Consider the following 70401-nt stretch of genomic DNA (forward strand, 5'->3'; position numbering starts at 1 on the left):
GATAACGGTTGACCAAGAAACTCCGGCGAGCTTCTTCCACGGCGGCTCGTTCCTCCGGTGTGCCAGCTTTGGGATCAAACTCCCATGTTTGACGTCCAACAAAGTTGTTGGTGCTGGACAAGTAAGGGTCTTCCCCATTTCCCTCTCCTATTTTTAACTTCCACATAACGACGATGATCCTATGTATACGTACTCACTGAGGTCGGAATTTCATATCAATCGTACGATGCTTTGTTCCAAAAAAAATCGTATGATATAGGGTACGTACTGCGTAGTGTCTATATAAATATATATATACACACTTTTTACAACCATGTATATATAGCACTATGTCTATTTACATGCATATATATATATGTTTTGTGTATATGAATGTGAAGAACATGCACATATATATCTGTAGATAATCTGATTTATTATCTTTGTACTGGAAGAGCCCTCGTGTATATAATATGAAATAGAGAGGATGAGAGAGATTACTTGTGATGAGTCGATATTTGTCTTTACGTCTTTACGATCGATTATTAGATTGGAGTTTGGACGAGGTACGTGTACGTGTACATGTACGTACACTACAAGAAAACATCAAGGATTCTGAGAGAAAAAATAGTCGGAGTTCCGCCGGAATTCCAAGGAAATAAATTTCCGAGGAAATTCCGAGGATCACTAGTTTGTCGGAAATGTCCTCGGAATATACCGAGGGAGAACTTCGTCGGTATAATTCCTCGGAAGTTCATCGATCGATGTGTGTTTGGACATATATACATCGATCGATAGGAGTATACCGACGGACATTTTCCTCGGTTTATTCCGAGGAACTTTTCCCTCGGTATATACCGAGGGACCAGTTCCTCGGAATTTTCCGAGGGACAGCTCCTTCGGAATTTTCCGAGGGAGATGTCCCTCGGAATATACCGAGGGAAAAGTTCCTCAGAATAAACAGAGGAACCTGTCCCTCGGTATAGCCCGAACGTTTTTTAAAAAACGCATCGATCGATGCGTTTTTGAACAAAAACGCATCGATCGATCAAGTGAAAAATATAATTAATTTCCTCGGAATGTAAAAAATATTAATTTTTTAAAAAAAATAAAATTTCTGAAATTTAAATTCGAAAATATGAAATTAAAAGTAAAATTGAAATCATATTAATTAATATTCAAAGTTTCACAAATAAAAATAAAACATTCCGAGTTTGTGGAAAAAAAAAACTACGGGTCTGGCACGTCCGGGAACACCTCGTTCGGGTACATCCTCTGCATCATCTCCATCATTTGCTGGTTCAGCCTCCTCTGTGCCTCATAGCCCGCCTGTTGAGCCGCCATCTGGGTCTCTAACAAAGATATACGATCATCTTTGTCCTTCAACTGGGCCGTAAGTACTTCTGGATCAACAAAGGGCGGTGGTGCAGAAGAAGGGGGAACCGACCGGGTGCGACGACCCAAACCGACCAAACGTCCCTTCTTCTTTGGAACCGACTGAATAGAAAAAAGCCAAATTTAGAAATTTAAACCAAGAAATAAATGAATTGAACTTTTAAAAACAAAGAACTTACGGATTCAACGATTTCGTTGATTCGAAACCGGGACAAGTTGGTCGAAGCCGTCGAAGCCGTCGAAGCGTCATCCTCGGTTTGAAACTGAGACACTTCGTCTACCACCTGAGTTTGGACCAGGTCGACCACGTCCCTCACAAGACCGTCATCAATCTGGCCGGTCTTCTTGTTGGTATACGCCCTCCTCATTAGGGCGAGATCATCAACCGGCTCGCCATCATTTTCTTCCGCCTTGAAAAAAAACATAAATTAAAGAAACATTAGAAATTAGAAGAAATGCACAATAAATTTAAATTCTGAAACTCAAATAATTGAAGAAAAAGCGGTTGAACTTACCATGCGATCTCCGAGAGTGGCAATAGATTGAGCACCCAAGTTATGCTTGTAGATGCCCTTCCCTTTACGGTCGCTCTTGCGGTTGGTGGAGTTGGTGGAAGAAGTTTCTTTCGTCTCTTCCTTATCCCAATGCGCACACAACTCCTTCCAGACCGTGTCGTTCATCGACTTTGGGACCTTTTAATAAAAAAAAAAAGAAAAATTTAATAAATTAAAAAATAGTTTAATAAATTAAAAAATGGTTTAATAAATTAAATCGAACCTTATTGATTTCCCACTTCTTCTTCCACTCGTGGATCTGCTTCCCATAGTTGTCCATTACTTTATGGACGAAGTGGTGATAGATAAAGAGCGTCTCATCGGAATTCCAGTTGAACTCTTGCTGAAAAAAAAACACAATTAGTAGAAAATTTATATTAAAGATTAAAAATATAAGTAAAAAATTAGAATACTTACCGCAAACTGACGAAACCACAGAACCTGCTTGTCGGTTGGGAAGTGAGTGAAAGTCGGATGTCCACTGTCGAGGGCCGAGTACATCATACGGTTGATCCATGCGCTGATCCCGTTCCCGGATCGGTTGAACCTTATTAAAAGAACAAACGGTTAATAATGAATCCAAATTTAAAGAAAAAAAATGTTTAATTACCATGTTTGACCCCGTCCATGTGGATACGGAGTGAGATACGGAAGATGGTCACGACCGGGCTGTTGAACCAACTCCGCAACACGCATCACTCCCGGAGGACCCGGAGGAACAGGAGCGGATGCAGCAGCGGGAGCGAGAGGAGCAGGAGCGGGTGCAGCAGAGGGAGATGTATGGTTGGAGCTGTGGGGCGAAGGGGAATCCTGAAAATGGCTGGAATCCCGAGACTGGCTCCCCGTACCACCACGACCACGACGCTGTCGAGGCCGGGTCTGATCATCATGAGACCTGTAAATTTAAAAAATATATTTAATAAATACAGAAATATATAAATTAATTTTTTTTTAAAAAAAAATTCCCAAATAATTTAATCACAAAAAAAGATTTATATATATTTAAAATTTTTAATAAATATATAAAAATAGTTCTAATAAACAAAAAATAGTTGTAATAAATAAAAATAGTTTAATAATTACAAAAAAATAGTTTTAATAATATATATATATTAAAAATATTTTTAAATCCCAAATAATAGTTTTTAATCACAAAAAAAGTTTTATAGATATTTAAAATGTTTTGTAAAATCCAAAAAATCGAATTTATATAGAAATTTTTTTTTGTAAAGTCCAAAAAATCAAATTTATATAGAAAAATCGTTTTGTAAAATACAAAAATCGATTTTATATACAAAAATTGATTTTATAAATAGAAAAAAAAATTATAAAAAAATTCTAAATCAATTCAACAAAACAAATCATTCAACCAAATCACAATTCTAAACCTATTATACAACCAAATCACAATCCTAACCAATCACCCTAAAAAAAATCTATCAAAACCACACAAAAACCTAACAAATAGAACCTAAGAGAGTGGGATAGGGTCCTTACATGATTTGTGTAAGAGAAGAGGGAGATCGCCGGAGATATCGTCGGATTTCAGGGGGAAATCGCCGGAGAGAAGAGAGGATTTGCGCAGAGGAAGAAGAAAGAAATGGGGAAGAAGAAGTGGCTCGTGGTTATAAAACCTAGGGTCCGACGGATATTATCCGTCGGAATTCTAATTTCAATTTTCGCGAAATATTTGCCCGGTAAAATGAAAATATTCCGAGGAAATTCCGACGGATAGTAAAATATCCGTCGGAATTTCCTCGGAATATTCCGAGGAAATACCGAGGAACTAGTGTTTGGGGTTTCAAAACATCAATTTTTTTTGCCGTATTTCATTTCTTATACAATTGTAATGCATATCATTGAGGATTCTTTGTATAGATGAGCATAAACCATGAAATAAAAAATTTCAAAACTAATTGAAAGTATTCCCTTTACCGTTCATTAAAAGGTATAAGTGTTTCTCTTATGTTGCGAGATTTCGTTCATACAATCGGAAAAGTGTTAATTATACGGTAAGGAACAAATTTTTGACTTCATAATGAACGTAAGACACTTAATAAGGGTTATATAGGTGTTATTCAAACGGCAAAACGTTGTTTTCAGTTTAAAAACCCTATTTCCTCGGAATTTCCTCGGATTATTCCGAGGGAACTCCGAGGAAACCCTCTTCTTCCTCGGAATTTCCTCGGAATATTCCGAGGAAATTCCGAGGAACTAGTGTTTGGGGTTTCAAAACGTAATTTTTTTTTAAATAAACGCATCGATCGATGCGTTTTTGAACAAAAACAAATCGATCGATTACAAAGATGGACCGGGCCGTAAGATTGTGATCGATCGATGAGAGAATCCCATCGATCGATCGAGAATCTCAATTGTTCCTCGGAATGTCCTCGGAAAATCTTGTATGTTTTTTTAAAAACGCATCGATCAATGCGTTATAGAACAAAAACGCATCGATCGATTACAAAGATGGACCGGGCCGTAAGATTGTGATCGATCGATGAGAGTATCCCATCGATCGATCGAGAATCTCAATTGTTCCTCGGAATGTCCTCGGAAAATCTTGTATGTTTTTTTAAAAACGCATCGATCGATGCGTTATAGAACAAAAACGCATCGATCGATTACAAAGATGGACCGGACCGTAAGATTGTGATCGATCGATGAGAGTATCCCATCGATCGATTGAGAATCTCAATTTTTCCTCGGAATGTCCTCGGAAAATCTTGTATGTTTTTTTAAAAACGCATCGATCGATGCGTTTCTGAACAAAAACAAATCGATCGATTACAAAGATGGACCGGGCCGTAAGATTGTGATCGATCGATGCGTTATAGAACAAAAACGCATCGATCGATGCGTGTTCGGAAAACAGAATTATAAGGCAAAACCCGACCTTTTCTGGATCTAAACCTTAGAACTCTCATCCCCTCCGATTTCCCCTATAATTCGCCCCCCCCCTTTCTCTCTCTATAATCATCCGATTTGAACAATTTTGGGCTCCATTCCACTTGATTTTTCGAGCTCTACCTGATTCCTACACTCGTCTTCACCCTAAGACAGGTATACTCCGCGAATCTCCACATTCTGAAATCGTGTTCTTGAGCAATTTTTTGGGTTTTGTGAATTTCTTATTTCCGTGTTGATTCCTTGATCAAATATGCATGAAACAGATGTTTAAACATGGAATAGAACACAATTGTCTGTGATCAACGAGTTTGGAACAGGATTTGAGATGATTTAGGGATTGAGAATTTTTTTCAATTTGGTTTTTTTTTATCACAACTCGATTTCGCTTTTCATTTTCATGTTGCTTTGAGTTCTTAATTGATTATAACCATGTTGAGAGCAATGATTCTATTTTGTAGAGAATGAAGCGCACGAAAATGTCAGCAAAGAAGAACACACAAGAAGAGGGTTCGTCTCAGCGAGAGAAGCAAAGGCCAAAGAAGTGGGATAAGTCTGATACCACCCACTACAACAACATGAAGAAGGTAGCCGTTCCGGCTACACAACTAGCATGTCCTGAGACGATGACAATATTGGGAATCCAAGCAGACATTGAAGGACTGTTCCAGAACATGGGTCTAGGCCAACTATGCAACCTCAACGAACCCACTTATCCGGAGTTGGTACGCCAGTTCATAGCATCCGCATACGTCACCCGTCCCGATGATAGCCATCAGGAAGGTTTTCTGGCATTCGTAGTGCAGAAAGTATACTATGAGGTATCTTTCACAGACCTCTGCAGACTATTTGGATTGAGTGCAGGGGAGAGGACATCTGGTCTTTATTGGACTTCAGAGCTGTTGAACTTCTGGGAAACGATTGGCACAGGGGTTTATAGATCTTCTCAGGCAAAGGAGTCACTTATCCGGAGCCCAGTACTGAGATATGCCACACGCCTCATTGGCTCATTGCTATACGGGACAACCACAGCCGCATCAGTCACGCAATGGGAGTTGTGCCTCCTGTACCAAGGTGTGAGGCATTTGCTACCGGCATTTGGAAACTCTACATTCCCACCTGCTACTGCCTTCAACATGGGAGCGGTGCTGGCCGCAAACTTAGCAGGATACAAGGGGAAAGTAACCAAATCCAAGAGCAATGCATGTGGATTTGGTGCAGTGATTACTCGGATCCTTAGACATGTGGGTGTAGACTGCAAGAACCAGCAGGTAGCACTGGACAGATCGAACAACATTGCTTGGAACTACCTGGATGTCATTTCTCTAGTAAGTAAGGAGTTCATAGCTGGTCCCCACTCGAGGATCCATCGGGATGGTCCTTACGTCTACGTATTCCAGGACCGAGCGAAGAAAACACTCTACTGCCACCTACCTCAGATCGGTCTGACTTCTCTACTTTCAGAGGCTGCAGTTGAGTTCCTACCCCCTGCTACCGCACTAGTAGACAAGCCATCCTTCTTCACGCCAAAATATCAGACCAAAGGCAAGGGCGTGGTTGATGAAGAAGGAGAAGATGAGGCTGCACAAGCCATTCCAGATGATTCACAACCCCATCAGCTACTCCCATCAGACTCCAGCCAGTACAAGCTGCAAGAGCTTCCACCGAACGCCACTTCGCGCCAGCAACAACATTGGAGAGATCAGAGCATAAAGACAAACAACGACATGCTACACAAGATCTGGGCTGCCATTTCACGTATCAGGCCGTGTCGTTGCCAAAAGGATGATGTAGTTCATCGGGACAACTCTCCATCCAGCTCTGGTTCGGGTTCGAGTGGTACACACAGGGTAAGAAAGAGGTCCAAGAGACCCAACGATGCAGGAACATCTGGAGCAGGAGACGAGGAGTAGGAGCTATCACCGGCTATTTTATTTTCTTTTCTATTCTAACGTTTTATGGTCTTATTTTCTGTTAATTTTGAACTGAGTTTTTTTTTGGGTTTCTTAATTATGAGTTCGTATTTCTTTTACATGGTTTCTTCGTTTTATTTGGTTGTGTTCTGAGTAGTTTTTAATTCGTATTCAGCTTTGCCTTGCTAGATAAACCAAATAACTATTATCCGAGGAAATAGGTTATATCAAGTGTTCCTCGGAATTTCCTCGGTATTTCTTTAAAAAAAAAAAAAAAAAAGTTCAATGGTAGTCTGTTTCCGAGTCATCATCATCAGATGAATCTGAATCTGGATCTTCGTGAAACTCTCCAATCACTGGTTCATCCTCTACGTGAACGACGGCTTCCTCTCCAAAGTCGGTTAAATTGACTACAAGGCCAACTCCAGCTAAATCTTCTGCTGCACTTAAGTTGCCGGATGTGCTTGGTTGTAGTGGGTCTTCCAACTCAGAACTTCCCTGAACTCGGCCTCTCGGGTTGAGTCTTGTAACAGTAACCCATGGATCATCTCTGTTCCTTACCCGGGGGTACTTGATATAACAAACCTGTAACATTTAGAAAAATTATAAATTAATACACATGATGATGAATCATTCTGAATAATTAACATTTAATTACCTGATCGGCCTGAGAAGCAAGAATGAAAGGATCATAATATTGCAGCTTTCGCCTCGAATTTACTGATGTAACACCAAATGCATCTGTTCTCACACCTCGATCTGGGGTGTTGTCGTGCCAATCACAATAGAAAACAGTACAGCGCAATCCAACCATGCCCAAATACTTAATTTCCAAAATCTCATGTATGTGTCCGTAGTATACATCATCTCCTGATGCAGAACAAACGCCAGCATCATAAGTCGTACTCGAACGTCTCCTCTTCTGAGTTGTGAATGCATATCCTCGAGTACAAAATCTCGGATATGACTTCACAACAAAGTTTGGTCCAACGACCATCTCACGTATCCAATCGTCAAATGTTTCACCTCTGGCCAAACCAGCAGACACCTATTAATAGCACATATATATATTATATCAATAAATGTGAATTAGTATAAATATGTGATAAAATATATTTTAATTTGTTTAAAGCACTCACATAAGTAAACATCCATCCACTAAATTCTCTCTGCTTCATTTCTTCTAGTTCGTCCTCTGTGGCGTATCTATACTCGAACCGCTTTTCTGCCATGAAAATCCTGTATATGATGACAATAATGTAATTAATTAAGATTTAAATTTCAACTTGTTAAAATAAAAATTTGTAAGCTCATTTATTTACCTCTCATATTGAAGAACGTCTTCGCAGTTGGTGAGCAAATATGTTTGCAAATGACTGCGCTCCTGCTCAGTAAGTCGACGGTCCTTTGGTTTTCCGCTAAGTCGTCCAACATCTGTGAAAATGTCTGGAACCGTAACATGATATGCTGCCCGTTCGCCTCTATCATCATGCCGAGCAGGTCTTCTGTTTTTGGTCTGAACTTCTGCTGGAAAGTAGTACTCGGCAAAGTTTGAAGTTTCTTCATTGATCATCTGTGCGACTATAGAACCTTCCACCCTACTTAAATTTTTCACCATCTTCTTCAAATGGAACATATACCGCTCATACAGATACATCCATCTATACTGCACAGGACCACCAAGTTCCAATTCTCTTGCCAGGTGAATAACAAGATGCTCCATAACATCAAAAAATGAGGGAGGAAATATCTTCTCAAGGTTGCACTGAATCACGGCTATGTTAGTCTTCAAATTTTCAATACCTTCAAGAGTCACTGATCTCGTGCATAAATCGCGGAAGAAACCACTTATCCCTGCAATTGCTTCATGAACATTTCGTGGTAATAGTTCCTTGAAGGCGAACGGAAGGAGGCGCTGCATCATTACATGGCAATCGTGGCTTTTCAAGCCAGTAAACTTTCCTTCCTTTCTGTCGATACAGTTACGCAAATTTGATGCGTAACCGTCTGGAAATTCCACATCGTTTGAAATCCAATCAAAGAACGCATCTTTTCCCGCTGCATCAAGTCGGTATATGGGAAAAGGAGCCCTACCATTTTCATCAACATGAAGTTCTGAACGAGCACATATATCGACTAAATCCAGTCTTGACTTCAAATTATCCTTTGTTTTACCTTGAACATTAAGGATCGTGTTCATGAGATTGTCAAAAAAGTTCTTCTCAATATGCATGACATCTAAATTATGCCTTAGCAGATGATCCTCCCAGTATGGCAGATCCCAGAAAATACTTTTTTTGTGCCAGTTATGTAGTTCTCCAACAGCATCTACCGGAAAACGCTCATGTCCACCGACTTCTGGCGTCCTTTCTGCACCAAAATCTCTTAGTTGTATCTTCAAATCTTTCCCACAAATTTCCGGAGGTGGACTGTCAAACACCCTCTTGTTCTTCGTAAACAAATTCCTACTCCTACGATATGGATGATCAGGTGGTAGGAATCTCCTGTGACAGTCAAACCAACACGTTTTCCTTCCGTGTTTTAGTTGGAAAGCATCAGTGTTATCTTGACAATATGGACATGATAGCCTTCCATGCGTTGTCCATCCAGACAACATACCATATGCTGGAAAATCACTTATTGTCCACATTAGTACTGCCCGCATTTGAAAGTTTTCTTTACACGAAACATCGTATGTTTCAGCACCTTGAGCCCATAGTTGTTGCAACTCATATATTAGTGGCTGAAGAAACACATCAAGTGATCTCTTAGGATGCTCTGGTCCGGGAACGAGAATCGAGAGAAACAAAAACTCTCGTCGCAAGCACAAGTTTGGGGGGAGGTTGTATGGTGTAAGAATGACGGGCCATAGAGAATACTGTCTTCCACTCTTGCCAAACGGACTAAAACCATCAGTACATAATCCAAGGTAGACATTTCTTCTCTCATACGCAAAGTCGGGATACTTTGATTGGAAATGCTTCCACGCTTTTGCATCTGAAGGATGTCTGATCTCACCATCTGTTGAGTGCTCCGCATGCCATCTCATTGGTTGCGCTGTGCGTTCAGACAGATACAACCTCTGCAACCTTTCCGTCAAAGGTAAATACCACATCCTTTTATATGGCACTGGAACTCTTCCACTCGTATCTTTATAACGAGGCTTTCCACAAAATTTGCATGTAACCCGCTGTTCATCCGCCCTCCAATAAATCATGCAGTTGTCGCTGCATACATCTATTACCTGATACGATAAACCAAGACCAGCTACGAGTTTCTGAACCTCGTAGTATGAACCAGGAGCTACATTATCCTCGGGTAGAATACCTTTTACAAAATCAGCAATCGCATCCACACAGTCTTCAGCCAAATTATAATCTGTTTTAATGCCCATCAATCTTGTAGCAGATGATAAAGCTGAATGACCATCTCTGCAACCTTCGTACAATGGTTGCTTTCCAGCATCCAACATATCATAAAATCTCCTAGCTTCTGCATTGGGTAAATCTTCCCCTCTAAAATGATCATTTACCATCTGCTCAGTACCTACACCATAATCTACATCCGTTCTAATTGGTTCTTCTAATCTAACCGCTGGCTGAGGTTCGCTAGTACTACCATGTTCATAATCAGTTTCCCCATGATGATACCAAATTTTGTAACTTCGTGTAAACCCACTCAAATATAGATGAGTCCAAACATCCCACTCTTTAATAACCTTTCTATTTTTACAATTAGAGCAAGGACATCTTAACTTACCTGTTTTTGCTTCCGGTTGTCGGTGAACTAACCCCATGAATTCGGTTATACCTCGTTGGTATTCTTCCGTAAGCAATCTCGTGTTCGGATCCAAATGAGGTCGATCGATCCAAGAACGAAAATAATTTGAAGAAGACATATTTTTTATGAATCAAATTCGTGTGTAAATAGAGTAAGAGAGAGGATGAAGATATGGAGTGAATGAAGAGGAAGAGGAGTGCTTGTATATATAGATTAAATCCTGCCGACATACCGAGGAAATTCCGACGGAATTCCGACGGAAAAGGCTAGTTCGTCGGAATTTCCTCGGAATTTTGTAAAATCCCCCAACGGCTCTCCAACGGCTATAATATTTCCTCGGAATTCATCGGTTTTTTCCGAGGAACACATTGTTCCTCGGAATATTCCGACGGACTGAGGTTTCCTCGGAATTCCGTCGGTATATTCCGAGGAAATTCCGAGGAACCCCAATTTTGTGTTTCCTCAGAATTTCCTCGGAAATTCCTCGGTATATTCCGAGGATTTCATTTTCCGTCGGAATGTCCGTCAGAATACCGCTGTTTTCTTGTAGTGGTATGTTTATATAGAGGTAGTCAGTGACAATGACGCACTCACTAATAGTTTAACATTGAACGATAGATCATTAACTCAACTATAAAGGACTCTGATCATTGTGCCAAAGGTCTCCAGAGTGACCATCGAGACAAAGCTAATATTATATGTTGTGGTTTCGGAAATTAGAGTTCGGCCGAACCACCTGGTAATTCAAAAAAAAAAGTTTAACATGGGATTGTTAATTATGTAATTCATAAGTTAGTTTATTAATTACTCTTAGAATGTGTTTCCTATTACGTGTGACTCTGCTATTCCGTCGATGTGTAGTTGCAATATCTTATTTTCCTATTGGAGTATAAACGAACTCACAGAATATATATTAAATAATAATAATAAATGAAGTCACCAGACTTCGTGAACCAGATTTTTTTTTCTTTTTTAAAGCTGGAATTTCATTATCATAAGTCATAACACAAAAGGATACAAATTTTCACAAAAAAAAAAGATACAAGATTGGAATACATTAATTATCAAAAAAAAAAAAAAAGATTGGAATACATTTGTGAAATATAAAACCAGCAAATTCCAAACATTTGGAGACTTCGCAACCAATCATCTACTGTAAATCATTTAGCTCACGGGAAAAATCAAAACTCAGATACTCCCAAAATCACATTTATTAAATGAAATGGCCCACCTGTTTAGGTCACATCAACGTATAAAGGATGTCAAAACAAAATTTAAACAAGTGTCTAGGTGTTTCAGCTTTTTCGCACACGAAATCTTGCGAAAACCTCTATGAATTACCTTATTTCTTGAATCAATTAGGCAAACTATTTATTTTAAACCAATTCCCCCAAATTCGTAAACAGAGTTATTAAGACGTTAAGTGAGTTATAACATGGCTAATCCAATTTAGTAAGTCAATTAATTTCGGTGAAATAAAACAGAATATGATGTCGTTTTATGCTTCTTCCTCATCAATGATTAGGGAAAAAATAAAATTAGGGTTCCTCGATTTCAACAGATGAGTGTGAGATAAAAAGAGAGACGAGTGTGAGAGACGAGTATAGCAAAACATGAATCTTGTTATCTAAAGACGTTATTTTCGATTGGTGGACTGTGAAGAGACAAAATTCAAGCTCTACCGTTGAGTCTTCATTTGACCTACTAAAACAAGAATATTTGAGAATTTCATAGAAGAGAATCAGTCACTTTACCTCGTCCTCGAGTTTTGTCTCTTCACAATCCACCAATCGAAAATAACGTCTTTAAATAACAAGACTTACGTTTTGCTCTACTCGTCTCTCACACTCGACTCTCTCTTTACCTTTTCACAAACACTTGACTCTCTCCTCTATGGAAATCGGGGAACCCTAATTTTATTTTTTTTCCCCAATCATTGATAAAGAAGAAGCATAAAACAGCATTATATTCTGTTTTATTTCACCGAATTTAATTAACTTACTAAACTGGATTAGCCATGTCATAACTCAGTTAACATCTTAATAACTCCGTTTACGAATTTAAGGGAATTGGTTTAAAATAAATAGTATGTGTAGTTGATTCAAGAAATAGAGTAACTCATTGGGTTTTCGCATGGTCCAAAAATTTGTGTGAAAAAGCTGAAGAACCTAAGTTCATAGGTGAATCAGCTATTTTCCCTTTAAACAAGAGAATGAAATTGAGTATCGCCTTCTTTATATAAAATCTAAAAAGAACCAATCTAAAATTGTAAGAGATGGTTATAAAGAATACGATTGAAAAAATTATTATGTTAATTATAAATTTTATCAATTATACGATTAATTTGTCATTTAAATGGTATAATTTACACAAATTTTATAACATGCACACAAAAAATATCCATGTAGTGGTTCTGTGGATGCATGTTTAGTATAAGGCTATATACATTGAAGGTGTTGAATCACTTTATTTAAGAGTTGAAAAAAGAAGAGACCAAATAATGAAGCTGTTGAATGTCGACGTGGATTCAATCGGTTGAATTCTTTCAACCGTTGAATAAACACAAAATGGAGCCCACTTTTGCATCTGTGTCATTTTCTTATTGGTTTGTGTAGATTTTGGATTTATTTTTTTATCTCAATTATTCAACAACAATTATTTATAACTAAATTAATTTATAAATTTATTTTCTATATATCAAAATTCGTAATTTTTTCTACTCTATAAATAGAGACTTGGTACATTTGATTTGGATACCAAAAAAAAAACTTCTATTTCTACTATAATTTTCTATCATTCTACTTTTAATCTCTTGATTATATCTTTAATTATCCTTTTTAACGGAATAGATCCTAACAATAATCCTTCTGATACTCAAAATTCTACTAATTATCCTTTTAATTATCCAAATCCCAACAACTATCAATTTCAAAATCACTCTTTCAACCAACCCCAAAATATACCAAACTATGGTTTTCCAGGAAATTTCTTCATGCCACCATCGGTTCTAAACTATCGTCCACAATATGGATCGATGATGCCATTTCCAACTCAAACACCCCCCTCATTCTTCGACTATGATGCATAATGAGAATGTTGTGAATGTTGGAGCAAGTGAATTCCCTGAATTCTCTACACAAATGTCTCTTGGAGGTACGGGAGGTGTTAACGAAGCCACTCCACATGCAGAAGATTCAACTCGTACTCGCCGAAAGAGCCCCAAATGGAGCACTGAGCAAAATTTGGTATTGTTGAGTGGCTGGATAAAATATGGAACATACAGCATTGTTGGTAGAAATAAAAAAAGTGAATCATACTGGGAAAAAATCGCTGAGTATTGTAATGAGCATTGCTCATTTGATCCTCTCCGGGATGGAGTTTCATGCAGAAATCATTACAACCACATCAACAAAATATTGAGCAAACCAAGAAACAAGAAGAAGCAAACGAGGTGATGAAAGAAAAGACCCAAGCTAAGAAGATGAAGATGTTTCTGAAGCTAAACGAGAAGGAGCATCTTGATGACCAGAGTAAACAACTAATGGACAAGTTGAGTCATGATCTGTTTGGTAATTAATTATTATCATCTTAAAGTTTGTATTTTTCACTTCATGGTCTAATAATGTGTGTTTGTCGTTTTATCATTCAATAATGTGTGTTTGTCGTTTATGCTTTAATAATGTTTGCTTGTATTTTTATGCTTTAATAATGTTTGTTTGTCATTTTATGTTTTAATAATTGTTGTTTGTCACTTTCGACTTTATCAAGTGTATGTTTCTAGTTTGTCACTTTCTTCTAATGTTTCTTCTTTTGTAATCCGTGACTTTCATGAGAATCCATAAATATCTATTGGAATCCAATCCTTATCTATTAATTAGCTGCATTTTATTATTTGTTTGAAGTCCGTCAATTTTAACCACTCATTTTTTTATAAATAGAGAGCTTATTCTTTCATTGATGTACCAACACCATAAACATCATCTTACTACAAAAAAAAAACAATGGATCCATCATAATTTCCTTTTGATATTGAAGCTTACAAAAAACAAGCTGAAATTGAAGAGAAGTTTGTCATCAACCGGTTTCAGGAGCGTCAAAAGAAAATAGAGGAAGATTTTCCACCTCGTAGCAAGAGAAAGTACTTCAAGAGAGATCATGTAGCGGCAAACCAAAGACTGATCGACGACTACTTTGCCGATCAACCTACATATGACGATTCAATGTTTCGCCGGCGATTTCGGATGCGAAAACATGTTTTTCTTCGGATCGTTAGCGACCTATCAAGTGTTGATAACTATTTCACCCAACGAGTTGATGCAGCGAACAAACAAGGTATATCTCCATTGGCAAAATGCACCACAGCGATGCGAATGTTAGCATATGGTATGGCGGCTGACGCGGTTGATGAATACATCAAGATAGGAGGTACTACAGCATTGGAGTGTTTGCGTAGATTCTGTAAAGGAATTATACAATTGTATGAGCAAGTGTATCTCAGAGCTCCAAATCAAGATGACCTGCAAAGAATTTTGCATGTTAGTGAGCAGCGAGGGTTTCCAGGTATGATTGGGAGTATTGATTGCATGCATTGGGAATGGAAAAATTGTCCTACATCGTGGGAAGGTCAATTTACCCGTGGAGATAAGGAAACCACCACTCTTATCTTTGAAGCAGTCGCATCTCACGATCTATGGATCTGGCATGCCTTTTTTGGATGTCCGGGCACACTGAACGATATAAATGTTTTAGATCGTTCACCAGTGTTTGATGATGTTGAACAAGGAAAAACTCCAAGAGTGAACTTCTTTGCGAACCAACATCCATATAATATGGCATATTATCTTGCTGACGGCATCTATCCTTCGTATCCGACTTTCGTCAAATCAATTAGACTTCCTCAGAGTGAACCAGACAAGCTATTTGCACAACATCAAGAGAGATGTCGGAAGGACATCGAACGTGCATTTGGAGTGTTGCAGGCTCGATTCAAAATCATTCGCGAACCAGCTCGCATGTGGGACGTAGGCGATTTGGCTATCATCATGAGGTCATGTATCATATTGCATAATATGATTGTTGAGGATGAACGAGACTCTTATCTTCAACATTGGACCGATTATGATCAATCTGAGGCAAGTGAATCAAGTACACAACAATCATTCTCGACGGAAGTGCTACCTGCATTTGCAAACCATGTGCGTGCTAGATCCGAATTACGTGATTCAAATGTACATCATGAATTACAAGCAGATCTAGTCAAACACATATGAGCCAAATTCACGAGTAATCCATGATTAAAGAGATTTGATATCTCTATGTGATCTGAAAGTTTTATTGTTTGTATAAGTTATGTCTATTGTATTAATCAAGTTATGTGTGCTTTATTAGTTGTTTTACGTGTTTATTATTGCGTTGTAATGCATTTTTAAGTTTCTGTAAAACTTTTTAATAAGATGATTTAAAAAAAATAGTGACTATTAATATTTTCTATTTTGTTATTTGTAAAAACGTAATTAAAATAAAAATTTAAAAAGTTTTATTTTTATGGTTTTAATTAAACTAATTGAAAACTTTAAACAATATAAAAAATAAGATATGATGTTGAATTTTATTAAACAAAACTATTGTTGAGTCTAAAAAAATGAGTGGGTGAATTTTTAGGTAGAAGAGAGATAAAATGATGTGGAATGTAAAAAGTGGAAATTAGGGTGTTGAATTAATTACACCAATGTACATAGTCTTAGGAAAAAAAATCAACATATGTCTCTAAGATATTGACTTCACTCTTGAAAAAGAGATGAAACGTCCACTTGTTTTCATTCTTAGGATTCCACCGACAATTATGTCTAATTTCAAATAATTCATAAATCGGATTAAAAGTCGATATAAAGCACATGAGCATTTTTATAATCTCTCCAGTAAACCCATACTCCAAAATTTTCAGAATATCATATACCAAACATCTGTCACACATTGCTAAAACAAAATATCAAATTTTCTTATAAGAAAAAATCATATAACTCTTATTCCCTTGTCAAATGAAACCATTTATTTTTAAAAATCTAAAAACTCATAAGTTATAAATGGAAATTTTATTTAATCAATATTTAATTTAAATGGTAACATTGTGATCATCTACCTACTACCTTTTGATAATTGGAAGCAACTAAAAACTAGAAAAAATAAAAATTACTTTCTCTTCAATAGTATGATTAAAAAAGGAATTGTTTGTCTTATTATTTATCACGATTACAAATCTTTTATGTATAAAAAAATCAATCTGAAGTTATAAGAAAGGATTACAAGAGATGTAATAAACCCTTTAACAAAAAAAAGATTACAAGAGATGTAATACAAAAATAAAGTATTAATTACTATTTATATTGCTAACAAATCGAACACTATGTTGTTGATTTCGCGAGAGAGAGAGAGTAGAAAGTGGAGACAACTCAAATAAATGAATGTTGTCGTTGTTTTTTTTGTTACTGTTGTTTTAACGTACGACTCACGATCATTGGATACTGTTTTTTTAACGTACGACTCACGATCATTGGATACTGTTTTTTTAACGTACGACTCACGATCATTGGAACCTTTTTGGCTAGAAGCAGAGCAGTTAGCAGATAAAAACAGTTGTTTTTTTTTTTTTGATAAAGGGCTTAACAGCTGTTCTTATTATCTTATAAAAAGAAGAAAGTCGTGACAAAAAAAAATAAAAAATAAATAAAAATAAAAATAAAAAGAAGAAAGTATACTGTATACATATATCTCTTACAGAAAAAAAAAACAAGAAAAGATGGTTTTGGACTTTTTTCCATGTATCATGTGTTTAAACTTGTACTTTAGTTTTGATTCAAAAGACAATAATAATTTTTATTTCGTTAACCGGAGCGTCTAGCTCTGGTGGTAAAGGGTTCACAGCTGTGAGTACCGCCACCTAGGTTCGATTCCCGGCCACTGCGAAATTTAACATTCGGACCGCAGCGACACAGATTAGTTCCTTGGGCCTGAGAAGCCTTTGGGAAAACTGTGTATAATTCAAAAAAAAAATTTTATTTCGTTGGTCTCATCGACCAAGTTTAAACACATGTCGAGGACTCGAGGTAGTAAGTTAATCATCAGTTGTTTCTGAACCATATATGTCCATATATGTAAATAAATCCCAACTGTTAATACGCATTTATTTTGATGATTACAGAATTTGTTTTGAAAACTTTGTTTGAACTTTTTTATAATTGGAAATCTTAATGCTGACTCTGAGCATGGAAGAGATTCCGGTTCAAAATAAAAATCTAATACAAGTACATTGTATAAAACATGTATCAATCAGCATTAAATGACGACTGTTGGCAGGTCTAACTATAGCGCTACGTGTAGTGTGTAAGATGTGGAGTAATGGATAGATGTCATCATCTTAGGAAGTTGATACAAGAGAACATGGTCCCCGTAAATAATGTGGTGTGCACATGATCGTTAGGCTCTTAATGTAGTAACTTGCCAAAATCATAAGTGGCGAGAGTGAAAGAGAACTAACTTAATTTGACACTCACATAAATCAAACGCTTACACACGGCAACAGGTATAATGGGTGCCACGAAGAGGGCTTGCTCCAGTGGTGGAGCCAGACAAAAGTTTTACAGAAGGCAGTGACAAATTTATCTTCAATTTATAGGGGTAGTAGAAGAAAATTCACCATTAAAATCATATAATTCTCAAATAAGCGATGAAAAAAATAATTATTTCAGTATTTCATAGGGGGCAGCTGCCCCTCTTATCTTCCGACCTCCCTCCGCCACTGTTGGTCTATAATATCTAGTCCATGGTCCTTGATGTGACTCGTTGGTGGTGTTAGTAGGTGCTACCGATCGTCTTTATAGGGATGGGCACGAACATTATAGTTTTTAGTATTTGTGATTTTCTTTAAAGATATATAATTTTCTGATTTCTTTTGTTTCTAAATATGGATTATATTCGGTTATCTGAATATCCAAAAAATTACAGATATTTACTGATATTTATGAATATTTTATGGATATCTCATTCAATTTGTTACATATAAATAAATCAAAAAAATATTTTACATAATATAAAATAAAAAATGAAACTAGTGAAACTGTATGTTTCATAAATTTTACTAAAAATTAATTAACTTTTATGAAACTGGAAATTTTAGAAAATTGTAGTTTTACAAAGATTTAAAAACCCTTTCTTAATTTAATAATTTTATATGTAATTTTATAAATCAAATTCTATGTTAAAATAATAATTATATATAATTATACATTTTAAAGTTTTATACATCCCTCAAATTTTATACAACCATTCATTCAGCCACAATTTTATGTTATTTATTCTTGAATATGGTATTTAGGCCCACTCTCGGTTTTACAATATTTGGAATCTAATGCAAAAAACAGTCCTAAATAATATATTAATTTAATCTCTAAATATTCAATTTGAAAAATAACAATTAAGATATTAGCTCAAAAATAATAAAAACCATCAATTTGTATATTTTAAATAGGTCTAGTCATTTCTCTATAGTTTTTTAATTTCTCTACCGTTTTTTCTATGTCGATAACAACAAAAAAATCTAAAAATCAAGAAAAATAAAAAAATACCATTCAAATCTTCTCTATTAAAAGAGATGTAACATTTTTATCTACCATAAAAAAGTCATACTAGTTAGGTCCATTTCATTAATTACATTTATTTAATTATTTATATTAATCTATTCAATATATAAAGATATTAATAATAAATCAATTTTAACTGTAAATTTAAATTTTATTTTTAGTTATAACAAAATGTTGAGAAAAAATCTAACAAAATCTTTTTACAAATTTAAAATATTTTATTTAAATTAATACCATTGATTAATTTCATAATTAATAATATATACTATTATACATTAATTTAAATAAAATTTTATCATAAAACAAAATAAAATAAAAGTGTATGCTATTTTCAAATTTTATAATTATATTCTATATCTTCTTTATTAAAAGAAATACCATAAAAATTCATACTAAGTCTCTTTCATCAATTACATCCATTTGACTATTTAAGTTAATCTATTTAATATATAACATTTCTAATAAATCTTATAAATTATATAGATATTAATAAATAAATTTTAACTGTAAATTTAAATTATATTTTTAATTAAAAAAAAATATGCTGAAAAAACCTAACAAAATCTTAATAAAATTTTAAAATATTTTTAAATTAATGCAGCGATTGATTGCATAATTAATAATATAGTATTATTATAATGTATTTACTTATAAAATCCCATAATATACCAAAATAAATAACATAGAAATATAAATTATGTTAAGAAAATATCAGTTTTATAGTATAACTAAATAAAATTTTATAATGTATTGTATTCAGTCTGTAAAAATTAGAAAAAATGAAGGAGATTCTCAATCTTTTTATTTCATACTATGAATTTATTTTACCAAACTCGAAAATATATTAATATTCAATAACAAATAATAATAAAGTAAAATATATAAAACCAATCATTTATACATTAATAATATCGAATAAGAAACATAACCGATAACATTATAGATTTACACAATATATAACACTAAAATGTAAATATCTTTTAAATTTTAAATTTTTGCGATGGTATCCGTTATATATTTATAAAATGAAAATCTATTATTTCTTAAATATGGTTTCAGGACGGAACATATCTAATTATAATCCTCATCTTTGCTTTTGCCTAGGGTGGATCAAATTGTACAAACACTCGTGAATGTCTTTTAGAATATCCTTAAAACAAACTCTATATCTTCAAATATAGAATTTTCTTATCTTCAATTCATGGCCATAAAAACGGACATGAGTAAAACTTATGATAGAGTTGAATGGATCTTTATCCAACAGCTACTAACTAAGATGGGATTTAATCATCACTGGATTAAATTGATGATGAAATGTATTTCATCGGTCCAGTATAGAATTTTACTGAATGGACAACCAAAGGGTCATATAATTCCGCAGCGGGATCTACGTCAGGAGAATTCTTTATCTATTTATCTGTTTATTATGTGTACGGAAGCATTAATAGCGAATATTAAAAAAGCGGAGAGTGAGAAACTCTTGACGGGTATAAAGGTTGCAAGGGCTTGTCCTCTAATCTCCCATTTACCCTTTGCGGATGATAGTCTTTTCTTCTGCAAAGCAAAAAGCGAAGAATGTCAAATTATTCTCAGGATACTTAAAGAATACAAAGTGGTATCAGGACAACATATAAACTTTGAGAAATCTTCGATCCAATTTGGACACAAAATTGATGAACCGATGAGACAGGAATTGTGGGACATTCTCGGAATACAAAATTTTGGTGGAATGTGATCATATTTGGGGATACCTGAGAGTTTGGGAGGCTCAAAGATCCAAGTTTTTTGGTTTCGTTCAAGAGCGTTTAAATAATAGAGTGAATGGATGGACTTTCAAGTTCTTCACAAAGGGGGGTAAAGAGGTGATTATAAAGTATGTGGTAACAGCTCTACCAAATCATGTAATGTCTTGTTATCGTATTTCGAAAACGGTAATGAAGAAGCTGGCGAGTGCAGTGGCACAGTTTTGGTGGAGTCCGAGGGAGGGGGAATACTCGTGGTATGCAATGGAAATCATGGGATAAACTATGTGCCCCTAAGGATGAAGGAGGGATGAGTTTTAAAGATCTCACAGATTTCAATACAGCAATGCTAGGAAAACAGCTATGGAGGCTGATAAGAAACCGAACACTTTATTTTCTCGAGTGTTCAGAGGAAGGTAATTCAGGAATACATCACCCCTGGAACCAATTAAATCGTTCTCGTCATCTTATGGCTGGCGTAGTATTGTCTCTGCTAGATCTCTGGTTAGCAAAGGACTAATTGATATATGGTGTTTTTGACATCTTGTATTATGTTTTCTAATTGGTTTTCAAGTCATTATCGAGTCTTCCTAGTTCTTTTCCAGTCATTACAGGCCTGAAGTTGCATTGGATGAGAGATAGACCAGTTGGAGGAAAAGAGGAGAAAAAGTGCAAATTTGAAGTTTTTTTCACGCAGAGCAGTTTGACGACTGTTCCTGATCGAGCGGAGCACTCGAAGTGCTTGTTCCAGCGGCAGAGATTTTTAAGGAAACTACAACTTATTTCGGGATTTTCCCTAATCTTTGTATTTTTTCTCCCAGCCGCATGTGGCTTCTGTATAACTTCTTTTTCTGTTTTCTATATTTTTCCTACGCTTCTTTTTGAGAGAGAAACAGACTCTAGAGCTCCATTGTTGGGATTTGCTACTTTGAAAGGGAGAAGAATCTCTACACTCTTGAGAAGAATCTTGAACCCTATCTTATTTCTTTATTGATTCAACATGTTTTCTTCATCTATTGTTTCTGTGATTTCTCTGTTCATGTCTGAGTAGTCACTTGTTAGGTTTAGGGTGTTAGGGATTATGGATCAATGAGCTAGACACAAATAGGATTGTTATTCCTTGATATCTCTATCTACTGCTATACTTATTGCTTGTGTTAAACTGGCCATTTAGCTTCTGATTATAGGTTTAATCTAATCATCACAAGTGTTTTAGGTTGCTAGAAAAAACATAGATAGGTGATTTGTCCTTAGCCAACGAAAGCTGATGTTAAGGCAAATCGTGAACCAATTGAATCTAAGCTTAATGCTTGTCATCATTCCTTGATCCAAATGACAGTTTAGGTATTAGGATTGCTTGATAAATTGGTAGACACCACGACAGTGGGTTTATTTAATCTTGTTGTTCAAGTTCTAGATTGGCTCGTATTGTCTTCCTGAATAGTTGTGTGGCTCATGGTCCTAAGCATCCCAATGAATCACCCTGAACCTAGCTCTCTTAATCATCTAAAAACCTTAATCCAATCTGTTACTTATTTATTTCGCTTCTTTATTCTCAAAACACCCATATTGTTTTAGCTTATTATTGAACTCATAAAGATAATGTGTAAACTGGTCCTCTGGAATTGAATCTCAAATACTACATCTACACAGTTAGCTTACAGTAGTAAAGACACAATTTTAGTGTATCACTAATCAAAAGGGTGGGATCATGATCATCTATCTCAATACAGAATGATCCTTGGCTCTCATCCACTCGTCCGAGACCAGCAAATAAAAATCAATAGAACCTTTACCCGGACCTTACAGTGGATTCTCTCATTGATGTAACATCTAGAACATGGAATTCACAGGCTATTCGGACTCTTGTGGACCCGCAAGATGCAAAAATTGTTGAAAGTATTCCTTTAAGTCGAATTCAAACAGTAGATCGGGATGGATGGAATTATATAAAAAGTGGAAGGTATACAGTTAAATATGGACATCAAGTAGAGCGGGTGTATCCCGATAGTGGACGAACATTACCAGAGTATAGTCCTTCGGTTTTGCCCTTGAAGGCGCATTGTTCGAAGGTACGATGTCCACCCAAGATATAACATTTTCTATGGCAACTGGTAACAGGATGTATAGCGGTGAAGAAAAATTTACGCTCACGAGGAATCCATGGGGACACAACTTGTGCACGGTGTGGAGCACCAGAAGAGTCCATAAATCATGAGTTTTTTGAATGTCCACCAGCAATTCTGGTTTGGGCACTTTCACGAATTCCGTTGAATCCAGACTTTTTTCCCCTACAATCTCTATTTGCAAATATGGACCATTTATTTTGGAGGGTTACCCAGGAAATGGAATATCATCAATTTGCATGGATCTTATGGTATATATGGAAAGCAAGAAACAATAAAGTTTTCAGTAATCTGGATATTGATCCGTGTGACTCTCTTAGATTGGCAGAAACGGAGTCGGTACTCTGGGCTGATGCACAAATTACAATTACGCAGAGAACTGACCAAGCTCGGACTGCAACAGACGTGACAGTACCATCTATCCCAGGTATATGGTGTTTCACGGATGGATCTTGGAAAGATGGGAAAATATTTTCGGGACAAGGGTGGTATAGTGCGCTAGAAGGCTTTGATGGTCTAATGGGATCAAGAAATACAAGAGCAAGTTAATCACCTCTTCATTCGGAGATAGAAGCTTTTATTTGGACTATGGAATGTATGAGAGGAATCTAAGACAGTTAAACGTCACATTTGCAACAGATTGTTCTCAATTGGTGAAGATGGTTTCTGAACCTGAAGAGTGGTCAGCCTTTGCAAGTTATTTGGAAGATATAAAGTTATTGAAGAGAAGTTTCAACAGTTCAGAGCTCATCCATATACCACGGACGCAAAATTCAAGGGCGGAAAGTCTAGCACGCAGTTGAAGAAATTAACTTTCTTTTGTTGTCCATATGGACGCGGAGCTACCAGTTTGGTTTACAGAGTCTATATGAATATGTTTGTTGCTCACAAAAAAAAAATTCTTATCTTAGAAAGCGAATTTTAAAACTTCAAATTTAAATTTTTGAAAAGTGAAACTCTATATTGAAGGTTCACTACTCAAAACTCAAAATTTTAAGTTTCTTACTTTTATTTACATTTTTGATCTTTACAATTACACATCATATTTATGATTTTTAAATATTTTTTGTTTAAAGTTTTAATCTTTTAAATATTTATATCTCATAAATATTTAAATTGTTTTCTATAAATTTAGTTTTACACATAAAATTAAAAAAAAAACTTTAAAATAAAATGTAAAATATTTTAAAACTAGATTTAAATAATAATAATATTACAAAAGAAAATTAATAAAAAAAGCTTTTAGAAAGGTACATGAAGACATAAATTGATCATATGGTAGAAAATGAGGATATTCTATTGCAAAAAAACAAAAATTAGCCTGTAATCTACCAATTAAAAATAAAGAGAGTCATTTCTTATTTTGAAATAGTGTGAAAATAATTTTATGAAATAATAGGTATTTTATTTGTTGTTTAATATTTAATAATGTATTTATATTTTTAATTTTATATATAAGTGTAACATTTTATTAATTAATATTGATGTTATATATATGTGCTATTTATTTATAAAAGTTTAATAAATTTTAATTAATTATGATAAATATAAAAACAATATTATAGAATACAAATAAATTTGAAGTTAAGTTTGAAGTTTTGCTTTTGGAGAAAAACACATTCAAACATATAATTTTGAAAACTTCAAAATAAAGAGTATTTTTGGAAATGTTTTTAGGATATTTAATTATTGTAAAATAAACTTTAAAATATAAACTGGCTAATAAAATTAAATAATAACTAAAATCATTTAATAGAAAATAAGCATTTTCTAAAAACGTGTTATACGTATTTAATAACGAAGGGGATATATGAGAGATTACAAACCTTTTTTGAAACTTTATTTTTTTAAACACATGCAAACAAACCAATTCTCTCCTTTTAAGGCTGGTTTTGCAACCCACACATGTAAAGTATTTTTTCTTTGTTTCAAAAGATCATTGAATCAAAAGCTCACATGTTCTCTATATATGATGAAAACAAGTTTAGAATATACAGTAAATCCATGACCGATATATTCACATTGGACCATGTCGAACACATAAACTTTCAAAGGACTGGTTTCACAATCACTTTGTTCTTCAGCGTTATCTAAATATTTTAAAATTCATTTGTTAATTTCTTATAATTTTTTTGTAAATCTTGTATAGCTTTTTAATCAATTAAAATACAAAACGAGTAACATATTTATGATTTATTTTTTTGAAAGGAGAACGTTATATTTACATACTCCAATCCAGAAACGGTTACTGGTCCCTTTTTGTCCGAAACATGAAACTGTATGTGAAGATGGTAACTTCATTCATATTCTGAAACTGTCAGAAAAAAAAAGTATACGTTTCTTTACGTATTGATGAACATGATTGCTGTCAAATCATCAATCAAACGAGTGATTAGTGAATGAACTGCCGAAAAATCCTCATCGACTTTGTATTAAGCAAAAAATGGGCAACACTATAGGAACCGACATCGGTGGTTTTATTGGCAACGTATTCACAGCACCCTTCAAAGCCACACTTGGAAGATCCTGTCTGTAAGACTTTTTTTTTTCTTACTTTCGAATCTTGTTGTCTGAATTAAGCCCGAACTGTTCTGATTCGGTTGATGATTTTTTCTTTGTTATTACCAATTACAGAAATGTATGCTCAGGGCCATGGGATCTTTCATGTTTCATAGAACATTTCTGTCTTCCTGATATTGCCAAGCTCGTCCTGATCTCAGGCCTCTGTGTCATTAGTAAAACATTTCTCCTTCTTCTATATTTTTAGTAACTACTATAGATTGCCTGTTAACCTGAATTATAACATTTGTTTTGGCCTATAAATTTTAAAGAACTAATTATACATATGTCCGAAATTGTAGAATTTTTTATTATTAAGATTCACATTAAAATGTTTATGGCTTCCGAACCAGTCTTTGGATATTAGTTGGACTTTCCCTTTTTGGATGAAGCTATGTTTGTTATTTGTTGCAGTTTTGATGTTCATCACCCTCTTGTTCAAGCTTGGAATCTGCCAATGTGTTGTTAAAAGCATATGCAAAATGTCTTGCGCCGCTTGTGCAATGTACTGGTTCGCTATTGGAGAGATGATTCGTTGCTTGTGGCACAGTTTGACGAACACTAAACGTGTCTACCGCAGAAAACGTCTCCGTGACATCGAAGCCGCGAGTTACAGTTATCCAAGCGATGACGAACCAAGTTCAGCAGACAGCACTAGGCCAAAGCAGAGAAGAAGGAGAAGAACAAGACGAAGAAGCAAACACAACCATAACCGTGGCAGCAACCGTCGCCTTGTAAGGCTAAAGAGTAGACAAATGTCTATACGAGTGGGAGGCAAATCAAGGAGAGTAAGAAGTGGTAGAAAAATGAAATCTAGTAGAGTGAGAGTTAAGAAGAAGATCCTCAAAGTCAATGATTTGGTTTAAAACCGAACCAAATCAAGAAATCAATTAGTTTATGTAATATCAAGATACTATAGTCCTAAGATATCCACATATTCAGTATCATATGTTTTTTTCTAACCTAATATACAATCAAATGTTTGATTAAAAAGAAGAAAAATTTTAAAACTCTTATATTGAAACGGCATTGCAACCTAAACCAAATGTCATTAAAAATAAAAGTTTGCTTATTAAAGTTTACTTCAGTTAAAAAAAATTCTAGAACTGAACTAACTAAATCAAACCGAACTTAAATTGAATCGATAAAATAACCGAAAGAGCCAAGTGGGACCAGCCGTGTCATTAATCCACAGCTCGAAGCCTCGAATGATGAAATATCAATGGGCCTAGCCCAAATTACATGAGAGATTCGGCCCATGTGGAGAAATCATCTGCAAAAACAAGAACCAACCACTAACTAACTAAACGTTATCATACTTCCTCCTCACCGGTCCGATCACGGCGGAGCTCGCTCACCCTCTTCTCATCGTCATTGAAGTTTCTCCGAGGTGCTTGCTCGGCCGTTACAGTTCATCACTTCTCTTTAGCGAATTTCAATAGCAGAGGAGGATGTTCATGACACTAGCGGCTGCTAACGCCGTCTCGTTCAACTCAAAGCTTATCTTGTTTCGAATTCGCTGCTCGGATTCTAGCCCTAAGCGCGGATTTGGCTCTAAAAAGGTGTAAGATTCGACAAAGTCTTCGTCTTTTGCCACTTGATCTGTATCAAAAAGTAACTCTGAGTCATTTCTTTCACAGGAAGAGAAAGATCCATCGTTACTGCAAAGGTACATTTTGGTTTTAAGTATTTTAATAGTTTCAAGTTCTGTTTTACTTCATGTCGGCTTCATTTGCTGCTGCAGGAAACCATCTTCGAAACAGCCTGTCTCTGCTCCCAGAAGTAAGTAGCTACTTCAAACCGACACCTTAGTGATTATTTGTGGCTCTTCTTTAGTTTCTCTGAACGCCTTCTTGCATTTTATTGCAGAGGCACCTGGTTTGAATTCTCAGTTCGAAGGCAAACCTGGTCGGTCTTTCGATGTAGACTTTGAGGAACGTCTTGAAAACATTCGAAGGTGTATGCCACTTTCCTCACCCCCTAGACTTTATCAACATCAGTGTCCTTCCACTAGTATGTATCTGCCGTTTTGATGAACCAGGTCAGCTCTTGAGAAGAAAAAGACACAAGTAGTTAATGAGTTTGGTCCGATAGACTATGATGCACCTGCACCAGTCCAGACAGATCAGAAAACAATTGGTCTCGGTGCCAAGGTACACACAACTTATATCTTCCAAACCGCTTCAGGCCTTATATACAAAAATCCCGTTGCTATGACAGGTTGGAGTTGGCATTGCTGTTGTTGTCTTTGGTTTAGTTTTTGCTCTTGGAGACTTTCTTCCCACAGGAAGGTGTGTTATCTTTTAGAGGCTCTCTGTTCCAATAACTAGTAAGATACGTTGATGTGATCATTGTTTTAGCACCGTATGTTTTGAGGATCAGTTAACTTAGTTATTACCGTGATTCACCAAGTCATGTTTAGTGGGTCTCAGTTGTAACAATGTTGTTTATCACTTTTCAGTGATAGTCCAACCGAGAAGACCTCGGTGGTTAAAAATAAAATTTCAGAGGAGGAGAAAGCCACGCTTCAGGTAGTATTAAGATGTTGTTCGTGAAATTTTGGTTCATTTACTTTTGGTAAATTAAATGAAGCAAGCGAAGCGATGCCGTGAACATCTTGAAAACTTTTTTTTTTTAATTATGGCAGCAAAGGCTCAAAGAGTTTGAAACAACTCTCGATGGGGCTCCTAATGATCAAACTGCTCTAGAGGTGAGTAGTGAAGACTAGACAGGGCTTCCTCTTCTGAAGTATTTATAACGGTACAAAATTTCTTAAAAGTTGGGGGGGGGGGTTGTGCAGGGCGCAGCTGTAACACTGACTAATCTGGGAGAGTATTCACGGGCTGCTACGCTTCTTGAGAAATTGGCTAAGGTTTGTTATCCCTCCCATTCTTTTATTGTTATTTTATGTTTGTTGCGAAAGAACATGATGATATGAGACTTGGGTAATAGAAATGTGGAATTCTTGCTCTGTAGGAGAGACCAACTGACCCTGATGTCTTTCGGTTGCTTGGAGAAGTAAATTTTGAACTTAAGAACTATGAAGGCAGTATCGCTGCTTACAAAATTTCTGAAAAGGTAAACATTCTCAGTTTTTTTTTCCATAGCTTTTCTACTTGCACTCAAATAATAGTATTTCAGTAGAGTACATTAAGAGTGTTTTCTAGTGGGAACATAAGATATGAACTTATATATAGATGCTAGTACACCATGATTTCCTTAACAGTAGTGTTCTAACTTTTGAGCTATGTACCATAGGTTTCTAAAGGCATTGATCTTGAAGTCACACGAGGCCTCATGAACGCTTATCTAGCTGCTAAGAAACCAGACGAGGTATATCTTGCTTCTATCAGACCTTTTGTCTCAGGAACCTAATAGTAAGTAGTAGTCTTAACTTCTCAGTTGATCCATTTCATGATTCTCAGGCTGTCAAATTTCTTCTGGATACTCGCGAACGATTGAATACAAGGAAAACTAGCACAGCAGACAGTGTTCCCGCTGAAACTGAACCAGATCTAGACCCAATTCAGGCAAGTTTGTTTCTTGGTTATGGAGTTGGTTTAGTCATGAACCATACCAACTCCTCTGGAACCAATTTTATGATACTGTTTGTTGATAAAATATACCTCTCTGAGTATTCTTTAAGACTAATCTGTTGTGTATGTTACTTCGGATCATAATGATCTATAACTAGGTTCAGTTTTGTGACTTGTACTGATCTTAAACGTTGGGGCAATATATGGTTAGGTTGAGTTGCTTCTTGGAAAAGCTTATTCAGACTGGGGACATATCAGCGACGCTATAGCTGTTTATGATCGGCTTATCACTGACCATCCTGAAGACTTCCGAGGTTACTTGGCTAAGGTAATTTTCTCGTCCTGTCTGAATACGTCACGCAATACACATGCCCATTAACTCCATGTGAACTGGTGTTGTAGGGAATTATACTGAAAGAAAATGGAAGCAGAGGAGATGCAGAGAGAATGTTCATCCAGGTGAACTCATTAAACCTTTTTCTTTCCAATACAAGCCCAAATGGTTGAAAGATGTATTGACACAAAGCTCTTAACTGTAAATGTAGGCACGGTTTTTCGCACCAGACAAAGCCAAGGCCTTTGTGGATAGATATTCCAAACTGTGATCAGTAGCTGCTTTTGTATATATTTACGCACATTGGCTTGTCCTTTTTGCAACCTAACTTTACAGCCGAAGTTGTAACAAGATAAATTTCCAAGGTGAATAAGATTCATCTGCGAAAATTACCTCGAGAAAGATGGGTGAATAAATCTGTACAACACAAATATTATCAACATGAAGCTGCAGAAGTGAGAATTACAGCAACTGTCATCTTAACTAGGGATGGGCGTTCGGATACCCGTTCGGGTTCGGATCGCGTATTTCGGATTTTTGGGTATTTCTGTATAGGGATAGAGAACCCGTTCGGGTATTTCTGTACTTCGGGTCGGGTTCGGGTATTTTAGTTCGAATTCGGTTATTTTGAATCGGGTTCGGATATTTAGATTTTAAAACAAAAAAAAAAGATTATTTTTTTCATTTTTTAAGTTTCTTGTATTTAAAAATACAGATTTCACTTAACTGTTTTTTTTTAAAAAAAATTTATAGATTGGATGATTAATAGGTTTGGAGATAATATTTCAAAAACAAATAGATATTAATTTGGATATTGTTTTTAAACTTTGAATGTAACTTTTATTAATACATGAAACAAAAAGTTTGACATGCATTTTAAATGAATATCAAATCATTTTCTCCATAATTATATATACACTTATGATTCTAAAGTATGTGTAACATCAATATAAATATTTTTTTAAAAAATAAAAGATGTAAACTAGAAATATAAGGGTAAGTATATATACGTTCGGTTATCTTCGGATATCCATTCGGGTTCGGATATTACCTATTCGGGTTCGGATATCCAATCTCTCCTAACTTAATACCCGTTCGGGTATTTTGGTACTTTGGTTCGGATTTCGGTTCGGGTTTTTCGGATCGGATTCGGGTAAAGTGACCACCCCTAATCTTAACCAGAAAAGTTGCACCAAATATGAAGACATTATGTAGTCAGATCTTCTAGTGTATAAAGGAGAAATATTAATAAATTCTTATGACCAACCGATTTTCAACATACAATAGGGCAGTGATGGGAATAAAATACAAAATGATTGATGATATTATGAGCAAGTAGCAATAACAATAACTTATTGAATAGAGAGAGGTACAAACAAATCAAATAGATGCCTCATTTTGGCTTGTACCTTATTACCATCAAACATAAAACCAAAACAACGAATCAAACATATTACACAGCACAGCCGGAGAATAATATGGACGTTCACAGAGCTAAACTCGACCGATCGAACAAACACGGATAAATAAATACCGACCACTGTATGATAGTTGTTGGCTCAAAAACACAAGAGAACACGAGATACTCTTTCTCCCATACAACCCCCAAGTCGGAGGACTTTGTGGTTCTTGACAGCTTACCGAGTTTCATCCTCCAAGGCACGGAATCCAGCACTGAGATCCTCGTACAGTTTCTTGAATTTCGCCACTAGCGCAGCCTCCCCTTCTGCTGGATCTTCGAATTTCTGAGACCTGTTAATTTCCACAGATTCACAACTTCAGTTTCAGACACATTTCATTTGAGCTATATATAATGATTGGTTCATGGAGAAAATGAAGTTTGCTTACACTAAACGGTAGAAAAGATCTCCCAAGCGATGCTTGATGAGAGTGTAAGTAATCTTTTGACCATCCATTCCCGCTGCTCTTTCAACCGCCTATTGTATCACCAGCAACATTATCAAATAAAGTTACAATTTATCGGATCTTATCGTCTACCTTAACACTTACTTGCCTTCAAGACAAACCAATTTACCCACTTGATTAAGCATCTTATTTACCTGATTGGCTAGGTTGTAGAAATGGATAATGTTACGCATCATCCACACAGACTTGTAGAAAGGGCAGAACTTGTCATATCTGTCAAAGATCCATCCCAAAACATTCAAGAGTAAATACCCCACGAGAGAGATAACTAAATGTAAAACGAAGGGAGACAACAAATCTTACGGTGTGAACGCGTTTTGAGCAAGGTAGTCTTCCCTCAACAGCTTAGCTGTTTCCAAGGTGATTTTGTCACCTTCCGCTAGCGCATCCTTTCCCACAAGCTGCATAAGAAGTGTAATACACGGGTCAAATAATAAGTGTGATTTTCTTCTATAACTTGAGTCACGTGTATATGCCAAGATTATCGCTAAGAGACCAGAAATCATTAGTCACAACATTGGGTAGTTTACAAGGTAAAGTGACTTACCTGGACAATTTCATTAAGATCATCTTCCCTCTGTAACACCTCTCTGGCCTTTGTCCTGATGTTGATGAAATCTGGATCGAACTTCTCATAGAAAGATTCCAATGCCTGAGAAAACCAAACAGCTATTTAAATAAGACTGGTGACAGGTTTGAATAAGTTGATTGTAAGTATACCAATTAACAGAAGGAAAATGATTACAATGATTACAATTCCTATTCGAGATTGTAAGTATACCAAGACAGGTTTGAATAACTGAAGCATACCGTAGAATATTTTGAGTAGGAAATCAGCCAATTAACAGAAGGAAAATGCTTTCTCTGGGCAAGTTTTTTGTCCAAACCCCAAAAGACCTGCAGATATTAAAAAAAAAAAAAAACAAAATGGAAGAGTAAGCACTATAAAGTAGAGAAAAGAATGCTAATATATACAAATCTATGGCAGATTTAGAGCCAACACCATCTGGTTCATCTGGCGTAGCATATTTGATTATGTACATACACAATGGAAGATACGGAAACAGAACTAGATAATCACCTGCACAATACTAAGGGTTGCAGAAGTCACAGGATCTGAAAAGTCTCCACCAGGAGGTGAAACAGCACCAACAATTGTCACACTTCCATCACGCTCTGGTCCACCGAGACATTTTACTTTACCAGCACGTTCATAGAAAGATGCTAAACGTGCTGCAAGATAGGCAGGATATCCACTGTCGGCAGGCATTTCAGCCTAGCAAACAAAGCAAAATATGTGTCAAGAAACGAGAAAAGGAGTAGACAACAGGGAAACTCAGACAGGAAAAGTGAGAAGCAAGAGATTACCAGCCGCCCTGAAATTTCTCTCAATGCTTCTGCCCAACGGGAAGTTGAGTCTGCCATCATACTAACATTGTAGCCCATGTCTCTAAAATATTCAGCGATAGTGATTCCTGGAGTACACAATATAAAAAATGAGGGTCGTAATAGAAAGGATTTGTAAAATACTATTAGACCTACAAGCCTGAAAATTACCTGTGTAAATTGAGGCTTCGCGAGCTGCCACAGGCATGTTAGAGGTGTTGGCAACCAGTGTAGTACGTTTCATGACAGATTCCTCACGGCCATCAGGTAACGTCATTGTCAATTGTGGGAAGTCCATAAGCACCTAATTTATGACAGATTCCTCACCACCATCAGACCAAATTTCTGATGTGTGTGACCAATATGCAAATTCAGAATGAGAAGAGGTATACCTCAGCCATTTCATTTCCTCTCTCTCCACAACCAACGTAGACAACAGCATCGGAGTTGGAGTACTATGTATATAAGAACAAATTAGTTCTGGAAACTCGATATAGCCAGGAATTAAAGTGTAACAAAACCAAAGTGTCACAGCCTACCTTGGAAAGGGCCTGACTGATAACAGTTTTCCCACAGCCAAAAGCACCAGGAATGGCACAGGTTCCACCGAGAACAGAGGGGAAAAGTGCATCAAGGACACGCTGACAACAGAAAGAAGAAATCTATCAGTAACAACACGCTTCGAATGACTCTGACCACTGTACTAAAACTAATAGAGTAATCACCTGCCCCGTAAGAAGAGGAGTATCGGCAGCAAGTTTGGATGCAACTGGCCTAGGCGTACGTACAGGCCAGCTCTGATATATTACCAACCAAACAAATTTTATAAAATGTATCGAATAGCTAAATGTTTGCGCTTGCAAGTAGGAAGATTAAAGATAGGCTCAAACCTGAAGCATGGTGTACGATTTCTTAACCCCCTGGAATTCAAGCTCGAGCACTGTATCCTGTGATACGAAAAACGCCGTCGAACAACCATGAGAAGAAAGTCAACCTTTTTTTCCAACAGAAAGTGGTTACCAACAGATCAAGTCAACAATTGAAGGAAAAGAAAGAATTTCTGAACGTGTTTATTTTATCTTCTGAGAGAAAGCAAAATTCAAACCTTAAGGGAATATTGACCAGCTGGAGCAATGTAAGTGATCTTTCCCATGGCATCCGGAGGAAGGGCAACACGGTGAGTCATCAAAGTGTTCTCAAAGACGGTCTGCATTTCAAAGTTATGGTTGACTATCAGGAAAAAAACTATTTCCAGTGTAAGATATATTCCCTTCCCAGGATTAGAATAAGGAGGACAATAAACTTACAGCATACAAGTCACCACCAGTTATTGTGTCTCCCTCGACTGAAACCAAGTCAAATTCAGTTGACATCAAGAAAAAGACCATACGTACAATTCCACAGAGAAATACATGACGTAAAAAAAATATACCAAAATCATTGGGCTGGAACTCCCAAGGACAATCTTTGTCAAGAGCAGGAACAGACACACCACGAGGGATGTAGACATCACCAGATCTTTTCGCAATAGTCTTCAAAGGCCTCTGTGATATTTGAAAAAACGAAACCAAATAAATGTGAGAAGCCACAATCTGCAGTTTGTAATGTTATAACGAAACAAACAAGTCTTAAACTGAACCTGAATTCCATCGAAGATGTTTCCCAATATTCCTGGTCCAAGCTCCACAGAAAGAGGCTGAAAATTTCAGGACAAAACTTCTATCAGCTGCAGACAAACAACCCGAAAGAAACAAAAACCAAGATAAAGAGCTCACGAACCTTGTGGGTTCGAAGAACAGGATCATTAACAGTCAGTCCAGCTGTTTCCTCGTAAACTAAAGTTGCCAAATATCAGTAAAACGTTAGATCCAAAACAGATAAGTAAGTAAAATAAAATTACAGTAAGAACAAAACCTTGGATGGTGGCGGAATCTCCTTCAAGACGGATGATTTCTCCAATCAGATTATCATGCCCAACACGGACTAACTCATACATAGCAGCACCTGCCATACCATCAGCCACAACGACGGGCCCTGAAACCTGCATCGTCACCAAACAAAATGTCAAACCACTGAGAACTATTAGATCAGATCAAAGGTCTACTTCTCCCACAGTAGTCCACAGAATATCTAAACATCTGTTCAAAATGATATCACAGATCGAACGATACCTTGCGAACGTAACCATACTCGCTCTCCTTCTCATCGTCCTCGAAGGTCGTGAGCTTCCCTCCGTAAAACGCCGGCATTTTCGCAGCAAAAAAACAAAAATTCACCTCCTACAAAACCCCCCCGAGATCCGATCGAAATTCACCGATCAGAAATGGACTGTCAAAGCCTCTGATCAAAGATCGGCGATCGAGAGAGAGAGAGATATGGAGATGGAGATACTAACCAAGGAAGAGTAGAGAGAGAGAGGGGAAGCACGTAGATACTAGATATTGAAGGAGATGATGATCTGATATTGACAAAATCGTAACCACGTGGCAGATTATCTATGGGCTTTCTAATATTTATGTATGGCCCAATAAGTGCGGGCCCGTTAATAATGTTTCCGTGTTTCTCTTCCTTTCGTTAATGCTTGAGAATCTGTGTCTGATCAAGCCAGAAAAAACAGTTTATTTTCCGGGAAGAAAAAAAAAAACGAATCTCTCTGGGGAAATCTGGGAGTGAATAAAGTTTTGGGAGGAGAGATGGGAGAAGTAGGGAAGGCGATGGGGTTGCTGATAAGCGGGACGCTAGTCTATTATCACTGCTCATATCGCAACGCGACTATTCTCTCTCTATTCGCCGATGTACTCATCGTTCTCTTGTGCTCACTCGCCATCCTCGGTCTCCTCTTTCGCCAACTCAATGTCTCGTAAGTATCATCTCAACACAAAAGTTCTCGACTTTTATCATGTTTTGTCGTGGTATTGGGTTATGTTCTTCGGTCTCTGATTTACTGATTCTATAACTTTTTTTGTTTCTCAAAGGGTTCCAGTGGATCCGCTAGAGTGGCAAATATCACAGGACACAGCAAGTAACATCGTTGCGCGCTTAGCTAATACGGTTGGAGCAGCAGAGGCCGTTCTGAGGGTTGCAGCAACAGGACACGACAAGAGGCTTTTTGTCAAGGCAAGTCTGTGTCCTTAGTTTACCAACTTATTACATGTTGGATGTATCATTTGTATATATCTAAATGCATTAGCAATTTAGCATATATATATTACTCTCTTTACCCATTTCACCATTGATTAAGTTAGTCATTGTGTTTTATACTGAAGATGCTCGTGTGATGCACTTTCTTTTAGGTCGTGATCTGCTTATACTTTTTGTCAGCCCTAGGACGACTTATATCAGGTGTAACCGTTGCGTATGCAGGTAAAAGCATCCACACTTGCTTGTACAAAATGTCACTTCAATGTAGAAAAGCCTGTGTGTACTTTGATGATATTACATAACAATATCATGTCGGAATGAATAGGAATTGGTCATGTTCTTTTATTCAAACTCTTGTGTTAAGTTAGACTGTAGATGCAAGTGACCTGTAAACGAGAAAAAAATAGACACAAAACCTGTCTGAAGGAAATATTAGTAGAAGAAGAGAGACACAATGTTGCATTCAGTTGATAGACACTTCTTGCTTGCTTGCTTGCTTGCTTGTGTGGTTTTATGATTAGTTCTCCTACCTTGAAACAGGACTATGCATGTTCTGTCTCTCCATTCTCCTCTGTCAGAACTCTCAACCTCTTGGAAGCTGTGTACTGAAGCTAGGAAACGGCGAGGTTTTAGAACAAGATGCACATTCTGATACATAATGATGTTTTTTTAGTTTTCTCCTTTCTAATGCTCACATGTTGTTCATAGCCTCAAAAGGGGCAAGGGCAGCCCCCTTCTGTACACACCATTCGGATACAAGCCTACAACGCCTTTTCTTTGCAGATCCTGAGACTGTAAATTTGTTATGCTTTTACGGGCTGAGCTACAAGCCTACAACGCCTTTTCTTATTGGGATTTCACATTTCAGAACTTGATAGGATCTGATGTATGTAAAAGATTTGCATACTATGCTCTAAATAAAAGTGTAAACCATGTCCTGCCTTCACAGCCATGGTTCAAATCTTCTTTGATTCTTGTTCTTAAATCTTGAATAGTGTTGATATCTTTCTCAACAGAAATTGTAATGCTCTTGTAGTTTTTCTTTTCCGACAGCACTTATGTCCTATAATACAATGGTCTTTTCTATTTCGTTTGTAGTGCAATGACCTAATTGCAAACTGTTTGGAGTGTTTCTCATCATGTCATGAATACTTGGCAGAATCGGCAGAGCTTAGACAAAAGTAGAGAAGATGTTTTGATTCAACGAAACTTGACGAGCTCAAGTAGGCAAACGAGTCTTGACCCTACTAGTAATAATGATACAATATACATCTTCCTGTGCCGAAACTCACATTTTTATCATTATAAGAGGGGAGAACCAGTAAAGTATAAGCTTTCTATAACTTTGATGTTTGATAGATTTCACCAAACTTAAATGTTATTTGGATGAATGTGAGATTTTTTTCACTCTCAATCCATTATGCGCCGCTGGCGTAAAGACGGGTCCATTCCTTAGCTGCGCAGATAGTTCACAAAGATGGTGTGAGATACCAACACAGGGTAGTATAACTAGTTCAGTTCAGAGTTCATGGTTTAAATCTACATTACCTGTCTCCACAGCTTCAGCCTCATTACTCTTCCAATGCTTAGCGATGTTCTCAGACAAGGGATCATCAGGGTTTGGTGCACTCAGAAGAGCTTGAATACTGGTTTTAGGACAACACATCAACAGAATAAGGAGCCTACGGTTTGAGGAGAGAATGAGAGAACATAATGTAAGTAACTCATACGTACCTTAGGAGCACTGTTCGTATTTGTAGAGCAGGGCTCCATTTGTCTTGCAGAATATCGAGACAGATTCTTCCAAGCTGTAGATGCAAATATACAAGTTTATAGTGAATATGTATATTGTTTCGTGAATGGTAAAGGGAAAACAGAGGAAGCAGTTAGATCAGAGACCTTATCAATGTTGGGATGGTATATCTTGGTGAGAAACCTAACCTGTTCCAAATCGAAATCATCAAAAGAGCCCAAGTGTACACTGCATCTCTCTACACATACACTTTTCATTCAAACTGAATATAGCTATACGAAAAGAGAAACCATCACAAGAAATGGTAACCAGATGCACCACTCCCAGAGATCATTTGGTGCATTTACAAATATCCCAAAGAGACAAACTTACTTACTAACTACAGTCTTATATTCAACTCAGCATCAGATGAGAAAGTAAATATCCATAACTTGATCACAAGATTCAAGTTTTTTTTAAAGAGGCATAGAAACTCCAATACAAGCAACTTGCCTTGGGAGCTGACATAGGGTATTCTTCAGGCAAAAAGAGCTCCAACTTAAAAACTCCTCCTAGAAAAAGAAAAAGAAAACTAAACCTTCAAATCTTCAATAATGAGTAGACTTATTTCAAAGAAGAAGCCAAAAAGCGCAAGGAAACGAATTAAATGTGGTGATAATACAAATAAAGTAAAGTTGCACAAGCTCATAATTCTTCTATACAGTAACATTCTCCCCAGCTATCTTCTAAACCCAACAATCTAACAAGATTCGAGATAAACATCTTGTAAACCTTTAAGCAAAGAAACGGAAAAGCAAATTACCAGAATACCATTTCGTTACTTCCAGAAGTAAATCATTCGAAGTAGCATGCATTGAGGAAGTAGTTAAAACTCTTTCATGGACATCTACCAACTAGTAGAACGCCACTTAAACCAAAGGATGAACATGGTAATTAAACAAATTACCTTCATAAGGTGATTGTGAAGGACCAAGTACCATAACGTTGAAGTACCTCATGTTATCCTCAGATGGAGATGCACTTATACCAGGAGCTACAACAATCAATCAACTCCGTTAAAGATCACATTTTTAACTTACCCTTTACAACAAAATTCAAACTTTCATGCAAAACCATGTTACCCGGTTCACTGAGCAGACGTTGAGTTTCCTATAACATGGCAAATGAAATTAAGAGTTTAGAGAGATTCGTCAAATGAGATCAGAAACGTAGATTGGGGAAACGAACCTTGATGATTCTTCGTGGTAGACTACTGTTCGCCATTAACTCGCGCTGGTGAATTCGATCGATCAGAGTTAGGGTATTAGAGAGGGAGGGAGAAGATCCGCCCACCGATGATCAAGAGAACACTTTGTCTTCTGTCGAATTCCTCGATGATTATGGCCCTGTTCGTTTGTATGTCTTATACAGATGCTCTATGCTAAGCTTTTCTTATTTATGGGCTATTACATATTTTCCCAAAAGTTTTTGTTTGACGAATTTACCTCGATAGTTTCATCTATTACTGATAAGCCTGGAGAAAACGGATTTGTCCATTCCGTACCGCAGCGGATTAGTCATCGAACGAATCACAGCGGGCATGTTCTGCGGGCATGTTCCGAGCAGACTGCGGTCCTCAGAATACCGATCCAAACCCGTACCACATAACATATAATAACTTGGCTCAAGTGTTGTATGTCTTTATCAAACCATCTCTCTTTGTAATTCTTTGGATTTCAAAAAAAAAATCAAGAATCACTTTGTCAAATTATACAAGTGACACGATATACAACTAATTTTTCTCCTAAACAACATCATTGTAACCAAATTTAATTTAAGAAAAACATCATTTCACAGTATTGAAAACAAAACCAATCAACTTAAACAAAAAAATTTCACATTGTAATAAAGCAATTCATAGTTGTGTGTGATAAAAAAAAAAAAACCAAATCAAAACACCACCAGAGCTCGAATCGCCATCGCTGGAGCTAGAGTCATCATCGCCGGATCTCGAATCATCATCACCGGAGCTCGAATTATCATCGCCGGAACTCCTTATGTTTTTGGGGGAAAGTCACAAGAATCGCTTCCTTCTCACTCACTCTCTCGTTTTTTCAGGTAAAATAAGAAATGAAAAAAAATACGGGTCCATGTAATCCTGCATGACCCGTTTCAGTCCATCCTTCAAAAAGGTCCAGTTCCGCAAAGACCCGTCTCGCGAAGCCCGCAAATTTACGGACCTATAAAGCCTCATCTCAATACCGTCCCGCAACAGTCCTTTACGGGCCAGGTATGCGGTCCAAGTACATGATTGTCATCTCTAGATAAGCATGACAATACCTCTTGATTTAATAATTTCGAATTTCCTCCATGTTTTCTTTTATTTACAAATCTCATATATATTAACTGAGAAACATTACAACTTCTTTTTATAGCCACGTGTCATCACTAGGATGATTCTTAAAACCACTAGAGAAATAGGTTGTTCCATCTAATTATATAAAAAAAATTATTAAACTAACTATAAATTCATTATTAATGTTCTTTATTATTTTCTTAAATAAAAATTATGGAATTGCCTGATTTGGTTAAAGTATATATGACAATTAATGATTTTGGATAATAAAGATTTGTTAAAAATAGTTTATCTTCTATCATATTGGTTTTGTTTTAAAATATTAAAATAAATTAAACAACTACATTAACCATATAATAAAGATTTAGATTTTTCTGTATATGTTATATTTTAAAATTTTTAAAATAACTATAAATTACTAAAACTGTTAAATGTCTCACATTCAAATTTTGTGATCCATGGTTATGACAAAATAAAAATGATTGCAAATCATATAAGTAAAACGTCTAATTTAATTAACTATTAAGATTAATATATATATATATATTGTTTTAAATTAAACTATATACCATATAAAATACATAAATATTTTAATTTTGAAATTTGCTTTGAAATTTATTTTTGATAAAAGTTTTGAACATTGAGTAGAAAGTATTATTTAATATACATTAATATTAAAATATACTATGTATGTTAATATCATTTAAATTTAATCATATATCCTATCAAATAAAAAATGATATTTGGATTTAAAAATTAATTTATATGTTCGCACCAATTTATTTATATATGTAATAGTTGCTGACTTTTATTTATTCAATATATATTTATTATTTCATAATATGTACAAACATATAATACATAAAATAATTTATATATATAATGTTCATAGGCGCGGATCTTAATCTAGTACTCAATTATTTTATAATAGGATAAGACATGCGCCTTGCGCAAGATAAATTTATATAAAAATTATTTAAAAAATATTATACAGAAAAATAAATTTATATTCCTGATTGAATTAATATTTTGGTCTTTAAATTTTTTTTTTACTTTTTTTTAATTACATAATTTTTTTACTGATTAGCTGATCCCATTTTGAAAAAAAAATTAGGTCAAAAAATCACTTACCGCATAAGAACCTAACGTTTAGATCGAAAAATCTCGGGTCTATTTGATTACAATGAAATTATGCCAGCTCGGTATTATATCATGATTTAGAAATTTAAAAATTAATTATGGTTATGGGAAATTTACGTTCAAATGTCAATCCTATATATCTTCAATATTTTTTTTCATTTTGGTTATTGTTCGATATAAATATTGATTTTGATGTTTATTCCCATTTCGTTTGTTTATTTTGACCTGAAATTCAGAAAATGCTTATGATTTAAAATAATTAAAAAGATACATATTTAGGTTAAGATCTGCACCTTTAATTTATTTTATGTTTTTCTGCATATTATGAAATAATAAAATAATAAGTATATATATTAAATAACTAAAAAATCAGTTACTATTATGTAATAAATTGGCGTATGCATATAAATCAAACTATCACTCTTGTTTATTCGCAATCATTTTAGGGTAAATAAATCAAAACAATCAATCTTATATATTGTATATGATATATAATTAAATTTAAATGATATTAATATATGTATATATATAGTACAATTTTAATATGGATATTTATTAAATGAAGTTTCTAATCATATGATTTTATGATTATTTGCATATTTGTATAACAAAGTTTAGACCAACGAATTTTTTTTTAATGTGGGAAATTTCAATAATTTATAATCATTTATAAAACAATGAAGATTTAAAAATTAAAAATATTAACTTTTCAATATATGTTCAATGCAAATATAAAAATATAAGTTTACATTTTCATACGATGTATAGTTTAATTTAAACGATATGAAATATATATATATATATATTTTTTTTTTTTTTTTTTTTTTTTTTTTTTTTGTCATCAACTTTACAGACTCATATAGACTCTGTGAACCAAACTGGGAGATCTTGATCCATGTGAACTACAAAAGACGTTTCCTTCCTAGCGCTACGGGCTAAGCTATCCGCCTTCTTGTTATGCGTTCTTGGTACATAGATAATCTCTGCGTGGGAAAAACTCTCTTTCAAGCTGTTTATATCCTCCAAATAACTTGCAAATGCTGGCCATTCCTCTGGTGTTGAAACCATCTTCACCAATTGAGAACAATCCGTTGCAAACGTAACCTGAAATTGTCGTAAGTTTTTCATACATTCCATTGCCCATAACAAGGCTTCCATTTCTGCATGAAGGATTTATATAAGGATTTAGAAACTAGAAAGCGTACACAAGTGCCACATAGATTGCTTTTTTTTTAATTTTTACAAAATTCATACACAAGTGTCGCATAGATTGGTTTTTTTTTAATTTTTACAAAATTCAGGTTATAACTTATTAAAAGATTCTCAATTAAAATATTGGGGATGATTATCATCACATATATTTTGTATCAGTGTTATCATTAAACGTGTATCGGTGTATCAGTGTATGTATCACGTATAATCTCGCACTGGAATCAGAATCGAAAGCGTATGGAGGTTGGAACCTAAAGGTAACAGACCTTCTCGGGTAAGAAACAGCGAATGCAGTCCATTAGATGTAAGGCCCACGTGTGCGATGGACCTAGGCTGAACAAATGAATAGTCTTTTATTTCATTTTCTGTCACTTTTGTTTAATACAAGTTGGCACATGGACCACAAAAATTTCAGCCGTCGAATAAGACCTGCTTATGGGGCCAACATACACCTGGCAAGGCGCCGGGTATTGGGACACACGTGTTGAGCCGGTCTGGATCATAATTGACACCTTCCACTTTCTTTAGATTCTGTATAAAGCAAACAAGTGGCAGATTAGTCTTACAAAAACATAATTAACAACGGTATTTCTTTTTATCTCGGTATAATAGCTGGGCATTCGGTTTATACGATTTTTTCAGGTTGGTTTATTCGGTTATCGGATTTTTGGTTTTTAGAAAATGACACTGAAGTAAACCGAACTAAATTCTGGTTTAGTTCCGAATTTATTTAGGTTATTCAATTCAGTTTTGGGTGTTATTATTCATTCTGAATTAAACCAAAATCAATTTATATATCAGTTTATTCAGTTAATTGGTAGAAAACAAAATATTCAGGTGTGTAAAATTGGTTTATTTCTGTTGTTGTGTCCCAAACCGAAAACTGATTAAATTTTTAAATTAGCCGATCAGTTATGTTAAAACCAAAATTGAAAATTTTGGTTCTGTCGGTGCTTCTGTTCCTACCGATGCCCAAAACTATAATAGATATAATACAGAGAACTTTCTGTAGTTGCATGTATTTGAATATCGAATTCTGTATATGTATAAATATATCAATCAAGTCCAAAGAGACGATAAAATCGACCACGCGCATCCTTCCCTAAGGGTCATAATTAAAAAGGTGCCGGTCCTAGTTCAAAAGCGTTATTTATTTCTCTGTGTTCAATCAAAATACACATCTCTCGTACCCTTTCGAATTAATTTAGCTAATGTTGCATGTAATGCAAGAAAGAAGAAACTTCCAAAACTAGTATAATAATAATTACTGACTGGCTTTGTAAAAGAAAACATGCCATATTTTTAGTTGTCACAGAATACACTTGATAAAAATATATTCAAATTCATTACTGAAGAAAATATGAAGGTTTGTATGAAATAAATATTACTACTTGGGGAAATTAAAACAAACTATAAGTCTATAAGCTAATTACAGTTAATGTGCCTTTTGTTTGTTAACTTGCTCTTAGTGAATTACAGCTGATAAATCTTGACATCATGCTAAACATCTTATCTCGAATCTTGTTCATTAAGATCTCATTCTCAATTGTTGACTAGGTTTGGCTAAATCGTGCACGAGTTAGCATTGAGTGTTAAAATAGTTTCTCTCTTGAATGTATGAAGAAAAACCATCAAAAAAATATTTAATATAGCAAAACAAAGACCAAAAAGTCGCCGAAAATACTATTTTAAACATATTAAACCTAATAAACACAAAGATGTGACTTCCTTTGCTTCTATAAGTAGAAAACTCATTCTATATCCCCTAAAACACACCAAGATCCATTAAACACACACACACATAAAATAAAATGAAATTCTCAATCACATCAGCTCTCTGCTTAACTCTCTCCACCTTCTTGATCGGAGCACAAGCCAAAGTCCCCGTCGACGAGCAGTTCCGAGTGGTCAACGAAGGAGGCTACACCGACTACAGTCCCATCGAATACAACCCTGACGTGCGTGGCTTCCAGCCTTTCAACGATAACTTCCGTCTCTGTTTCTACAACACAACCCCAAACGCATACACTCTCGCCCTCAGAATCGGAAACAGAGCTCAAGAATCCACTCTCAGATGGGTCTGGGAAGCTAACAGAGGCTCGCCGGTCAAAGAAAACGCTACGTTGACTTTCGGCGAAGACGGAAACCTCGTCCTCGCCGAAGCCGATGGTCGCATGGTGTGGCAAACCAACACGGCGAACAAAGGTGCCGTGGGGATCAAGATCTTGGAGAATGGCAATATGGTAATATACGACAACAAGGGGAAGTTTATATGGCAGAGCTTTGATTCTCCGACAGACACTCTTCTTGTCGGACAATCACTTAAACTCAATGGTCGGAACAAGCTCGTAAGCAGACGGTCTCCATCGGTTAACACAAACGGACCATACAGTCTCGTGATGGAAGCCAAGAAGTTAGTCTTGTACTACACGACAAACAAAACTCCGAAACCTATCGCTTATTACAACTACGAGTTCTTCTCCAAGATTACTCAACTACAGTCCATTACGTTCCAAGCCCAGGAAGATTCCGACACCACGTGGGGTTTACACATGGAAGGCGTCGACTCTGGGTCTAAATTCAACGTCTCCACGTTCCTCTCGCGTCCAAAACACAATGCCACGTTGAGTTTCATTAGGTTGGAATCAGACGGAAACGTTAGAGTTTGGAGTTATAGTACCGCAGCGACTGCGACCGCTTGGGACGTGACCTACACGGCGTTTACTAACGACGATACTGACGGTAACGACGAGTGTAGGATCCCTGAGCATTGCTTGAACTTTGGTTTGTGTAAGAAAGGTCAGTGTAACGCTTGTCCTAGCGACAAAGGGCTACTTGGATGGGACGAGACTTGTAAGACTCCGAGTCTAGCAAGTTGCGATCCCAAGACGTTTCATTATTTCAAGATCAAAGGAGCTGATAGTTTCATGACTAAGTATAACGGTGGTTCCTCGGCAACGGAGAAAGAGTGTGGGGACAAGTGCACAAGGGATTGTAAGTGTTTAGGGTTTTTCTACAACAGGAAGAGTTCAAGGTGTTGGTTCACTACAAGAAAACATGAAGGATTCTGAGGGAAAAAATCGTCGGAATTTCGTCGGAATATCGTTATTCCGACGACATACCGACGAAACAAGTCGTCGGAAATAATTCCTCGGAATTTCTTCTTTCCTCGGAAATCCCTCGGAATTTTCCGACGGAATTCCGAGGAAACAAACTTCCGAAGAAATTCCGAGGACCACTAGTTTGTCGGAAATGTCCTCGGAATATACCGAGGGAGAACTTTGTCGGGATATTTCCTCGGACGTTCATCGATCGATGCGTTTTTGGACATATATACATCGATCGATAGAATATACCGACGGACATATTCCTCGGAATATTCCGAGGAACATGTCCCTCGGTATATTCCGAGGAACCCGTTCCTCGGAATATTCCGAGGGAAATGTCCCTCGGTATATACCGAGGGAACAGTTCCTCGGTATATTCCGAGGAACAGGTCCCTCGGTATATTCCGAACGTTTTTTTGTAAACAGATCGATCGATGGATTTATGTCCAAAAACGCATCGATCGATCGCGTAAAAAATATAATTAATTTCCTCGGAATGTAAAAAATATTATTTTTTTAAAAAAAATAAAATTTCTGAAATTTAAATTCGAAAATATGAAATTAAAATTAAAATTGAAATCATATTAATTAATATTCAAAGTTTCACAAATAAAAATAAAACATTCCGAGTTTTTGGAAAAAAAAAAAAAAACTACGGGTCTGGCACGTCCGGGAACACCTCGTTCGGGTACATCCTCTGCATCATCTCCATCATTTGCTGGTTCAGCCTCCTCTGTGCCTCATAGCCCGCCTGTTGAGCCGCCATCTGGGTCTCCAACAAAGATATACGATCATCTTTGTCCTTCAACTGAGCCGTAAGTACTTCTGGATCAACAAAGGGCGGTGGTGCAGAAGAAGGAGGAACCGACCGGGTGCGACGACCCAAACCGACCAAACGTCCCTTCTTCTTTGGAACCGACTGAATAGAAAATAGCCAAATTTACAAATTTAAACCAAAAAATAAATGAATTGAACTTTAAAAAAAAAAGAACTTACGGATTCAACGATTTCGTTGATTCGAAACCGGGACAAGTTGGTCGAAGCCGTCGAAGCGTCATCCTCGGTTTGAAGCTGAGACACTTCGTCTACCACCTGAGTTTGGACCAGGTCGACCACGTCCCTCACAAGACCGTCATCAATCTGGCTGGTCTTCTTGTTGGTATACGCCCTCCTCATTAGGGCGAGATCATCAACCGGCTCGCCATCATTTTCTTCCGCCTTGAAAAAAAACATAAATTAAAGAAACATTAGAAATTAGAAGAAATGCACAATAAATTAAAATTCTGAAACTCAAATAATTGAAGAAAAAACGTTTGAACTTACCATGCGATCTCCCAGAGTGGCAATAGATTGAGCACCCAAGTTATGGTTGTAGATGCCCTTCCCTTTACGGTCGCTCCTGCGGTTGGTGGAGTTGGTGGAAGAAGTTTCTTTCGTCTCTTCCTTATCCCAATGCGCACACAACTCCTTCCAGACCGTGTCGTTCATCGACTTTGAGACCTTTTAATAAAAAAAAAATAGTTTATTAAATTTAAAAATAGTTTAATAAATTAAAAAATTGTTTAATAAATTAAATCGAACCTTATTGATTTCCCACTTTTTCTTCCACTCGTGGATCTGCTTCCCATAGTTGTCCATAACTTTATGGACGAAGTGGTGATAGATAAAGAGCGTCTCATCGGAATTCCAGTTGAACTCTTGCTGAAAAAAAAACACAATTAGTAGAAAATTTATATTAAAGATTAAAAATATAAGTAAAAAATTAGAATACTTACCGCAAACTGACGAAACCACAGAACCTGCTTGTCGGTAGGGAAGTGAGTGAAAGTCGGATGTCCCTTGTCGAGGGCCGAGTACATCATACGGTTGATCCATGCGCTGATCCCGTTCCCGGATCGGTTGAACCTAATAAAAAGAACAAACGGTTAATAATGAATCCAAATTTAAAGAAAAAAAAATGTTTAATTACCATGTTTGACCATGTTCATGTGGATACGGAGTGAGATACGGAAGATGGTCACGACCGGGCTGTTGAACCAACTCCGCAACACTCATCACTCCCGGAGGACCCGGAGGAGGAGGAGCGGATGCAGCAGCGGGAGCGAGAGGAGCAGGAGCGGGTGCAGCAGAGGAAGATGTCTGGTTGGAGCTGTGGGGCGAAGGGGAATCCTGAAAATGGCTGGAATCCCGAGACTGGCTCCCCGTACCACCACGACCACGACGCTGTCGAGGCCGGATCTGATCATCGTGAGACCTGTAAATTAAAAAAATATATTTAATAAATACAGAAATATATAATTTTTTTTTTTTAAAAGTCTCAAATAATTTAATCACAAAAAAAGATTTATAGATATTAAAAATATTTAATAAATATATAAAAATAGTTCTAATAAAAAAAATAGTTTTAATAAATAAAAAATAGTTCAATAATTACAAAAAATAGTTTTAATAATATATATATATATTAAAAATATTTTTAAATCCCAAATAATAGTTTTTAATCACAAAAAAAGTTGTATAGATATTAAAAAATGTTTTGTAAAATCCAAAAAATCGAATTTATATACAAAAAAGATTTTGTAAAATCTAAAAAATCGAATTTATATAGAAAAATCGTTTTGTAAAATACAAAAAAATAAAAAAATTATAAAAAAATTATAAATCAATTCAACAAAACAAATTATTCAACCAAATCACAATTCTAAACCTATTATACAACCAAAAATCACAGTCCTAACCAATCACCTTAACAAAAATCTATCAAAACTCCACATAAACCTAACAAATAGAACCTAATAGAGTGGGATAGGGTCCTTACATGATTTGTGTAAGAAAAGGGGGAGATCGCCGGAGATATCGTCGGATTTCAGGGGGAAATCGCCGGAGAAAAAAGAGAGGAGTCGCGCAGAGGAAGAAGAGATAAATGGGGAAGAAGAAGTGGCTCGTGGTTATAAAACCTAGGTTCCGACTGATATTTTCCGTCGGAATTCTAATTTCAATTTTCGCGAAATATTTGCCGGGTAAAATGAAAATATATGCCGAGGAAATTCCGACAGATAGTAAAGTATCCGTCGGAATTTCCTCGGAATATTCCGAGGAAATACCGAGGAACTAGTGTTTGGGGTTACAAAACATCAATTTTTTTTGGGGTTTTTCATTTCTTATACAATTGTAATGTATACCATTGAGGATTCTTTGTATAGATTAGCATAAACCATGAAATAACAAATTTCAAAAATAATTGAAAGTATTCCCTATACAGTTCATTAAAATGTATAAGTGTTTCTCTTATGTTGTGGGATTTCGTTCATACAATCGGAAAAGTGTTAATTAAGGGGTAAGGAACAAATTTTAGACTTCATAATTAACGTAAGACACTTAATAAGGGTTATATAGGTGTTATTCAAACCGCAAAACGTTGTTTTCGGTTTAAAACCCCTATTTCCTCAGAATTTCCTCAGACTATTCCGAGGGAATTCCGAGGAAACCCTTTTCTTCCTCGTAATTCTGTCGGAATATTCCGAGGAAATTCCGAGGAACTAGTGTTTGGGGTTTCAATCTTGTACGTTTTTTTATAAACGAATCGATCGATGAGTTTTTGTAAAAAAAGACATCGATCGATCACCAGATGGACGAAAGCCGTAAGAATGTGATCGATCGATTAGATTATACCATCGATCGATCGAACAAAATCTCAAAGGTTCCTCGGAATTCCGTCGGAATATTCCGAGGAAATTCCGAGGAACTAGTGTTTGGGGATTCAATCTTGTACGTTTTTTTATAAACGGATCGATCGATGCGGTTTTGTAGAAAAACGCTTTGATCGATCACCAGATGGACGAAAGCCGTAAGAATGTGATCGATCGATTAGATTATACCATCGATCGATCGAACAAAATCTGAAGCCTTCCTCGGAATATCCTCGGAAAATCTTGTATGTTTTGTTATAAACGGATCGATCGATGCGTTTATATAACAAAACGCATCGATCGATGCGTGTGCGAACAGAATTATAAGGCAAAACCCAAACTTTTTGGATCTAAACCTCAGAACTCTCATCCCCTCCGATTTCCCCTATAATTCGACCCCCCCCCCTTTTTCTCTCTCTATAATCATCCGATTTGAACAATTTTGGGCTCTATTCCCCTTGATTTTTCGAGCTCTACCTGATTCCTACACTTGTTTTCACCCTAAGACAGGTATACTCCGCCAATCTCCACATTCTCAAATCGTGTTCTTGAGCAATTTTTTGGGTTTTGTGAATTTCTTATTTCCGTGTTGATTCCTTGATCAAATATGTATGAAACAGATGTTTAAACACCAAATAGAACACAATTGTCTGTGATCAACGAGTTTGGAACAGGATTTGAAATGATTTAGGGATTGAGAATTTTTTTCAATTTGGTTTTTTTTTTAATCACAACTCGCTTGTTTTTTATCAAAACATATACTGCATACTCACTTGTTTCAAAGATTCTATTTTGTAGAGAATGAACCGCCCGAAAACATCAGCAAAGAAGAACACACAAGAAGAGGGTTCGTCTCAACGAGAGAAGCAAAGGCCAAAGAACTGGGATAAGTCTGATACCACCCACTACAACAACATGAAGAAGGTAGTCGTTCTGGCTACACAACTAGCATGTCCTGAGATGATGACAATATTGGGAATCAAATCAGACATTGAAGGGCTGTTCCAGAACATGGGTCTAGGCCAACTATGCAACCTCAACGAACCCACTTATCCGGAGTTGGTACGCCAGTTCATAGCATCCGCATACGTCAGCCATCCCGATGATAGCCATCAGGAAGGTATTCTGGCATTCGTAGTGCAGAAAAAATACTTTGAGGTATCTTTCACAGACCTCTGCGGATTATTTGGATTGAGTGCAGGGGAGAGGACATCTGGTCTTTATTGGACTTCAGAGCTGTTGAACTTCTGGGAAACGATTGGCACAGGGGTTTATAGATCTTCTCAGGCAAAGGAGTCACTTATCCGAAACCCAGTACTGAGATATGCCACACGTCTCATTGGCTCATTGCTATACGGGACAACCACAGCCGCATCTGTCACGCAATGGGAGTTGTGCCTCCTGTACCAAGGTGTGAGACATTTGCTACCGGCATTTGGAAACTCTACATTCCCACCTGCTACTGCCTTCAACATGGGAGCGGTGCTGGCCGCAAACTTAGCAGGATACAAGGGGAAAGTAACCAAATCCAAGAGCCGTGCATGTGGATTTGGTGCAGTGATTACTCGGATCCTTACACATGTGGGTGTAGACTGTGAGAACCATCAGGTAGCACTGGACAGATCGAACAACATTGCTTGGAACTACCTGGATGTCAAAAATCTAGTAAGTAAGGAGCTCATAGCTGGTCCCCACTCGAGGATCCATCGGGATGGTCCTTACGTCTACGTATTCCAGGACCGAGCGAAGAAAACACTCTACTGCCACCTGCCTCAGATCGGCCTGACTGCTCTACTTTCAGACGCTGCAGTTGAGTTCCTACCCCCTGCTACCGCACTAGTAGACAAGCCATCCTTCTTCACGCCAAAATATCAGACCAAAGGCAAGGCCGTGGATGATGAAGAAGGAGAAGATGAGGCTGCACAAGCCATTTCAGATGATTCACAACCCCATCAGCTACTCCCATCAGACTCCAGCCAGTACAAGCTGCAAGAGCTTCCACCGAACGCCACTTCGCGCCAGCAACAACATTGGAGAGATCAGAGCATAAAGACAAACAACGACATGCTACACAAGATCTGGGCTGCCATTTCACGTATCAGGCCGTGTCGTTGCCAAAAGGATGATGTAGTTCATCGGGACAACTCTCCATCCAGCTCTGGTTCGGGTTCGAGTGGTACACACAGGGTAAGAAAGAGGTCTAAGAGAGCCAAAGATGCAGGAACATCTGGAGCAGGAGACGAGGAGTAGGAGCTATGTTTTTTTTTCGGTTAATTTTGAACTTAGTTTTTTATTTTATTTTTTTTCTTAATTATGAGTTCCTATATCTTTTACATGGTTTCTTCGTTTTACTTGGTTGTGTTTTGAGTAGTTTTTAATTCGTATTCAGCTTTGCCTTGCTAGATAAACCAAATAACTAATATCCGAGGAAAGAGGTTATATCAAGTGTTCCTCGGAATTTCTGGTATTTCTTTAAAATTAAAAAATAAAATCAATGGTATTCTGTTTCCGAGTCATCATCACTAGATGAATCTAAATCTGGATCTTGGTGAAACTCTCCAATCACTGGTTCATCCTCTACGTGAACGACGGCTTCCTCTCCGAAGTCGGTTAAATCGACTACAAGGCCAACTCCAGCTAAATCTTCTGGTGCACTTAAGTTGTCGGATGTGCTTGGTTGTAGTGGGCCTTCCAGCTCAGAACTTCCCTGAACTCGGCCTCTCGGGTTGAGTCTTGAAACAGTAACCCATGGATCATCTCTGTTCCTTACCCGGGGGTACTTGATATAACAAACCTGTAACATTTAGAAAAATTATAAATTAATACACATGATGATGAATCATTCTGAATAATTAACATTTAATTACCTGATCGGCCTGAGAAGCAAGAATGAAAGGATCATAATATTGCAGCTTTCGCCTCGAATTTACTGATGTAACACCAAATGCATCTGTTCTCACACCTCGATCTGGAGTGTTGTCGTGCCAATCACAATAGAAAACAGTACAGCGCAATCCAACCATGCCCAAATACTTGATTTCCAAAATCTCATGTATGTGTCCGTAGTATACATCATCTCCTGATGCAGAACAAACGCCAGCATCATAAGTCGTACTCGAACGTCTCCTCTTCTGAGTTGTGAATGCATATCCTCGAGTACAAAATCTCGGATATGACTTCACAACAAAGTTTGATCCAACGACCATCTCGTGTATCCAATCGTCAAATGTTTCACCTCTGGCCAAACCAGCAGACACCTTAGCACATATATATGTTATATCAATAAATGTGAATTAGTATAAATATGTGATAAATGATATTTTAATTTGTTTAAACCACTCACATAAATAAACATCCATCTAGCAAAATCTCTGCTTCATTTCTTCTAGTTCGTCCTCTGTAGCGTATCTATATTCGAACCGCTTTTCTGCCATGAAAATCCTGTACATATGATGACAATAATGTAATTAATTAAGATTTAAATTTCAACTTGTTAAAATAAAAATTTGTAAGCTAATTTATTTACCTCTCATATTGAAGAACATCTTCGCAGTTGGTGAGAAAATATGTTTGCAAATGACTGCGCTCCTGCTCAGTAAGTCGACGGTCCTTTGGTTTTCCGCTAAGTCGCCCAACGTCTGTGAAAATGTCTGGAACCGTAACAGGATATGTTGCCCGTTCGCCTCTATCATCATGCCGAGCAGGTCTTCTGTTTTTGGTCTGAACTTCTGCTGGAAAGTAGTACTCGGCAAAGTTTGAAGTTTCTTCATTGATCATCTGTGCGACTATAGAACCTTCCACCCTACTTAAATTTTTCACCATCTTCTTCAAATAGAACATATACCGCTCATACAGATACATCCATCTATACTGCACAGGACCACCAAGTTCCAATTCTCTTGCCAGGTGAATAACAAGATGCTCCATAACATCAAAAAATGAAGGAGAAAATATCTTCTCTAGGTTGCACTGAATCACGGCTATGTTAGTCTTCAAATTTTCAATACCTTCAAGAGTCACTGATCTCGTGCATAAATCGCGGAAGAAACCACTTATCCCTGCAATTGCTTCATGAATATTTCGTGGTAATAGTTCCTTGAAGGCAAACGGAAGGAGGCGCTGCATCATTACATGGCAATCGTGGCTTTTCAAGCCAGTAAACTTTTCTTCCTTTCTGTCGATACAGTTACGCAAATTAGATGCGTAACCGTCTGGAAATTCCACATCGTTTGAAATCCAATCAAAGAACGCATCTTTTCCGTCTGCATCAAGTCGGTATATGGGAAAAGGAGCCCTACCATTCTCATCAACATGAAGTTCTGAACGAGCGCATATATCGACTAAATCATGTCTTGACTTCAAATTATCCTTTGTTTTACCTTGAACATTAAGGATCGTGTTCATGAGATTGTCAAAAAGTTCTTCTCAATATGCATGACATCTAAATTATGCCTTAGCAGATGATCCTCCCAGTATGGACAATCCCAGAAAATACTTTTTTTGTGCCAGTTATGTAGTTTTCCAACAGCATCTACCGGAAAACGCTCATGTCCATCGACGTCTGGCGTCCTTTCTGCACCAAAATCTCTTAGTTGTATCTTCAAATCTTTCCCACAAATTTCCGGAGGTGGACTGTCAAACACCCTCTTGTTCTTCGTAAACAAATTCCTACTCCTACGATATGGATGATCAGGTGGTAGGAATCTCCTGTGACAGTCAAACCAACACGTTTTCCTTCCGTGTTTTAGTTGGAAAGCATCAGTGTTATCTTGACAATATGGACATGATAGCCTTCCATGCGTTGTCCATCCAGACAACATACCATATGCTGGAAAATCACTTATTGTCCACATTAGTACTGCCCGCATTTGAAAGTTTTTTTTACACGAAACATCGTATGTTTCAGCACCTTGAGCCCATAGTTGTTGCAACTCATATATTAGTGGCTGAAGAAACACATCAAGTGATCTCTTAGGATGCTCTGGTCCGGGAACGAGAATCGAGAGTAACAAAAACTCTCGTCGCAAGCACAAGTTTGGGGGTAGGTTGTATGGTGTAAGAATGACGGGCCATAGAGAATACTGTCTTCCACTCTTGCCAAACGGACTGAAACCATCAGTACATAATCCAAGGTAGACATTTCTTCTCTCATACGCAAAGTCGGGATACTTTGATTGGAAATGCTTCCACGCTTTTGCATCTGAAGGATGTCTGATCTCACCATCTGTTGAGTGCTCCGCATGCCATCTCATTGGTTGCGCTGTGCGTTCAGACATATACAACCTCTGCAACTCTTCCACTCGTATCTTTATAACGAGGCTTCCCACAAAATTTGCATGTAACCCGCTGTTCATTCGCCCTCCAATAAATCATGCAGTTGTCGCTGCATACATCTATTACTTGATACGATAAACCAAGACCAGCTACAAGTTTCTGAACCTCGTAGTATGAACCAGGAGCTACATTATCCTCGGGTAGAATACCTTTTACAAAATCAGCAATCGCATCCACACAGTCTTCAGCCAAATTATAATCTGTTTTAATGCCCATCAATCTTGTAGCAGATGATAAAGCTGAATGACCATCTCTGCAACCTTCGTACAATGGTTGCTTTCCAGCATCCAACATATCATAAAATCTCCTAGCTTGTGCATTGGGTAAATCTTCCCCTCTAAAATGATCATTTACCATCTGCTCAGTACCTACACCATAATCTACATCCGTTCTAATTGGTTCTTCTAATCTAACCGCTGGCTGAGGTTCGCTAGTACTACCATGTTCATAATCAGTTTCCCCATGATGATACCAAATTTTGTAACTTCGTGTAAACCCACTCAAATATAGATGAGTCCAAACATCCCACTCTTTAATAACCTTTCTATTTTTACAATTAGAGCAAGGACATCTTAACTTACCTGTTTTTGCTTCCGGTTGTCAGTGAACTAACCCCATGAATTCGGTTATACCTCGTTGGTATTCTTCCGTAAGCAATCTCGTGTTCGGATCCAAATGAGGTCGATCGATCCAAGAACGAAAATAATTTGAAGAAGACATATTTTTATGAATCAAATTCGTGTGTAAATAGAGTAAGAGGGAGGATGAAGATATGGAGTGAATGAAGAGGAAGAGGAGTGCTTGTATTTATAGGTTAAATCCTGCCGACAAACCGAGGAAATTCCGACGGAATTCCGACGCCAACGGCTAGTCCGTCGGAATTTCCTCGGAATTATGTAAAATCCTCAAACGGCTCTCCAACGGCTATAATATTTTCTCGGAACTCATCGGTTTTTTCCGAGGAATATTTCCTCGGAATTTCCTCGGAATATTCCGACGGATTGATATATCCTCGGAATTCCGTCGGTATATTCCGAGGAAATTCCGAGGAAACCAAATTTTGTGTTTCCTCGGAAATTCCTCGGGATATTTCGAGGATTTCATTTTCCGTCGGAATGTCCGTCAGAATATCGCTGTTTTCTTGTAGTGATTGGGTTATGAGCTCAAGACATTGACTAGAACCGGAGATTCTTCGCTGGTTGCTTATGTCAAGGCTCCTAATGCTAACAAGTGAGTTCTTTGCGGTGTGAGAAAGTCATTTGAAATTATTGTATTGTTCGTTTAATAAGGTCAAGTTTGGTTTTGTTTATCCTTTTATAATATTCATCGTAATAAAGTGAAGTGAATGAAGTTTATGAATCAATTTGAGATATTATATGTATATTTGAAATGCTTTGTCAGTAACGCACGAGCCCACATGCAAGCCAGCATTATCTGGCATGATTTTTTTTTTTTTTTTCGGTTGAAATTTATTAATGGATCTAAAGCGCAAAATGGGAAAAACCCGATATAAGAAAGCACAAAAGACCAAAGCTAACGAGCCAACGTTACACAAACTTTTTGGACCGTAAACCGAAAAGAGAAAAACCGTTGAGGAGGAAACTAGGTTTGTCACCCACCACGTAGGCGATTGCCCTGTAATCAATGTGCACATGTCAAGACGAGGAACCTTTTCTTCCCTCGGAAGCCAGAAAGGCGATACGGCGGAGCTCCGCAACCGCGAAGACTTTCCGGTGAACAGCCACTGAAAACAGAACAGCCGTCACAGCCGAAACCCTAGACTGACGGATCGAAGCTTCATAAAAACAGAATCAAGTGCCTACAATTAACCCAACATCTTTGAGATTCCTTCATGAACAATCTGACACTTTTATAAATTAGAATAAGCTTGAAGGTGAAACGGCTCAAATCGAGGAGATGAAAGATTCAGAGGATCAGATCGAGAGGCTTATGAGCAAAGAACACGAGAAGTGACGATCGAAGTAAAACCGGAAAAAGATCTGGGATGAAACCGGCGATACAGAGCTATGAGAGCTACCATAACCTGGAGGCAAAAGCCGGCGAAGCAAGTGCTTTGGAAGCCACGGCTTCCCAGAGACAAAACCCGACGAACGGGAAAGGGGCCGGAAAAAACCGGCTACAAAAAAGATTCACTTCTACTCTTCCTCTGTGAAAGATCTGAAGAGAGAACGGAGGGAAGAGTATCTGGCATGATTTCATTTACAAAGGAAAACACTAAGGGTAAATAATAAACAATACTAAATGGAAAATATTTATTTTAGTAGAGTATGTAAACCGAGCCACCGGGATAACAAGTTCCAGAAGTATACATGGGTGCAGTTTGTGGATTTCGACAAGGAATCATTCGTGTACCGGTTGAGGCTAAACTTTGAAAATGTTGATTATGAATTTTGTCTTTAAATATATCTTGTTGATGATGTTATCATGATGAAATATTGGCCAGTTGAGCTGACTTCGATCATTTATGAGTGTGAGCTAGGCATGGGCGTTCAGGTGTTCGGGTCGGGTTGGACCGGTTTTTTCGGGTACGGATCTTTCGGGTGCTAAACATTTGAACCTAATAAAGGGGTTTTAGTAATTTAACCATTCAACTAAAGATGAATCGTAAAAAAACCTTCAACTAAAAATTCTTTGAAATGAACCCTCAACTTTAATTCCGTTAACGTATGTTACCCTCCGTCTAAAAAACCGTAACGGAGGGTGACATACGTTAACAGTTTACAAGTTGAGAGTTTATAATGTTGAAATTAAACTTAGTTGAATGGCTTTTTTACGATTCAAAAATAGTTGATGAGTTTTATCACTAAAAGTCATTAAATTTTTAAAAATATATATTATCATTTATACGTTGTTTTAGATTGATTTATTAGCCTTTAATTTTTTAAATTTTAATACATTAATTTATTATAAAATTAATTTATACAACCTAAATTAATAATTTTCAACACTACTTCAACTTAATATAACTTCAAAAAAATTAAATTATTTGATATATTTGATAATAATGATATAAGAAAATTTGTGTGTTTATATCGTCATTGTCAAATATTAAATAATTTAAAGTTTCTAAGTTATATTAAGTCTTAAGTAGTGTCGAGGATAATTCATCCATGAAGTCAATAATGGTAGATTATTTTATCCTAACAAATAGCAGAAATTGTAAAAAAAATATAAAATAATTATGAACCCCTATTAATCATATGTAAAAGTATTAAATATTTATGAAGCTTTATAAATCGGTTATGAAGTAATGTATTAAAATTTATAAATGAGTTTTAAAGGCTTATAAATCAATCTAAAACAATGTATAAATAATAATAAAGATTTAAAAACATGACTTTTAGTTATAAAACTCCTCAACTATTTATGAATCGTAAAAAAAACACTTCAACTAAGTTTTCAACATTATAAACCCTCAACTTGTAAACCGTTAACGTATGTCACCCTCCATCACGGTTTTTTAGACGGAGGGTAATATATGTTAACAGAATTAAAGTTGAGGGATTATTTCACAATAGTTGAGAGTTTTTTTTACGATTCATCTTTAGTTGAAGGGTTTAATTACTAAAAATACTTGTAAATTTTTGGTTTGGGTTGGGGTAAGTTCTTCTCAGGTCTAGGTCGGTTCGGGTCTATAATTACTAAAAATAGTTGTAAATTTTTGGTTTGGGTTGGGGTCAGTTCTTCTCAGGTCTGGGTCGGTTCGGGTCTATAATTAAAATACCTATAAAATACCTGTAATTTTCGGATCCATATCGGGTTCAGATATTTAGGATATGAAAAAGACATAACAAACCCAAACTCCATCAAATTTAGTCGATATTTGTCATATATATCTAAAATTTTATAAGATAACTTAAATTAAACTATTAATAATTAAAATAAAACATTTTTAAACTCTAAATTTTACTTTTTAAAGCTTCATATTACATAAAAATATTACAAAATAATAACAAATATTGTTAACAAAAGATATTTCAACTAAGTAATATATATATATATAATAAAACACAAAAAAATCATAGTTTTGGATATACATGTTTTTAAGTTGGATACAAATCGGTTCTTATCGGGTCGGATCTATTTGGGTTGGTTCTTTTCGGGTCCGGATCTATTCGGGTCGGTTTTTTTCGGTTCTGTTCTTTCGGGTAAAAGAAATTTGGACCCAAAAAGTACTTCTAAATTTTCGGTTCGGTTTCGGGTCGAATATTATTAGATCTGTTCCGGTTTGGGTTTTTGAGTCCAGGTTAAAATACCCAGTCCAAGTGTCACACATTGATACACTTGAGCCTGGACTATGTATACAAAATACATGTACGGTTTTTAGCAGTTTCTCGACCTAACCTCCAGGCTCTGCATTTAGGGATGGTTTGGTTAAGCTTGATGTGGCTCTAGAGAACCTTATCTCGTTGAAAGTCTAAGAGACAATGAATTTGACCACAAGGTTGCAATAATCTTATACGTTCAAATTAAGAAATTAAACAATTTGTGTTATGAAAAGAACCCGAATTTTATTGTATTGCGGGAATTTAAATAAGAGTGAAATTTTATACCCGGAGAAAAGGGATAACTCTGATATGAGATAAATATGCTAGAGAGAGAATACTTATAAATGGGAAGAAGAGATGTTTTTGTGTGTTTACAATTGAGCGTTTTCACTCGTATATATAAGCATAAATTTACTGTGTAAATAGTGACAGCGGGACCCATAATGATATTAAAGTCAAAAAATTCTGCGCCTCCCCCATTTGCAATACGGCGCTCGGTGTCGCTATTATCTCTTGCTTAGAGTTTTGGTTGCCTCGTTAAAAACCTTTCTAGGAAAACCCCAATAGGAAAAACCATAGTAAGGTAAAAAAAGTACAACTACGTAAGCTCCCCCTCGAATGAGCAGTTATAGATCCTTCTGATGACGCATTCCAATGTTATGGACATGTTTTCTGAATACTGAAGTTGGAAGTGATTTTGTGAAGAGGTCAGCTGCATTGTCGCATGATTGGACATATCTTACTTCAATCTCTTTCTTCTTCACGAGCTCTTGAGTGTATGAGAAGAACTTCGGATGAATATGCTTCGTTTTATCGCTTTTGATATCCGTCCTTTGTTTGAGCAACACATGCTGCATTATCTTCATATAGAATAGCTGGCTCCGTATTTTCGTCAATCCCGCTGCTTGAACAGATATGTCGGCTTATTGATCTTAGCCATACACATTCTCTACTTTCTTCATGGAGTGCAATGATCTCAGCATGATTTGAAGAAGTAGCCACGGGCGTTTGTTTCTGAGAACGTCAAGATATAGCAGTGCCTCCGATCGTGAAAACGTATCTTGTTTGCGATCGGGCTTTGTGTAGATCTGAAAGATATCCTGCATCTGTAAAACCAACTATTTGACCTTTTGAACTTTTAGGATAAAACAAGCCTAAATCAATGGTCCCTTGGAGGTAACGAAAAACATGTTTAATCCCATTCCAATGTCTTCGAGTTGGAGATGAGCTGAATCTTGCCAAAAGATTCACAGCAAATGATATATCAGGCCGTGTACAATTTGCAAGGTACATCAGCGCTCCAATTGCACTTAGATATGGTACTTCTGGACCAAGTATCTCTTCTTTCTCCTCAGGTGGTCGAAATGGATCACTTTCAATATTAAGTAACCTAACGACCATCGGGGTGCTAAGAGGAGTTGATTTATCCATGTTAAATCGTTTCAACACTCTTTTAGTGTATGTGGATTGATGCACAAATATACCATTTTGTGAATGTTCTATTTGTAGGCCAAGACAATATTGTGTCTGTCCAAGATCTTTCATCTCAAATTCTCCTTTGAGATAGTCTGATGCCTTTTGTATTTCCTTTTGAGTTCCGATAATGTTAAGATCATCAACATATACCGCGATTATTACAAATCCGGATATTGTTTTCTTAATGAAAACACATGGGCATATAGGATCATTCACGTATCCTTCTTTTATTAAATGATCAATGAGACGATTATACCACATACGTCCAAATTGCTTTAACCCATATAATGATCTTTGCAATTTTATTGCACATAACTCTTTAGGTTTGGAACTTAATGCTTCCGGCATTTTAAATCCATCAGGAACTTTCATGTAGATATTAGTATCTAATGATCCATATAGATAGGCTGTAACAACATCCATGATACGCATCTCTAGATTTTTATCAGCTGCTAGACTTATCAGGAATCTAAACGTGATTGCATCCATAACTGGAGAATACGTTTCTTCATAATCGATTCCATGTCTTTGAGAAAAACTTTGAGCCACTAGACGAGCTTTGTATCTCGTAATCTCATTTTTCTCATTTCGCTTTCGAACGAAGACCAATTTGTACCCAACTAGTCTCACATCTGCTGGTGCGAGCACAATAGATCCAAATACTTCTCGTTTATTAAGTGAATCAAGTTCGGCCTGTATTGCATCTTTCCATTGTTCCCAATCATGTCTCTTTTGACATTCATAGACAGATTTTGGTTCTGGATCATCGATTTCTTCATTTATTTCACTTGACACAATATATGAGAAAGCATCATCAAAATCATTTTGTTCATTTCTATTCCATATCCTTTTATTATGGATGTAGTTGATAGAAATTTCATGATTACTTTCCGACTCATGATGCTCAACTTTCTCAGTATCCTCATTATTTGTTTCTTCCAAAATACTTTCTGCTATTTTGGATGTGTCATTTACCTTGACATCTTTTTGTTTCTAGGATTTTTATTCTTAGAACCAGCAGGTCTGCCACGCTGCAGGCGTGTTTTAGACTCTTGTGTATCGTCCGCTTTTCCTTGCTCATTTGATATTTTGATACAAGCAGGAGCATTCACGGCTGGTATATGAGATTTAGTTACCGTCTTGGTATCCGCAAATGCATCAGGTAGCTGATTAGCTATACTCTGTAAATGCATGATTCGTCGAACTTCTAGTTCAGACTCTTTAGTGGGAGGATCAAGATATAGTAATGAAGGTACATTCCATTTGATATCATTTTCTACATTTTCGTTTTCTCCCCCTAGAACTGGGAATAGTTTGTCATCAAAATGACAATCGGCGAAACGAACCTTAAAGACGTCACCAGTCTGTGGTTCTAGATATCGTATAATTGATGGAGAATCACAACCAACATATATTCCCAATCTTCTTTGTGGTACCATCTTTTTACGTTGTGGTGGTGCTACAAGCACATATACCGCACAACCAAAGATTCTAAAGTGGGAAATGTTTGGTTCTCGACCAAACCCTAACTGTAGTGGGGAATACTTATGGTATGCACTCGGTCTGATCCGAATGAGTGCTTCTGCATGCAAAATGGCATGTCCCCATACAGAGGTTGGAAGTTTTGATCTCATGATTAATGGTCTTGCAATCAATTGCAGACGCTTAATTAAAGATTCGGCCAAACCATTTTGCGTATGAACATGAGCAACCGAATGTTCAACTTCAATTCCCATTACCATACAATAGTCATTGAATGCTTGGGATGTGAATTCACCAGCGTTGTCTAGTCTAACTCTTTTAATAGTATAATCAGGAAACTGTGCTCGCAGTTTGATTATCTGAGTTAGAAATCTCGCAAATGCCACATTTCGAAATGATAATAGACAAACGTGTGACCATCTACTGGATGCGTCAATTAATACCATAAAATAGTGGAATGGTCCACAAGGTGGGTGTATAGGTCCACATATATCGCCTTGAATTCTTTCAAGGAACTTTGGTGATTCTTTATCGATTTTGGTTGGCGATGGCCTTACGATCAATTTTCCTAGAGAACATGCAACACATGTCATTTTATTCCCTTGAGAAATCTCCTGGATTTTCAGTAAATGGCCATGTGAACTTTCTATGATTTTACGCATCATTGTAGTGCATGGGTGGCCAAGGCGATCATGCCATAATGTGAACTCTTCTGGGTTCCGTTTTACTACAAGATTTGATTCGATTTTATCGATATAAGTATGGTGTAGCCCCGAAGGAAGTTCTGGAAATTTTTTCAATATGTGTTTTCTGCCACATTTTTCAGAAGTTACATACATGTACTTCTTTCCATCCTCAGTTGCAGACTGAATATCATATCCGTGAAGATATATGTCTTTATAGCTCAACAAATTCCTTTTAGAACGTGGAGAATATAAAGCATTATTTATGGAAAATTTTGTTCCATTCGGCAACATAAAGTTTGCTTTACCAGTTCCTTCAATTACGTCTGCAGGAGCTGATATTGTATTGATGACAATTCTTGTCGGTTTTATATTTGAGAAATATCTCTTTTGTCTCAGAATAGTGTGCGTTGTTCCACTATCTGGTATGCATATTTCACGAATCCGTTTCTTGGATTTTACTCCATTAGCATTTTGATCCATTTATGAAATTGTCATAAATATTAATAAAAGAAAAACATAAAATTCATTCATATAATAATCATATAAGGAAACACACAATAATTATACATTAAGGTGACGTTAAAAATATCATTATTTGTTTAAAACGGGAAAATGTAATAATTATACATGACAATACTGAAAACTATTCAATAGTCTTATTATACGTATTTTGGCTCTGTTCAGGAGTAATCTAGTCCAGTTCATTTGCGAAGTCGGAGGCATCGAGGTATGATGTCCCTTCAAAGTTTTCAGTGAGGTTCACTTCTTTAGCTTTGCCTTTTGTGGACTCTTGATATAACTTACAGAGATGTGGGGTAGTACGACAGGTACGGGACCAATGTCTTTTACATCCACATCTGTAACACACTGTCCCACGCTTCTGGGTGGTATCTTCGTGAGTTTCTTTACCCTTGGAAACTTGTTCGGATCTAACCCACTTGTTAGATCTCTTCCATTTGGGATTGTAAGTTTTTCCACGTTTATTATTGAAACGCCGACCATAACCTCGGTTGGTCTGGTTTCTTCTTTCCGAATTTTCTATCGCCGTAGCATTCACTTCAGGGAATGCTTTGGCTCCCGTAGGTCGAGAATTGTGGTTTTTGATCAGGAGCTCATTGTTCTTTTTAGCCAACATGAGCGCAACCATCAATTTAGAAAATCTCGTGTACCCGCATTTTCTGTAAATTTCGGGCAAGAAGTGAAGCTGTTTGTGGAAAGTGTTATATGTTTTATTCATCATTTCTGCCTCAGAGACATGATTACCACAATACTCAGCAGTGCAACTATCATCAGGACAGCGGAATTGTAATCCTCAACCTTTTGAAAATCTTGGAACCTCAGATTTTTCCACTCTACTAGAGCGTGAGGGAGGTTGATTTGTCTCTGGTTATCGAACCTTTCTTTTAAAGTTTGCCACAGTTCAGCTGGATCCTCGACGCTCGCATAGTCGTGCGTTAGATTTTCATCTAAATGCTTCTTCAGGAAGATTATCGCTTCGACTATATGCTCGGGTGGTGATTTGTTACCGATTACAATCGTTTCGGTTATCTTTTTCATCACCAGATATGGTTTCACGTTTGTGACCCACCGGACGAAATTTTCGCCAGTTATTTTCAGGGCCGGGAACTGGAGTTTCTCGATGTTTGCCATTTGTATTTCTAAAACACAAAATAATATATTTTATTAGAATTTCGTAATTTAGAACGAACCATTGATATTAATAATACACGCAATTACAAGGAGAAGTAATGCATAGAAAAGTAAACCGACATTAAGTGTAAATTCTCCAGGAGCAAATTCTCCAATAAAAAGACCGTACATAGAAGCAAAAATAAAAATTGCACATAAGACCAAAAATATGCGAATCATCTTTCTTGCAATGAAAAACTGGAATGGAGCGATTTGAAAATATTTGAGAGAAGATGAAATGTTTTGGAAGAGGAAATGAAGTGAAAATGAGTTGTATTTATAGATTAAAATCACTGTTCATGACTGTTGGAGAAAGGTAAAATTTTTTGAAATTTTTTCTTTGTGACCGTTGGGGTTAAATCGAGTGCACCAAAAATCAGTTTGAAAATATCGTATTAAACAGTCAATCAAATCTATAAAATTTTATAAAAATTAATAAAAGTAAAAATTATGGCAGTGAAATATTTATGTTATGACAACAAATCATGCGACGGCTCAGCCGGTCAATGCAGAGTAATAAATAAATTATACGGCGGCTCGGCCGACCAATTAACAATAAACAGAATATAAGGCGGCTCAGCCGACCAATTAACAATAAACAGGATATAAGGCGGCTCGGTCGACCAATAAATTAATTAAATTATTAATAAATAATATAGATGGTATTCCGGCCATTTTAACATGATATAAATATAGTAGAGGCGGTATACCGACCATTATAGCAGGGTATAAATGATACAAATAAATTTTACCAAAATTGAGAACGATCGTGCTGATAACTTGTTATGAAAAGAACCTGAATTTTATTGTATTGCGGAAATTTAAATAAGAGTGAAATTTTATACCCGCAGAAAAGAGATAACTCTGATATGAGATAAATACGCTAGAGAGAGAATACTTATAAAAGGGAAGAAGAGATGTTTTTTTGTATTTACAATTAAACGTTTTCACTCGTATATATAAACATAAATTTACTGTGCAAATAGTTACAGCGGAACCAAAGTCAAAAAATTATGCGGCCCCGTTTTCAATACGGCGACAATTTGGTTAATGTTCTGTTGAAAACTTTACTGTACCAAAATAATATTCGAATATTCTCAACATAAAACCTTATCCAAATCATAAATAAACCATGTGCACAAAAAAAATGACAGAACTTAGGTTCAACTTTAAATTTACCCCAACTTTTAAAATCAATCAAAGTGATACATAAATTATTAATTAAAAAATATTAAATTAAATAAAAAATAGCTTCAAAAAATAAAAACGCTAATTTTAACGACGCTAACGCTTCTAGCTGAACCCTAAACCTTAAATTTTAAATTCAAAACCATATACCCTAAATTCTAAACCCAAATCCAAACTCATAAACCCAAACCCTATACCCTAAACCCAAATCCAAACCCATAAACTCAAATTATATACCCTAAACCCAAAAACAAAACTATAAACCTAAACTTTATACCCTAAACCCAAGTTCTAGATCATAAACCCAAACCGTAAACCTTAAACCCAAATTATATATCCTAAACCCAAAACTTTAACCATAAATCCAAACGGTAAATCATAAACCCAAACCGTAAATCCTAAACTCAAAACCTATACCCTAAACTCAAATCCTAGACTCAAAACCCAAACGGTAAACTCTAAACCCAAACCCCAAACTTAGATGCTATAGGGTTTGGGTTAAGGTTTACGGTTTGGGTTTAGGGTCTAGAGTCTAAGACTTGGGTTTAGAGTATAGGGTTTAGGTTTAGAGTATAGGGTTTAGGTTTAAGGTATATAATTTGGGTTTATGGTCTATGATTAGGGTTTAGAGTATAAGATTTGAGTTTAGAAGGTTTGGATTTGGGTTTAGAATTTAAGATATATGGTTTAGAATTTAAAATTTAGGGTTTAGGGTTTCGCTAGCTGCGTTAGCGTCGTTAAAATTAGCATTTTTATCTTTTTTAGCTATTTTTTATTTAATTTATTATTTTTTAATTAATAATTTATGTGTCATTTTGATAGGTAATAAAAGGTGAAGTGAATTTAAATGTTCATTTAGGGGGTGAACCTAAGTTTTGTTCCAGAAAAAAAATCATAAATAAGACATTTTCTCCCCGTGAATTGTGCATCACCAATTTGCTTGGTCTGTATCAAGTCATAATTGCTTGGTCTGTATCAAGTCATAATTTGCAACTTGGACTATTCAAACGAATACACCCAAAGTTCTGAAGCTAACAACTTATATATATACACTCGCAAACTAATTCTTCTGAATATCATCTCACCTCACTACTATTAAACTCTCAGAAAAAACAAAGAGCAATGAAGCTACAATTAGATATCTTGCTAGCCACGGCACTTACCATTGCGACTGTTTCAATGGTTATAGCCCAAGTCCCTCCCGAGAAACAATTCAGAGTCCTCAACGAACCATCCTACGCCCCATACATCACAGAGTACGACGCTAGCTACCGTTTCCTCAGCTCAGAGAACCAGAGCTTCTTCACACTGCCTTTCCAGCTCATGTTTTACAACACCACCCCCTAGCGCCTACGTCTTAGCTCTCCGAGTCGGAACCAGGCGTGACTTGGATTACACACGTTGGATCTGGGACGCAAACCGGAACAACCCCGTGGGAGATAACTCAACTCTCTCACTCGGCCGCGACGGAAACCTCGTGCTCGCTGAGTTAGACGGCCAAATAAAATGGCAGACTAACACAGCCAACAAAGGCGTCACCGGATTCAAGATCCTCCCCAATGGTAACATGGTGCTACACGACAAAAACGACAAGTTTATTTGGCAAAGCTTCGACTATCCGACCGACACGCTTCTTGTCGGCCAGTCGTTAAAACTTAACGGAGTTAATAAACTCGTTAGTCGTACATCCGACATGGACGGCTCAGATGGACCGTACAGTATGGTGCTCGGTGACAAAGGTTTAACAATGTACGTTAACAAAACCGGACAGCCGTTAGCTTACGGTGGATGGCCGTCACAGGACTTCCGCGGCACCGTCACGTTCGCCGTTAGAAGAGAGTTTGATAACTTAACGGAGCCGTCAGCTTACGAGCTCCTCCTAGAACCAGCTCCAGAACCGACAACGACGAACCCTGGTAATAACCGCAGGTTACTCCAAGCCCGACCAATAGGAACTGGAAGCGGAACTATAAACCTAAGCAAAGTCAACTACAACGGAACTATCTCGTATCTAAGACTTGGATCAGACGGTAGCCTCAAGGCCTTCTCGTACTTTCCTCCCGCTACGTATCTCGAATGGGAAGAGAGTTTTGCTTTCTTCTCCAAGAACTTCGTCCGTCCATGCGGCTTGCCGTCGTTTTGCGGCGAGTTTGGATATTGCAGTCGAGGAATGTGCGTTGGGTGTCCTACACCCAAAGGTTTGTTTGCTTGGAGCGAGAAATGCTCAGCACCTAAAACGACTGAGTTTTGCGGCGGGAGAAACAAGGGTAAAACGGTAAAATATTATAAAATTGTCGGTGTTGTGCATTTTAATGGTCCGTATGTTAACGATGGACAAGGACCAGTTTCTGTAAACGAATGCAAGGCGAAATGCGATCATGATTGCAAGTGTTTGGGTTACTTTTACAAGGAGAAGGACAAGAAATGTTTGGTCGCTCCTCTTATTGGTACGCTCATCAAAGACGCTAACACTTCTTTTATTGGTTATATCAAATATTAGTTTGTTCTCAGCGTTATTTATTCACCAAGACCAACGTGAATTTGTAATAATTCATCGTTCAATGATGTATGACGTTTCTATTTAATCTAAAAGCATTTGGCTATATTTACCATCTATACGTATTTCTATAGATGATCAGAGTTTTACGTGATTTGTGATCTTTGGGGTTTGGGGTCTCATGAATTTCACAAAGTTTCTTATTTGAGAATCCTCTTTTGTTTTCTCACTTACTTTTCTATTTTTAAATCATGAGAATTATTTGCAGTGGAAATACTCTTAGAGACTAGCAATAGGGTTACTCAAACAAATCTATAAAGATATCCTCAAAACCTAATTTTTTATACGTTGTCCAAATTAAATGGCACTAAACCTATTTATAGTAAACGGCATACATGCATTTCATGAGTCACTTTTATATTATTTGAATATGAAGTACTTGAAAATCAAAACTTAAACTTAGAAAATATCCTAGATTCCAACTGTACCTTATCAAAATACAACTTACACACGTCACCGTCACTCCCTCTATAGCACCAATTTCTTTAAATACAAGGCAAATTGCCATTTTAATTTTTTGAAATTTTTTTTTCTTTTGACATTTCAAACGAAGACGATCAGAGAATATTAGATATAAACACACACACTCACATAAACCACTTTCAAAATCATCGTACTACCCCGAGAGACGAAGACATCATGCATTGGGTCTAACACGCGAATCTCGTACTGGCTGAGTCAGAAAAAAATGTGATCGAGATTGCACGTCTTTAGGCTTCTCCTACGAATAGAAGGATAAGACATGTCAGATTGCTCATCTTCTCCTCACACACATCAAAAAAACCAACACTTATATTGAATATATCAACACTACAAGAATAAAGCTTATCCTCCGACGGGCGTATTAATCGGCAGTTGGTCGGTAATGGTCATTACTGATTACTTCCCGACAATCAGATTTTAGTCGGAGTTTGGGTCTGCGAAATCTCGGTTTGTGGGAAGTTAGTCGGTACTTTCCGTTAACAAATTTTGTCGGAACAATTTATGGGAAAGTGATCGGAAGATCCCGATAAGCTTCCGAGAAATATTAGCGATGATCTTCCGAGAAACTAATATTTTTAAATAAAAAAAACAAATAATGAAATACAAATAAAACTCACAATAAAATTTAAATTATCAAATATATATTACAAATAAAGAAATTAAAAAAGTTCTATAAAATTAAACGAAAACAAAAATAAAACTTATAATCTAATAGTCGTTGAGATGCGGCGGTGTGGTGTAGAGTGCGAAGGTCGCCGTGATGGTGGAGGTGGAGTAGCAGCAATGGCGGTGGAGGGAGTTTCGGTGGTGATGGTGGCGGTGCAAGGTGTTGAAGCGGCGGTGGTGTCAGTTCAAAGAGAAAACAAATCTGAAAGCACTAAAATAAACAGAGGAAGGGAAAGGAGACAAGAGGAGAAAAGGAGAAAAGGAGAAAAACGAATTTACTAGAAAGAGGCAGAGAGCACACTAACCGGGACCAAATTGGAAGAATCAGCACCAGCAGAAGCACCACCTCCTCAAATCGGCGGCAGAGATCACTAGATAAAACGATTGCGAGGAGGCCACCGAATCCAGAATAAGCTCGTGAAGATATCGCTTTACACCGTTGCGCAACAGAAGATCAACTCTTTGACAGAGATTGAAGAAAATAGGAGAAGATAAGAAAAGAAAGATATGTGGACAAGAGAAAGATAGAAATATTAGATATAGTGCATTATATTATATTTTCCTTTTCTTTTTATTATCTTCACAAAAAGTTTATAGCTCTGCATCCAGACCCTTTTTTTCTAAACGACACATCTAGTTTGGCCACATGTTACAATTTTGTATCATCTTTGAATATATCAAGAGATATCGAACTGGGAAAATAGAGATTTGGGATCACAACGAAATCGATTAATGTTTACATATGCATGGCTGAAATGAGTTTACTTACAGATTCATAACTGTTACTTGATTAAAACAAAATCTGAAACTATTCAATCTGAATCAGATGACTGCGTTGTTCAAGTAAAGTTGGAAACAGTTCACTTGCCGACATGACGAACCAAGAGAACTCCGACGAACGTTTGTCAGTTTCTATGACGCCGTACCGAGAAGCATATTAATCGTCGGGATTTTGATTGGCCTGAGAAAATACCGACAACATGTTCTCGGAACTTTCCGAGAAAACAAGCTCCTCGCAATTTTATTTTGTTTCCGACAACGTACGGACATTGATTTAGGACAAATTACAGAGAATATTGATTTAAAGCAAAGTTTCGAGAATTTTCCGACAAGAATCATATGTTCTCAAAAATTGATCAGAAACCCGTCGTAAACTTTCCAAGGAGAGAAGTCGTCGGTAAAATTCATCGGCTTTGACGTTGATTTCTTGTAGTGCAAGTAATAGATAGAATTTTCACGAAAGTTATCAGCATTTTTATATATATATCACCTAATGAATAATCAGCGAGCGGTTTATGATTCACTTTAGGGGCTCTTCTTTTCACCATTTATCATCTCCATTCACATGATTCATTTACATGATCTATTCAGATAATTCATTCAGATTTTTTTACTATTTGT

General features: G+C 36.6%; 7 protein-coding genes, 2 long non-coding RNA genes and 2 pseudogenes across 12 annotated transcripts in view; 6 read left to right on the plus strand and 5 right to left on the minus strand.

Moving 5' to 3' along the window:
- The window catches only part of LOC106381005 (beta-amyrin synthase 1), a 6223-nt gene extending 5713 nt beyond the window's left edge, over positions 1–510 (minus strand). Inside the window, exon 1 of the mRNA XM_013820868.3 lies at positions 1–510. This exon is cut by the window's left edge and continues 38 nt beyond it. Within this exon, the coding sequence (XP_013676322.1) occupies positions 1–166 (166 nt within the window). The 5' untranslated portion in view covers positions 167–510.
- Positions 511–10876: 10366 nt separating this feature from the next.
- Positions 10877–12470, minus strand: LOC125588685. Its single transcript, XR_007324835.1, has 2 exons — positions 12283–12470; positions 10877–11759 (listed from the first exon to the last, which is right to left on the minus strand). It is a non-coding gene; the product is annotated as an uncharacterized LOC125588685 (long non-coding RNA).
- Positions 12471–12718: 248 nt separating this feature from the next.
- On the plus strand, positions 12719–15827 carry LOC106398317 (annotated as a pseudogene).
- A 9108-nt stretch (positions 15828–24935) lies between these two features.
- Positions 24936–26553, plus strand: LOC106404541. Its single transcript, XM_013845259.3, has 3 exons — positions 24936–25564; positions 25667–25767; positions 26006–26553. The coding sequence occupies exons 1-3, from the start codon at positions 25476–25478 to the stop codon at positions 26455–26457; spliced, it is 642 nt and encodes a 213-aa protein (XP_013700713.1). The 5' UTR covers positions 24936–25475; the 3' UTR covers positions 26458–26553.
- A 332-nt stretch (positions 26554–26885) lies between these two features.
- Positions 26886–29932, plus strand: LOC106397147. 2 transcript variants are annotated; one of them, XM_013837710.3, is made up of 15 exons: positions 26888–27153; positions 27232–27260; positions 27336–27373; positions 27461–27548; positions 27633–27744; positions 27812–27882; positions 28053–28122; positions 28239–28301; positions 28392–28463; positions 28568–28669; positions 28850–28924; positions 29017–29121; positions 29339–29455; positions 29530–29586; positions 29673–29932. In XM_013837710.3, the coding sequence occupies exons 1-15, from the start codon at positions 27043–27045 to the stop codon at positions 29730–29732; spliced, it is 1170 nt and encodes a 389-aa protein (XP_013693164.1). In that variant the 5' UTR covers positions 26888–27042; the 3' UTR covers positions 29733–29932. The 2 variants fall into 2 exon arrangements, with proteins under 2 accessions (XP_048616305.1, XP_013693164.1); XM_048760348.1 differs by having other exon boundaries at positions 26886–27153; positions 27232–27373.
- An 835-nt stretch (positions 29933–30767) lies between these two features.
- Positions 30768–35262, minus strand: LOC106405672 (V-type proton ATPase catalytic subunit A). Of its 2 annotated transcripts, XM_013846192.3 has the most exons (21): positions 35169–35262; positions 34945–35052; positions 34688–34814; positions 34553–34608; positions 34413–34469; positions 34206–34317; positions 34081–34118; positions 33879–33980; positions 33664–33720; positions 33499–33570; positions 33313–33414; positions 33166–33228; positions 32945–33077; positions 32756–32862; positions 32469–32663; positions 32198–32284; positions 31935–32039; positions 31691–31788; positions 31522–31600; positions 31310–31398; positions 30768–31213 (listed from the first exon to the last, which is right to left on the minus strand). In XM_013846192.3, exons 2-21 carry the CDS (start codon positions 35020–35022, stop codon positions 31099–31101), a joined length of 1872 nt encoding a protein of 623 aa, XP_013701646.1. In that variant the 5' UTR covers positions 35023–35052; positions 35169–35262; the 3' UTR covers positions 30768–31098. The 2 variants fall into 2 exon arrangements, with proteins under 2 accessions (XP_013701646.1, XP_022559641.1); XM_022703920.2 differs by having other exon boundaries at positions 34945–35201.
- Positions 35263–35352: 90 nt separating this feature from the next.
- LOC106405673 (reticulon-like protein B22) lies at positions 35353–36885 on the plus strand. Of its 2 annotated transcripts, none has more exons than XM_013846193.3 (4): positions 35353–35633; positions 35749–35890; positions 36067–36136; positions 36455–36885. In XM_013846193.3, the coding sequence occupies exons 1-4, from the start codon at positions 35467–35469 to the stop codon at positions 36571–36573; spliced, it is 498 nt and encodes a 165-aa protein (XP_013701647.2). In that variant the 5' UTR covers positions 35353–35466; the 3' UTR covers positions 36574–36885. The 2 variants fall into 2 exon arrangements, with proteins under 2 accessions (XP_013701647.2, XP_048616307.1); XM_048760350.1 differs by having other exon boundaries at positions 35363–35633; positions 35749–35894; positions 36040–36136.
- Positions 36886–37094: 209 nt separating this feature from the next.
- On the minus strand, positions 37095–39116 carry LOC106405674 (ubiquitin-conjugating enzyme E2 35). The gene is made up of 8 exons (XM_013846195.3): positions 38895–39116; positions 38789–38816; positions 38614–38700; positions 38160–38218; positions 37814–37855; positions 37649–37722; positions 37463–37560; positions 37095–37370 (listed from the first exon to the last, which is right to left on the minus strand). Exons 1-8 carry the CDS (start codon positions 38928–38930, stop codon positions 37333–37335), a joined length of 462 nt encoding a protein of 153 aa, XP_013701649.2. The 5' UTR covers positions 38931–39116; the 3' UTR covers positions 37095–37332.
- A 5049-nt stretch (positions 39117–44165) lies between these two features.
- LOC125588473 (EP1-like glycoprotein 3) lies at positions 44166–57052 on the plus strand. Its single transcript, XM_048759836.1, has 2 exons — positions 44166–45348; positions 56949–57052. Exons 1-2 carry the CDS (start codon positions 44166–44168, stop codon positions 57050–57052), a joined length of 1287 nt encoding a protein of 428 aa, XP_048615793.1.
- A 9299-nt stretch (positions 57053–66351) lies between these two features.
- On the plus strand, positions 66352–67897 carry LOC106391303 (annotated as a pseudogene).
- A 993-nt stretch (positions 67898–68890) lies between these two features.
- LOC125588686 lies at positions 68891–69530 on the minus strand. The gene is made up of 2 exons (XR_007324836.1): positions 69306–69530; positions 68891–69202 (listed from the first exon to the last, which is right to left on the minus strand). It is a non-coding gene; the product is annotated as an uncharacterized LOC125588686 (long non-coding RNA).
- Positions 69531–70401: the final 871 nt, after the last annotated feature.

The sequence above is a fragment of the Brassica napus genome, chromosome C6 (genome assembly GCF_020379485.1).
Source record: "Brassica napus cultivar Da-Ae chromosome C6, Da-Ae, whole genome shotgun sequence".
Lineage (NCBI taxonomy): Eukaryota > Viridiplantae > Streptophyta > Magnoliopsida > Brassicales > Brassicaceae > Brassica > Brassica napus.

What these genes read in the sequence shown, in the direction of transcription:
- LOC106404541 (XM_013845259.3), top strand. Translation starts at nt 25,476, where the DNA reads ATGGGCAACACTATAGGAACCGACATCGGTGGTTTTATTGGCAACGTA. An exon ending in ACACTTGGAAGATCCTGTCT is followed by an intron (nt 25,565 to 25,666) that starts GTAAGACTTTTT and finishes TACCAATTACAG; the next exon opens with AAATGTATGCTCAGGGCCAT. An exon ending in CTCAGGCCTCTGTGTCATTA is followed by an intron (nt 25,768 to 26,005) that starts GTAAAACATTTC and finishes TATTTGTTGCAG; the next exon opens with TTTTGATGTTCATCACCCTC.
- LOC106397147 (XM_048760348.1), top strand. Translation starts at nt 27,043, where the DNA reads ATGTTCATGACACTAGCGGCTGCTAACGCCGTCTCGTTCAACTCAAAG. An exon ending in AGGAGAAAGCCACGCTTCAG is followed by an intron (nt 28,123 to 28,238) that starts GTAGTATTAAGA and finishes TAATTATGGCAG; the next exon opens with CAAAGGCTCAAAGAGTTTGA. An exon ending in ATGATCAAACTGCTCTAGAG is followed by an intron (nt 28,302 to 28,391) that starts GTGAGTAGTGAA and finishes GGGGTTGTGCAG; the next exon opens with GGCGCAGCTGTAACACTGAC.
- LOC106405672 (XM_013846192.3), bottom strand. Translation starts at nt 35,022, where the DNA reads ATGCCGGCGTTTTACGGAGGGAAGCTCACGACCTTCGAGGACGATGAG. An exon ending in ACATCTTCGATGGAATTCAG is followed by an intron (nt 34,318 to 34,412) that starts GTTCAGTTTAAG and finishes CAAATATCACAG; the next exon opens with AGGCCTTTGAAGACTATTGC. An exon ending in GTTCCAGCCCAATGATTTTG is followed by an intron (nt 34,119 to 34,205) that starts GTATATTTTTTT and finishes ACTTGGTTTCAG; the next exon opens with TCGAGGGAGACACAATAACT.
- LOC106405673 (XM_048760350.1), top strand. Translation starts at nt 35,467, where the DNA reads ATGGGAGAAGTAGGGAAGGCGATGGGGTTGCTGATAAGCGGGACGCTA. An exon ending in TTTCGCCAACTCAATGTCTC is followed by an intron (nt 35,634 to 35,748) that starts GTAAGTATCATC and finishes TGTTTCTCAAAG; the next exon opens with GGTTCCAGTGGATCCGCTAG. An exon ending in TGTAACCGTTGCGTATGCAG is followed by an intron (nt 36,137 to 36,454) that starts GTAAAAGCATCC and finishes ACCTTGAAACAG; the next exon opens with GACTATGCATGTTCTGTCTC.
- LOC106405674 (XM_013846195.3), bottom strand. Translation starts at nt 38,930, where the DNA reads ATGGCGAACAGTAGTCTACCACGAAGAATCATCAAG. An exon ending in TACCACGAAGAATCATCAAG is followed by an intron (nt 38,817 to 38,894) that starts GTTCGTTTCCCC and finishes GCCATGTTATAG; the next exon opens with GAAACTCAACGTCTGCTCAG. An exon ending in ACCATCCCAACATTGATAAG is followed by an intron (nt 37,723 to 37,813) that starts GTCTCTGATCTA and finishes TTGCATCTACAG; the next exon opens with CTTGGAAGAATCTGTCTCGA.
- LOC125588473 (XM_048759836.1), top strand. Translation starts at nt 44,166, where the DNA reads ATGAAATTCTCAATCACATCAGCTCTCTGCTTAACTCTCTCCACCTTC. An exon ending in GGACAAGTGCACAAGGGATT is followed by an intron (nt 45,349 to 56,948) that starts GTAAGTGTTTAG and finishes AATATTGGCCAG; the next exon opens with TTGAGCTGACTTCGATCATT.